At 53.9% G+C, this 60,948-nt stretch overlaps 3 protein-coding genes, 1 non-coding gene and 1 pseudogene across 6 annotated transcripts in view; 3 read left to right on the forward strand and 2 right to left on the reverse strand.

Moving 5' to 3' along the window:
* The window catches only part of TOP2A (DNA topoisomerase II alpha), a 24,391-nt gene extending 24,227 nt beyond the window's left edge, over window positions 1–164 (forward strand). The window contains exon 35 of the mRNA XM_063111461.1: window positions 39–164. Coding sequence (XP_062967531.1) covers window positions 39–164 — 126 coding nt within the window. The remainder of the gene's footprint in view (window positions 1–38) is intronic.
* Window positions 165–3,215: 3,051 nt separating this feature from the next.
* Window positions 3,216–4,418, forward strand: LOC134389708 (kelch repeat and BTB domain-containing protein 2-like; annotated as a pseudogene).
* Window positions 4,419–13,123: 8,705 nt separating this feature from the next.
* On the forward strand, window positions 13,124–14,130 carry GJD3 (gap junction protein delta 3). Its single transcript, XM_063109048.1, has one exon. It carries the CDS (start codon window positions 13,124–13,126, stop codon window positions 14,006–14,008), a length of 885 nt encoding a protein of 294 aa, XP_062965118.1. The 3' UTR covers window positions 14,009–14,130.
* A 4,841-nt stretch (window positions 14,131–18,971) lies between these two features.
* On the reverse strand, window positions 18,972–60,724 carry RARA (retinoic acid receptor alpha). 3 transcript variants are annotated; one of them, XM_063109471.1, is made up of 9 exons: window positions 60,693–60,724; window positions 42,338–42,878; window positions 27,879–28,027; window positions 26,439–26,580; window positions 24,189–24,349; window positions 23,753–23,929; window positions 22,139–22,343; window positions 21,205–21,363; window positions 18,972–20,556 (listed from the first exon to the last, which is right to left on the reverse strand). In XM_063109471.1, the coding sequence occupies exons 2-9, from the start codon at window positions 42,513–42,515 to the stop codon at window positions 20,339–20,341; spliced, it is 1,389 nt and encodes a 462-aa protein (XP_062965541.1). In that variant the 5' UTR covers window positions 42,516–42,878; window positions 60,693–60,724; the 3' UTR covers window positions 18,972–20,338. The 3 variants fall into 3 exon arrangements, with proteins under 3 accessions (XP_062965541.1, XP_062965540.1, XP_062965542.1); XM_063109470.1 differs by lacking the exon at window positions 60,693–60,724 and adding an exon at window positions 54,765–54,963; XM_063109472.1 differs by lacking the exons at window positions 42,338–42,878; window positions 60,693–60,724 and adding an exon at window positions 33,469–33,768.
* LOC134389889 (U1 spliceosomal RNA) lies at window positions 44,384–44,544 on the reverse strand. The gene has a single exon (XR_010024841.1). It is a non-coding gene; the product is annotated as a U1 spliceosomal RNA (small nuclear RNA).
* Window positions 60,725–60,948: the final 224 nt, after the last annotated feature.

A 60,948-nucleotide genomic window follows, 5' to 3' on the forward strand; every position in this document is an offset into this window, starting at 1 on the left:
TTACACTGTGCAAATTACTTGGGCTCTTCTTCTTTTAGAAAGCCAAGGGGGTGGAGAGCGATGACTTCCATCTGGACTCAGCTATAGCTCCTCGGGCAAAATCTGCACGGGCAAAGAAACCTATAAAGTATCTTGAAGAGTCAGATGAAGATGATCTGTTTTAAAATGTGAGGTGAATATTTTAAGGAATGGTCTTATTGAGCCCAAGACTTGTTTTAAAGTTACCTGAAGCTCTTACTTTTCTCCCCGCTGAATTTAGTTTGGGGAAGATATTTTTAACACAGGATCATCAAAGTGAAGTGAGTAGAGCCCAAGCGTCATTTACCTTTGTATGTAATACTGTCTAAATAGCGACCATCTCATGGACATTGTTTTCTTCTTTGCTTGTGTTTTGAATGTGGGGTTTTTTTTGTCCTTAAAGTCTAATGTTTAAGTTCTTCTGGACTGTAGAGATAGCTAGGTAATCACTTCAGCATAAAATAGTATGTTCATTGACTGTTGAGGTAAAACTGGAGCAATTTGCTCCAAAAGTGTCATTCTGCCTCCTTTCCTATTTTCAGTAAATACGAGATAGAGCATGATTAATTCTCTGTTTTACAGGTAATTTTCCATCAGATAGAATTTTGTGGTTCTAGTACATATTCTTAGCCTTTTATGTAAAGCTGAATTTTTGTTCAAGCATTGAAAAATTGCTTGTATACTTCATATCCTTTTGAATATCATTAGAGGCTGAAGAAACACACGTTGGCTATGTCTGTATAACCTCAACACAGTCAATAGGATGAAGAAAATTAAACCAGTTATGTGACTGTCTCAACTCTTAACTAGTCCGCTATGGCTACCTCTGAGTCTCAATCTCCCAAAGAACAAATTTCTAGGAAGCACTGGATTGCAGAAGAGCAGAGGACAACATTTGCTCAAAGATCTTACTTATCTCATGGAAGCCATGCTCAGCAGTAAACCATTAGATTCATTTTGAGAAATCTCCATAATTTTAACTAAACTTCTTAAGATCTTTCTGCATTGTTATATGTGTGTGACTTGAGTGATGTTATCAATGTTTTTATAAATATTTACTATGTCTTTCTATTTAGCTTAATTCCAACAATTTTGTACTTTAATAAAATGTTCTAAACATTGCAACCCATTGATTGCCCTTTTCTTAACCCATAATACACACCCTTTTCCTTCCTCTAAAATATAGCCCTCTTCACTTCCTTTACAGAACTGTTCCAATCTGGCCATGGTGTTAGGTCCAAGAGATAGGCACTATGACCTAATGAAGGCCAAGAAGGTTTTTCCTGGGATTTTACACATGGGTACTAAGTTCCTCATCTCCTCTGCACTGGATAAGCAAAAAAAAAAAAAAAAAATCAGAAATATTTTCTTTTTTAAAAGTAGAAGTTTGCTCCTGGCAGTAAAGTACCTGCTAACTAAAAGAAAATACATTCCTTGACTATTCATTATTACTTAAGCTACTGACATTCAAGGAGATAAAAATTCTAGTGCTAATAAACTTGGTGGTGATACATTTAGACCCTTTATAGAATGTGGTTATTCCCAGGCCAGCCTGTGGCTCACTCAGGAGAGTGTGGTGCTGATAACACCAAGGCCACAGGTTTGGATCCCATATAGGGATGGCCGGTTAGCTCACTTGAGAGCTCGTGGTGCTGACAACACCAAGTCAAGGGTTAAGATCCCCTTACCGGTCATCTTTAAAATGAGGAATGTGGTTATTCCCTATGCATATGAAACGTTGCTTAAATACATATTACATAAGCTGTAAGTTACAAAAGAATGATTATTGAGAAAAGAGAATCAAAAATTGCACGAATTTAGGGCTGGCCCGTGGCTCACTCGGGAGAGTGTGGTGCCAATAACACCAAGGCCACAAGTTCGTATCCCTATTTAGGGATGGCCGGTTGGCTCGCTTGGGAGAGTGTGGTGCTGACAACACCAAGTCAAGGGTTAAGATCCCCTTTACTGGTCATCTTTAGAAAAAAAAAAAAAACATGAATTGATAAAATTCAACAATGACTTTTTGTTTAAGATACATTGCATCCCACTGTTCCTGCTGCAATAGACTTATTTAAGTGATTTCTAGCCATTTTTCCTGAAACTCAAAACACATAGAAAAATTTTTAATTCATTAACTTTTTCTCTTTTTATTTTGTTTTTGGTGGCTTGCCAGTATGAGGATCTGAACCTTTGACCTTGGTGTTACAAGGCTGCATTCTAACCAACAAAGCTATCCAGCTAGCCCTACTTTTTCTTCTAGAGTATTTGATATCTCTTTTTGCCTGTCTAGTATCTCTTTCCTCAGTAATTACACTTCGGAAAATTATTCTAAAGTGAACAAAAATTGTGTGTCAAAAGACATTCATTGAAGCATTATTTACACTGCCGAAAAGTTGGGAACAGCATAGATATATGACAAAAGAAGAATTGGTTAAACAGGTAACTCCTTAGTTACAATGCGTTGTACAGCCATTAAAAGTCATGTTTTCCCAGAACATTTAATAGCACAGGAAAGTCTTCATTACGTTGGGTAGAGAGGAAAAAAGGATACAAAACTGTCCTCTAATTGTCACACTCATCAAACTACATTATAAAATGGCATATTGTGTAAGTTATATCTCAATAAAATAGGGGGGAAGCTGTGTTGTATACAGTACGTGGCTCAAAATTGAAATCAATGCTTCTCAAACTTGTGCTTACAAATTCCTTACGGATCTTATTAACTTACAGATTCTGATTCAGTAGATCTGGGGTGGGGCCTGAGATTCTACATTACAAGTTCCCAAATGATGTCAGTGCTGCTGGTTGGGGACCCTGCTTGGGATAGCCAGGCTGTAAACTACATACCAGTGCTTCTCAATGTGTAGTTGTTGGACCAGCAGTATTGGCATCTGGGAGCTTGTTAGAAATTCAAATTATCAAGCCCATCTCAGAACTACTGATGACTTAGAAGCACTTGTTTTAACAAGCCCTCCAGTTAATTCCAATGCACGCTGAAGGTTGAGAACCACTGCTATCTGCATCAAAAGCTATATTGCAAGTTGCAGCAAAATGTCAGCTGCATTTCTCTGGATAATGAGATTTGGATGGTTTTTATGTTCTTTGTGCTTTTCTATAGTTGACAAAAGTACCAAATGTTATATGTTTTCTTTCAAAATGAAAATACCTATAATTTATTTTCTGGTCATAAAAGTAACATGGATTCCAGTTTTAATAGGGTGCTGAACTGGTACCACACCAGGAATCGATCTCAGGCATTTTCCCCTTTCACTCATATGCCATACCACTGTGAATCTGAGCAGGATGTCTGCAGACTGTGTGGAAAAACTCCAAAGAACATTTTGGTACCTAAAGAACCCAGGATGACCTAAGATAGTGGATATGTCAGCCTCAGTTCCAAATGCTGCAGATATGGTCACACAGAGTTTCTTAACTTAGTAATTGTTCATTTGATCCTCTTTTATAAGACTGACTTTTCCAATGTGGTGTTAAAGCTCTTAATAGAATATAGTTATATCCATCACAAGAAGCAGATCAACCCTGAATATGCTGTTTGCTGGAATGGTTAAAACTGTTTAGCAAGCAGCAGTTCCTTGCTGATGTAGTGTTTACTGTTGAAGGCATTGAATTCCCTTGTCATAAGGTGGTTCCTGCAGTGTGTACATTTATTTCAGGCTGTGTTCATGAGTAAGCTAATGATAGTAGACACACCCACACCTAGAAAATGTCGGATGTGGCTGCCTTATAGATAAAAATTATGCACACATGGTAGCAACAATAAAGGACAGCACTTGTAGAACAGTTTTATGAAACAACTTGCTACCTACAGGTAGAAGATCTGTTACAACAATGTTGAAAATAATTTTAAAATAATGCCGAGAATTGTTGAGTTTTGCCAATCTCGTCAGTTGCAAGGAATTAAAATGCTAAGAGATTTGTGGGCACAAGTTCACTTCTGGGTACCAGCAGGAAGCTTTTGTGAAGCTGCTGCCTGACCTTCTGATAGGTGTTCTCTGTAGGGACAATTTACCTGTGGGAAATGAGAGGACAGTTTGCTCAGAAGCTACTGAGCTGTGGCTAGAGTTCAACACAGAATCACCTACACAGCATTTGGCTTCAGAAGTCAACCACATGAGAGTTGATGCTCTTGGGGTGACTGAAGAGATGATTTTCATTAAAGCCTCTTCTGAAAAGCTTTGTAGTCTACTTCTGTACAACTGCCAAATGCAAAACATTCACAAGCTTTGCAGCCCACCAGCCAAGTTGCATAAAGTTGGATGGTCGTAACTCCTGATAACATCTCTAGAGCGGGTGATCAGTTAACTCTGAAAAACAAAAAGGAATCAGTAAAAACAAGCCCACTGTCAAGCTGTCTTCAGATCTGGAATTACACTTTCTAATTTTTTTTTGGCGGCTGTCTGCTATGGGGATCTGAACCCTTAACCTTGGTGTTATCAATACCGCGTCTAACCAGCTGAGTTAAACAGCCAGCCAGTGATAACATTTTGTGTAGAGCACAAGATTCCCTTCTGACACTGCAGATGGGTCTTCCATAGTTGTGGAAAATCGCAATGTGGATAAAAATGAGTCAGAAATAGTGGCCAACATTCCAACTGAGACCCCCACGTTATGGTTGTGAGTGCAAAACCACTCAAAGAGAGATGCTGGGGGCAGTCCATGGCTCACTTGGGAGAGTGTGGTGCCAATAACACCAAGGCCAGGGGTTCAGATCCCTATATAGGGATGGCCGGTTCACTCACTTGGGAGAGCGTGGTGCTGACAACACCAAGTCAAGGGTTAAGATCCCCTTACCGGTCATCCTTTTTTAAAAAAAGTAAAGAGAGATGTCCACTACCAATATGATCTGAAATTGACCAGAATGTGTACTGTGGCTACTGGGGAGACGTTTTTGATGCACGGTGGGGAAACTATCAATCCAGTCTTAAAGAAGCTCCATGGAAACCACCAACGTATCTTTTTTTGGTGGGCTTTTTTTGGTTTTTAGCAGCTGGCCAGTACTGGGATCCGAAACCTTGATCTTGGTGCTATAAAGAAGCCCTCTATCCAAGTGAACCACCAATGCAACTTTTCTTGCTGAATGGAACAGAAGAGTTGGAGCTGAATGGCAAAATGGTTGTATTACCACCTGATGGAGTTTGGATGTGTTGTCCCTGCCAAAACTCATATGGAAATCTGATCCCCAATGTGGCAGTGCTGGAAGCTGTTTGAGTCATGGGGGTGGATCCCTAGTGAATGGATTAATTCTCTCCCTAGGTGGGGAGATTGAGTGACTTCTCGCTCTGTTAGTTCCCAGGAGAGCTGGTTGTTTAAAAGACCCTGGCACCTCCCCTCTCTCTTGTTTCCTCTCGCCATGTGATCTGCTTGTAACTGCTGGCTGTCTGCCGCTTACAGCCATGAGTAGAAGCAGCCTGTGGCACATGCCAGATGCAACTGTTCCCGAATCGTGAGCCAAATAAGCCTCTGTTCTTATAAATTACCCAGTCTCAGGTGTTTCTGTTATAGCAACACAAAACAGACTAATACACCACCTGAATAGGTGTAGAATTCAGTGAGTACATACCCAAATTATGTGCTTTGTAATTGTCTTTGCTAGACAAGAGTCTATGAAAAGACAAAATGAGAACATAAAAACCTATCTGATAAATTTCGAAGCAAAAAGGTGGACACCACATTAAGTAATCAAACTTAGCACACCGGTAATGAGACCAAGTGACATAATGTCCTCCTGATGTGGTGCAACGGGAGGCACACATCATCACCCAGTCATATTCTTGCTGAAAGACTTAACCTGAACCTAATCATGAGCAAACAATTAGACAAATTGAGTTATAAAGCAAATTCCCACTGAAAGCGGTAAGCCTGGGTGGAGACTTGTGCTGATAAAGCAGGCGGGTTCAACTACAAGAAAAGAAGCAACCTGGTCCCAAATCTCAGCTTCAAATTTCTAACCCTGAATCTCAGCTTTGATTGTTTTTTTAATTTAGACATTCTAGTCCACTCAACATGATTAAACTGTTCTAAGTTGGGTAAATGACTTTACAATCTTGAAGGTGAAGAAATAAAAATAGAAGTAATAAGGTAATCAAACTCATAGTATTTATAATTTTGTGTTAAATTCTGGAATAAATATCATGGTCATCGGGATAATGTTTTTGTACTTCAAAAACTTTATGGAAAGATTCATAATTATCTTTCAATTCTAATTTTCCACGAAGTTTTTTGTTTTTTGTTTTTTTTTAAAGATGACCGGTAAGGGGATCTTAATCCTTGACTTGGTGTTGTCAGCACCACACTCTCTGAAATGAGCCACGGGCCGGCCCTCCACGAAGTTTTTGAACCTTATTAAAGGTTTCAAGTACCCTTATTAAACATTTTAAATGTCTCTAATGTTTAAGAGAATGTGAAATTAGGGAATCTAACAGATTAACTTTATAATTTAAATGTGTGATCTTTCAGGTGTATTTTAATTTGAAAGGCATAAGAAATCTGATTAAATTTGTAAACATTACTGTAAAATTTGAAAGAACATGACGGGCTGGCCAGTTAGCTTAGTTAGTAAGAACACAGTCTTGTAACATCAAGGTCAAGGGTTGGGATCCCCATACCAGCCAGCCACCAAAATAAAAAAGAAACTTGAATTACTGTCTTTGTAAATTTGACTTATTAGGTTTACAAGAATTGTTTTAATGTACCTTTGTTAAAGTTGTAAGTCAGCCACATTAGGCATTGGAAATGTTTAGAAATTTAATCAATCAAGTTTGTAATTGTGTTCATTGCTGAGGCAAATCTAACTTCTCAAAATTAGGAGATGATTGAAAATTAAAGAATAAGTTAAAGTAATTATTCCTATTTTTATAACCAAATCATTAAATGTATAACTAGAATAATAAACTGTTAAACTTGAAGGCTTAAAAGGAAAAATTTTATTTTTTTAATTTAAAGTTTTAATAAATTGAATATAAATTCAAACCCAAGGATATTGATCTTGTACAGAAAAGACCCTTTCAGACATTACGAACTCAAACTGATAGGCGGAGCAAGCCAAATTACTCTACTTCATAAAAAAGGAGAAAGAGAGGCAGGTGACAAAGAGGGACGGGAGGACCAGCATGGAGTGTGGCAGGAGCAGGGGAGCAGAAAGCCCACTAGGGAGATGGAGAGAGAGAGAGAGAGAGAGAGAGAGAGAGAGATGTATAATGATGATTTAGAGAAAGTCTTACTGTCTTCATTGCCTCCTCAAAGACTTTTAGTACAGACCTCCGTTGCTTTTTTCATTTTAAATCAACTTCGTTGAGGTATAATTTACATACACAAAATGAACCCATTCTAAGTGTACAGACTGACAACTTCTGACAAATGTACACTCCTGCATAACCACCTTCATAATCAAGATATAAAGCATTTCCATCACCTCCTAAAAGTTCTTATGTGCCTCTCCAACCCCTGGCCCCAGACAAACGCTGATCTGATTTCCACCACTATAGGTCACTTTTACATATTCCAGAACTTCATATAAACGGAATCACAGTATGTATGCTTTTGAGTCTGGCTTCTTCATTCATCGTAATGTTTTTGAAATTCATCTGTGTTGCACGTATCAAAGTTCCTGCTTTTTTTTACTGCTGAATATTATTCCATTGTGTGGATTTGTTTACCCGTTCACCTGCTGATGGACATTTGGATTGCCTCCAGTTTGGGCCTATTATGAATAAAGCTGTTATGAACATTAGAGTACATATCTTTTTTTAGACTTTTTTTTCATTTCTCTTGGGTAAATACCTAGGAGTGGAATTGTTGAGTCCTATGGGAAGTGTATGCTCAACTTTATAAGAAACTGAGAAACTGTTTTTCAAAGCAGTTGTATTGTTTTACATTCCCGCTTACATTTTTTCCTCAGTGCTTAACAGGAGTCATATTTGGTCTTGGAGGGGTAAGACAGTATCTTCGCTGACTTCAAGGTGGCCCCAATACATCCTGGTGAGTGTAAAAAGGTAGACCAGTAAGTGTTATTTTGGCTGGAGGAAAGGAAGCCCAAGCTACAGGTGACCTTGTCCTGTGTCGCCAGTAACTTTCAGTAACTTTTCAGGGCCTGTGCCCAGTGCAGTCCTTTGGATCCAGGAGAATTGTTTCCAGGAGTTAATTGCCATTATGGTCTGTCCGCAGCCAATTAATCTGGAGCTGACCTGATCCGCCTTCTGCCCTGCCCAGTCCTCCTTGGGAAATGCTAGAAGGGACGTGATCTCAGAATACTCTCTCAGTAGCACCCCAGGTCTGGGATCTCGCAGCTGGGGTGATGGAAGGGGATCGAGACTGCTTGCACATCTTGACATTTACAAACATGGGCCATTCAGAGCTGCACGGAGGGAGAAAGGGACTTTGACAGATGCCTCTTGATGACTCAAACCCTTCCCTTTCCCCATTCCAACCCCAAAGCTGTTTCTCTCACCTGTCAGTTCACTCTGGACTTTCAAGAATAGGAAGAGAGGGACTTCCAAGCACCTAAGTTGCTCAAATATGGCTACTGCAGGGCCCCGCCACCTTCAGATACAGTTGTCCTTACTGAGCATGGTTGCTATGTGTACTATCTAAAAATGCGTGAAATGGGGAAAAGAGATGGGTGGGGGCCCCCACTTGGAGGTAATGACGCCTCTGCCCAGGGACGGGAAAGAAGGGATGGGGCTTGGCAGAAGCACATGAAGGAAGGCCCAGAGGTGCAGTGGTTTGGAAGGGCCTGGGGACACGGTGACAAGCAAGACAGGGAAGGCTTCCCTCTTCCTCAGGCAGAAGCTGCGCAGGAGCCCATGGTGGGGGTGGAGACTTGGGGGAACTGAGTGTCTCCAATGCCCCGTCTCAGAAGCAGATCTGTGACAGCAAGTGCTACATTCTCCCGTCCTGGGCACAAGGCCTCCTAGAATAAAGACTACATTTCCCAGTCTCCCATGTGGATAGGTGGGAGCTCATCCTGGCCAATGACGTGTGAGTAGATAGGCCACGTGACAACTTTCCTACACCAGAGCTGACCTGTGGGCAGAGGCATGGAAGGAGCCTGCACTTCTGAGGACTTTGTTGTGCAGGCTGGACCCATCCTCCCCCGACCTCTACCTCCCTACCCCTCAGCTGTAGACAGCCCGTCGCCCTCCTTTTACTTGAGAGAGAAACAAGCTTCTTTCTTGTTTAAGCCACTGTTTCGTATTTTTGTTGTTACAAGATTATAGAGCCAAAGGAGGAGCTCAGGCTGGAAAGGAAAGCAGGTCCCAGCTGATAAAACCGCAGAGCTGGAGGGGTCTGTGGGGAGCAGAAGGCTGAGGGACCAGGGCGACAGGGCGGACAAAAAGTCTTCTGGCCTGGAGGGTTTTCAGGCCTCTGGGAAGAGTTCGAAGGGCCAGACTGTGCAGCAAGGTGGGGGAAAGGTGAAAAAGGACTACGAGAAGTCACCCAGAAGAACCCACTGTGCCACCCCTTGCACCCTCTCCCCTTTCCCACTCAGGCATCTAGCCCAAAGCTGGCTGAGCTGAGGGCAGGAGATTTTTACCAATTATCCATTTGGGAGTTCTCATTTCTATCCAGGCTTGGACACTCTGATTACAGATCTGAGACTGAATTGGCCACTTAAATGATCATAAGCCATAGAGACCAGAGTGAGCAATTGAGGCGATTGAGACCCACAGAGTTCTCATCGTCTTGGGGCAGAGAAGATCTGTGCCCTCCCCCAGTGCTCCCCCCACTTCATTCATTCATCTACCCAACAGGTATTTACTGAGCATCTACCGCCTGCCAGAAACTGTTCTAGGTGCTGGGGATAGGACAGTGAATAAAGCACCAAAAATCTGTGCCCTGATAGAGTTTACATGCTAATGAAAGGGGGACGGACCTAAACAGGATAAATAAGAAAAACATAAAGTATGATATGTTGTGATCAGTGCAAAGGAAACAAAGCTGAGAAGGGATAGGAAGTAAGGAGTTAAATTTCAGTTAGGGCCTCTAGGAAAGCCCTCACTAAAAAGTAACATTTCTGTAAAGACTTTTTGAAATGTTACAGGGGCATGGGAGACAGAAAATAGAGTGTGTCTTGATTATGTCACTGGTATTAACTTACTGGGTACAAGCACATACGTGCCTACATGTGTGTGTCTTGTGCATCTGTGTGCAACTGATGCAAGAAGTGGCTCCACAACCCCACGGCCAGGATGAGGGTCTGGAATGGACTGGAGCAAGGCGGGACAGACCTACCAGCCCAGCCCCGGTCTTCAAGCAAAGCCAAGAATGGCGCCTCGTGCAGCCATCTCTGGGCAGTGTCAGCGACACCTCTTGCCAGTCTGGACATCGCTATCTGGGAAAGAGGATGGGGCCGGGAGATTGTCAAGTCTCCTGTGTCTGGCCCTGTAGCATCAGGGGCTGGGGACAGCACGGGGTAACCATGGGTTCTCCACCACCACTGCCACATTCCACTCCCGAAGGTAGACAGGGTCTGATGGAGTTTTTCCAGGCTGGGTGGTGACCTGACCCAGCAGGGGCCATGGGGAAGGGGACCGTTCCTGGACAGTCAGAGGAGGTGTGTGACCCTGAGCCACCATGGCTGAGGGCAGGGGGCAGGTAGTAGCTTTGCCAGGAGCAGGCGGAGGGCGGGGCAGGGGAGGTCGGCAGTGCCCCCACCCCACATCCTGTTTTTGGAATGTGGGGCTCCAGCACACCCTTTTTCCTCTGGACCTTATCCAGGGCGGTGTACCCCACCCCCCCGGGAGACCGCCTCCCAAGGGAACACCGCACGATGGTGGGGAGGGTTCCCCGGCACGCCCAAGCAGGGGCTAACCTAGAGTTTTTCCAGGCTGGGCTGAGCTCCTGAGCCAGTGGGGGTAAAGGGCACATTTCCCACCCCTTCCTGAAAGTGGGCCTGTGGGTCCCCATCAGCAAATGAAAAGCTATGCAGCCGCCATGACTGACAGGGAGAGGATATGTCACCAGGGAGGCGAGTCCTAGCACCCTTCCCCCTCGGAGAGACAGGCATGGGCCCACCTCCAGTGCCTGAACCCACCAGCCCCACACAAGACCCTGGGGACTGTCAGGCCCTGGGACACCACCAGGGAAGCCCAGCCAGGCTGAGGGAGACAGTTCCAGGACAGGCTTAAGAGTACAGGCTCCAGAACTAGTCAGGCCGGTGTGAGGTAGGGCTGCATGACTGTGGGCAAGTGGCTTCGACCCTCTGAGCCTCAGTTTCCCCAGCTGAAAGTGGTACCTCCTGCCTAGGATGAAAGCAGATTGAATGAACTAATTGGTTAATTGGTGTGATGGGCTCCATACAGGGCCTGGCCCAGAAGGTGCACCGGTGAGGAGGGGTGGTATGCGGGTTGGGCAGACGCAGGGCAGAGGGTACAAATAGAACGTGCCAACCTGGGACTGTCCACTCCCTGGCCACTCGGATCACCGTCAGTCATCCTAACTCCCCTACCCTATGGGACAGCTTCTTTTGCCACTAGAACAATAGGAGGGTATTCTCAATTCAGAGCCTTCCTGGGTGGGGACGGGCAGAGAAGCCTTACTCTCTACGTATTTTTCACATTATGAAATAACATGTTCATATAATAAATCTGGAAATTACAGAAAACCAGGAATAAAATCAGCTGAAGCCTTTTTTTAACTACCAAAGCCAGCCACTCTTGATACCTTAATGTTCCTCCAGATATCCAGATATGGGATTTTTTTCCAGGCAGGGGGGTGGTGTTGGTTCTCTGTAATATGGTGGGGACCTTAGCATTAAGACCGAGAGCTGGAAGGAAACTTGGGGCCACCTGGCCCAGCCTCCTCAGCTGACAAGCCCACGCCGCAAGAGCTGAATGACTTGTGTAACGTGAAGCAGCGGCAGAGTTGGAACCAGAGGCTACTCCATGGTTGCTGCTTCTTAGTCGCCAGCAGCAAACCTCCCTCCAGCCCTGAAGACCATCTTCAAAGGGGACACTTAGTTAATAGCAGACCTAGGCCTCCCACTTTGGAGGAGTCTGTCAGGGAAGGGCTTCCATGAACACCCTGGTTTCCTTAATAAAGGCTGTGGCTCTGGTTAACCCCATCCTCCATTTCCAGATGGAGTCCTAGTTGTGGGGTGGGGGGTGGGATGGAAAGGGAGGGCTGGCAGAGCCCAGCAGGGGGTATGGCCCAGTGCCTGTTCCCAAGGGTGGAGCCAGCCAGCAGAGTCACCCTGTCCCTTTAAGAGAAGGAGAGAGAGCCCCTCTCGCTGTCCTGTCCTGTCACACATCCTGGCCAAATTTGAAAGGGAAAACGAAAGAGGGACCAGGAGGAACAGGTCCCAGCCATCTCCCAAGGTCCCTCGCACAGCTCTAACACCCCAGCCCCAGCCCCAGGGTGAGAGGAGTCAGGTGAGATTCTGGGGACCCCAGGGGCCTGTGGGGACCTGTGTGAGCGTGTGTGATGGGGAGGCTCTCAGGAGAGGTGGCGGCTGGAAGCAGAGCAGCCGGGGAGGAGGTGGGAGAGGGCTGGGCCTGCGTTCCCACCACACTGTAGTAGGAGTGGCAGGGGACACCTGCGACAAAGGGTCTTGTCAGACTGTGGAAGTGGGGACCACTTTTGTGTCACTACTCAGTCCCGAGAGGAGTTCACTGCAGTGAAAATGTCAAGAGAAACGGTGGGCAGGAAAGCGGGAGGAGTGGTCTCACCGGGTCTGCGCCCCCACTTCCCCCAGCGGTACCACGTCGGGTCTGGACCCCCGGGCTCCCGGCACCACCCACGCCCACAGAAAGCACCCGTGAGCACACAGGGCACCGCCGGGTTTCTGTCTCCACAGCGCAAGTCAAGGGCCGGCCGGCTGATCGCTAAGGCTCCCTCGCGAAGAATCCGGACTCTGGAGGAGCAGAGGGTCGAACCAAGCGAGCCCGCGGGTGTCTGGCTAAACGCCAGGCGGGGGGCTCGTCCCCAGCACCCACCGGCCCCAAAGACAAGGGAATCCCTAGTTGAGAACCACCTACTCCACTCAGACCCCCCCTTTGCCCCTCCTGTGCTTTCAGGGCTTGGAAGGGGCGGGGGTGTCCCTGATCTGTCCCAGCCTCTGACGGCCTGGCCCTGCGTCCCCGGCGCTATGGGGGAGTGGGCGTTCCTGGGCTCGCTGCTGGACGCCGTGCAGCTGCAGTCGCCGCTCGTGGGCCGCCTCTGGCTGGTGGTCATGCTGATCTTCCGCATCCTGGTGCTGGCCACGGTGGGCGGCGCCGTGTTCGAGGACGAGCAGGAGGAGTTCGTGTGCAACACGCTGCAGCCCGGCTGTCGCCAGACCTGCTACGACCGCGCCTTTCCCGTGTCGCACTACCGCTTCTGGCTCTTCCACATCCTGCTGCTCTCGGCGCCCCCGGTGCTGTTCGTCATCTACTCGGTGCACCAGGCCGGCAAGGAGGCGGGCGGCGCGGAGGCGGCGGCGGCGGCGGCGGCGGCGCCGTGTGCGCGCGCGCGGCCCGAGAGCCGGTGCGCGCCGTGCGCCCTGCGTGCCCGCCGCGCGCGCCGCTGCTACCTGCTGAGCGTGGCGCTGCGCCTGCTGGCCGAGCTCGCCTTCCTGGGCGGCCAGGCGCGGCTCTACGGCTTCCGCGTGGCCCCGCACTTCGCGTGCGCCGGCCCGCCCTGCCCGCACACCGTCGACTGCTTCGTGAGCCGGCCCACCGAGAAGACCGTCTTCGTGCTCTTCTACTTCGCCGTGGGGCTGCTCTCGGCGCTGCTCAGCGTGGCCGAGCTGGGCCACCTGCTCTGGAAGGGCCGCCCGCGCGCCGGGGAGCGCGACAACCGCTGCAACCGCGCGCACGAGGAGGCCCAGAAGCTGCTCCCGCCGCCGCCGCCCGCCCAGGTCGCCCGGCGCCCGGGGCCCGACCCCTACGCCCCGCCCGCCTACGCGCACCGGGCGCCGGCCGGCGACAGCGAGGGCGGCAGCGGCCGCAGCAAGGCGTCGGTGGCCACTGTCCGCCAGGACCTGGCCATCTAGCGGCGGGCGGACGGTGAGGTCAGAAGCCGGGCTCCACCACCTCGGCCCTCGCCGCTGAAGCAAGAAGTGGCTTCCGCAAGAACTGTCGCAGGGCCCTGCTGGGGCCGGGGACACGCAGTGGGGGCGGCCCGCGGGCGGCCTCGCACTTCCCTAGTGCTCCCAACCGCCGCTGTGGAAAGGAAAGCGGCCCGGGGGGTCTGAGAGAAAGTGGACAGGACGGGGTGCAGCAGGGTGGAGGGCAGTTGGTGACCCAGCGGTTTTACTGGGGACAAAAACAACGGTGATACCGGCATTCCCAGGCGTTCTCCTTGTTCAGAGAGAGGAGGGGAGCGCTTGTGGGCGCTCTGAGCGTGGGCAGGTGTGCACGTGTATACTCCGTGTGCACGTGCAAACCCTGCGTGAGCTCTGCGCTTGCGTGCACGTGCACACCGTGTGTGAGGGTCGTGCGTGCACGCGCGTACACGTGTATGTATGTACTTCCCAGGTGAGCTGTGGGTGCATGCACAGACGCGTGTAGGTCCGGTGTGAGCTGTGTGCGTACTTGTACACATTTGCATCCTGTGTGAGCTCCGCATGTGATCTCCTGGATGCATCGCGTGGGTGGACAGGATCGAGGGGCCGGCAGCACCCACAGTGGCTCCCTCCCCACCGCCCTCACCCAGCCCACCTGCAAGCGCACAGCCACAGTAAGGTCTGCCCTCCTGAGAGAGCCCACAGAGGAAGGGAGGCCAGGCCTCAGTCCCCTAGGGCCTGTGAGCACATCCGCATTCCCCACCTTGTGGCAGGGGCAGGGTGGCTGGGCCCTTTCATGGAGGCAGAGTGGGGGTGTGCGGTGGGGACAGAGGGCCAAGCAGACGAGTGTTATTCTTCTCTCTTCCATCTCCATCCTCCCCGCGCTGCCGCTGCTCCCCCCCCCCCCCCCCCCCCCCCGTCCATCCTCAGGAGAACCCCCCCTCCCCAGACACGTGCTCCTGGCTGTGCATTCCCCTCCAGCTAACCCTCCTTCCTCCCGGGGCACCAGGGGGGCTGTTACCCTGCTGCCCCATGTCCCTCTCCTGTCTTTCGTCCTTCAGCATCCCAGCAGGGTCGCTCTCGATAAGATCACCCAGGATCTAAGCGACAAGTCCAGGGGCCACCATCTGACCACACCTCAGGGGTCCTGTTGGACCCTGATGACCGGGCTCTACCTTTGACAGCCACGACCCCACTCTGCCTGATTTTCTCCTATGTCGCTGGCATATCCTCTGTCCTTTCATACGCTCCTCTTCCTCAGCTTTCCTCCTGTGCTCCACACAGCAGCCAGGGGGTCGTCTAAGTAGTCCCCAAATTAAACCCTTGGGGCTCCCCTGCCTTGAGGGTAAGTCCAGCACGGTTTGGCCCCACTTCTTCTGGCCTCCAGCCCCATCACAGGGGCTTCCCCGAGGTTTTTGCGTTCCGAACTATACAGAATTTTCTGTTCCTAACAAGCACCATGACCCCTTTTGCTTCCAAGTGTTTGAACATTCTGTTCTCTTGCACAGGAGCAGCCACCCTCTCTCTGCAGCCCTCTCCTCCCCCAGCAAACACCAACCCACCTTTTATTCTCATTTGGGAAGAAAATAGATGCCTTCAGGGAGAGGCCTTCCCTGGTAGCCCCCACTCCCAAGTCTGAGCTAGATGCCCTGTGGCAGCGAGCGTCCCCGGGGAGAGCACGTTTCCTGCTGGATGGCATTGCAGTCTCCCCTTCCATGGCACGTAGTAGGTGCTTAGTAAACATGTGTTGAGTGAGAAGCTGAAGGTGTCTCCAGGCCCACATGATCGCCACACCCAAGCACTCATTCACGCTTGCGGTGGGCACCACCAGCTCTCAGATGACAGTCGGTTCTGTGTCCCCAGCCTGGCCCCTCCACGTAAACTCAGATGTGGATGGACAGCTGTTTTCCAGATACGTTCATTTGACAAATATTTGTTGAAAACTTAATATGTCAATCAAAATAGCACGCGAGTCACTTATGTAATTTCAGGTTTTCCATTAGCCACACTAAAAAGGTAAAAGGAAACAGCTGAAATTAACTTTAGTAATATATTTTCCTTAACTTATTATATCCAAAATATTATCATTTCAACACATCATTGACAAGAAAAAGTATTGAGATATTTACATCCTTTTTTTTTCATACTAAGTCATCCAAATCTGGTGTATATTTTATTTACATTTAGAGCACATCTCGGTTTGGTGCAGCCACATCTCCAGGCGCAATGGCTGCATGTGGCTAGTGGCTGCTGCCCTCACGGAGCTCACATTCTGCTGGGGAAGGCAGACAATAAGCAAGTATATGATACATACCAGGTAGCAGTAAGAGTAAGGGGGGGGAGAGTGACATCCCTGAGGAGGTGAGACAAACAGAATGGAACGAGGGGCTACTCTTGAAGCTGTCCCCCAGAAGAGCTTTCAAGTGGAGGAAGTGGCAAGTGCAAAGGCCCTGAGGCAAGAATGCGCTGGGGATGTTTGAGGCCAGCAAAGAGGCTGGTGTGGCTGAAGTGGAGTGAGCGACAGGGAGAGGTAATCAGCATCTCAAACGCGACCCCAGCATCTTTAGTCCCTCAGCTCAGTGACTGCCACCTGCATCCACCCAGGCCACCTCCACCCAGCTGTTGCCCCAGCCTGTCCTCTGCCCACCTTCTGCATCTTATCATTCACCTGGAAGGACCAGAGCCAGCCCCATCACGGACGACCTGGAGTATTTCTCACGGCCTCTGCTCCTGCTCCCTCCAATGACAATCTGAACACCTCACTTGCTGTCTTGAAACTCTTCACACCTATTGCCCTTGGGAATCCAGTCCGGCTCCTGAGCTGGCTTTGACCTGAACCATCCCAGACTCCACAGCCTCACCTTTTTCACCATTCCAGTCAGAAACCAAAATGGTGAAAACACAGAGCTGTTGACAATTTCTGATCATGCAAAGCTCTTCGCCACCTCTGTTCCCCACCTAGCTAACCCTTGTAGAGACTTAGCTGAGAGGGGCCCCCTCTTCCAGGAAGGTTTCTGAGCCCTGCTCCAGGCCTGGTTAAATACCTCTGCCCCGCATCTCTGTAGGCCTGTACAAGACTCCCCAGGTTGTGTCCCAGTCACCAGATGGGCCCTGGCTCAATGCAAAGCACATCAGCCCTTGATGACCAGGCTCTACAGCAGAGGTTCTCAAGTGGGGGTGATTTTATCCCCCCAGGGGACGTTTGGCAATGTATGGAGACATGTTTGGTTGTCACAGCTAGGGGGAGGCACTGCTAGCATCTAATGGGTAGAAGCTGTGGATGCTGCTAAACACCATGTGATGCACAGGACACCACCTCACAACAAAGAATTATGCAGTCCAAAATGTCACTAGTGCTGAAGTTGAGAAACTGCCTTACAGTGATGTACTGTCAACCAATGAGGGCAACCTCGAGCCCAGAGATTCCCAACAGCAAAGGCAGTACCCAGAGGAGGCACTTTGTAAATGTGGGGGCCACTGCTTTGGTTGTCACCATGATGGGGGACCCTGTTGGCATTTAGTGGGCAGGGGCTGCTAATACCGAGATATACTCCCGCAATAATAAATTGTCACTCACAACTTCAGAATGTCCCACTGGACATTTACGTAGTGAAAAACTTCTGCATAATTACCTGAGCCCCAAAACCTGACTCTTGTTTTACATGTAAAACATTAAGGGTTTTTGTTTGAGGCTTTTTTGCACGGTTTTACCATACATTGAGTATACCAGTTTTTATTTCAACATCCACTCATACTCTTTAATTTTCCAGGGCTTTTTTACAAACTGGCTTCCAACCTTCTTTTAAAACCAAATGTGCTCGCTAAAAATAAAGGCAAGTATTAATGCATTAAAATACATAGCACTTTCCTTTAATTTCCCCTTTACAATACGGTTGTGATAGCATATTGAGTTTTTAAAGCGTGTGTACAGGTATGTGGTATTAAATTTCATTTCAGATTCATAAAGGTGTTAGAAAATATTTACTAGAGGAAAAGCACCTCTGTCGCCATGGCTCCTCCAGCCTGGGGAAGACCCTGTTAACTGAGGAGTTGCTGCCACCTGGTGGCTAAAGTAGAAATGGCTGGCAGCCTCCTGTTCGCCTCTTCCTGCCAAGGTCCCCCTACTCCCCCACCTACACCCCAGCCTAGTGCTTGATGCTTCTTCTGGGGCTTCGGAAATCCAGGGAAGAGCCCTGGGCTGAGAGTTGGGAGCCCTGAGCACTGGTTCCCGATCTGCCACTAATTTGCTGTGTGACTCTGGGCTAGGGCCCTGCTCTCTCTAGGCTGTGATGTGTAGCGTGAGGGACGTGCAAAACTGGTATCACAGGGATTGCCACACACTCCTCTCAACCAGCAGCAGCCAGGTTTTCCTGCGCCCTGTCTGTGCCTCCTGCCCAGAGTGGACTTTGGGTGGACAGGAGAGGGCAGGACCATTCTTGGAGGCATTGGCACGGATGGGCCAGCCTCCCGGGCTTCCTCCACAGGCCTCCTGTGCGTTTGCCCATGCCATCACCTCTCCTGTGAAGGTCAAGTCTGTGGTCACTCCCAACACAGAACTCTGCCCCAGCCCCTTGCTTCCCAGGAACCAGGGGATTCTGAGGGCAGGAGCTGGCTTTCCTCCTCAACTTGGGGGTTCCCTAGAGGCAGGGCAAGTCTTTCCTCCACCCTCCCTGCTCCCAGACAGGGGCTCCCTGACATACGCGCTGTGGACCTCGACTGAGGGCTTTGTAAGGGCAGCCTGGTCTCCTCCTTCCTCAGGGTCTCCACAGACCCCACAGGGCACCACAGGGCAGGCCTTGGAGGAGGTCACTGGCCAAACCCTTGGCCCCCAGCGTTCGTTCAGTCCTGACCATAGGGACTCAGAGCCCCTGCCCAAACATCGAGAGAAGGGGGTGGAGGCAGCGAGGCTCTGAGGCATGCGTAGAATAAATATAACTTTATTCTTTATCCAGTAGAACTCAGTGGAAAGTCCAACAGTAACAGGTGCACCAGCGGGCTCCAGGGGGATGAGACCCCAAACCCAGGGCAAGGAGGTCAGGGCAGAGCCAGCTCCCCAAGCCCAGGGTGCAGGGGTGAGGGGAGGGGATCCCCCTATAGGCCCGTCCCGCGGGGCAAGGAGGGGGCACAGGTGTGGGGGGCAGGCCAGGAAAATGGAGGAACTCAGGCCATGTCTGTCGACTGTCTACTGTCGTGGGTGTGTGTGTGTGTGTGTGTGTGTTTGTGTGTGTGTGTCTGGGAGCCCTGTGGGGGTGCTGGTGGCTGTGAGGCTAAGGGCAGGGACAGCTTGGACCCCCTGGCCGGCCCCTTTGCAGTGGGGGCTGGGGACTTGGATGACGTGGCCCTGCTGAGGAGGCAGCTCTGCTGAGACAGGGTGAGGAACACAGGCCGCATGTCCCGAGGGCCCCTAGCTCTGCCCCGTCCCACTTCTTGTGGTGGGTGGAGGCAGGCGCCAAGGCGAAGAGCCCCCTCCCTGTAGGGCTGCTGTCCATGCCCAGCCCAGTGGTCAGGCAGAGGAGGGGCTGACTGCTTTTCCGGCACAAAGGAGGGGAAGGCATGCCTTGGAAAGTTAGTCCTTCACAGTTTTAAAGAGAAAAGAAAACTGAGGAGAAAAAGGCTGAGGAGGAGGGCTGGGGGCACAGGGACGTGGCGGGAGGGTGGGAGCCCCTGCTGAGCCCTTCCCTTCCCCCAGGAACCACCCTCTCCAGCTCTGGATCCAGTTCCCCCCAATACACAGCACAAATTCCTTCAGTATAAATGTGCTTAAAATGAAAATTCTTATTAAAAAAAATCAAAACCAAAAAAAAAAAAAATTAAAATAAAAACAAAACCAGCGAGAATTAATACCTGGGGTTGGTACGGCAGGGTATGTACAGGGGGAACCCCCCACCCAGACCCACCCCCTCTGTCACCAACCAAGGCAGCAGGGAGGTTCCCCAGCTGGGGAGCAATGGCTTGTGAGTTCTGAGGAGGGGGAGCCAGGTCCTGGCGTTTGCTGGTGATGAAGATGTGGCGAGCTGGGCAGAGGGTATCTTGATGAATGCGAGGTCCCCAGCCCCACTCTGAGGCCCAGGACCTGGGGTCCTCGCTCAGTTCACAGCCTTGCCCCGGCGTCAGCCTAGGCTGTGGAGCAGGCAGTCCGTCATGGGCCCAGGCCTCTGTCCAAGAAGTCGCTGCCTCCTCCCTCCCATCCTCCAGGAAAGGATCCCAGTCCTGTCTGGGAGGACAGGTGGGGACAGGGCTGGCAGGGGTCACATGGTCGGTAGAAAGGCAGAGAAGCCAGGGCACGGGGCAAGGGCTGTGTCCACGTGGCGCGGGCAGTCACGGGGAGTGGGTGGCCGGGCTGCTTCTGTTGGAGCTGGGGCTTAGGCTGGGGCTACAGCTGCCTGGTGGGGGGGCTAGGCCACCCCCTTCCCGCCCCCCGCCCCCTGGCTGTCCGCTCAGAGTGTCCAGGCCTTCTGAGTTCTCCAGCATTTCCTGGATGAGAGGTGGCATGGAGCCCGGGATCTCCATCTTCAACGTGATCACCCTCTCAGCCCCTGCAGGAAAGGAGAGGGCAGAGGTCAGCATGCCATCCCACTGCCCTGGCCTAGACAAGCTTGGCTCCAGGAAGGAAGGTCACTGGGGGTGGGAGGAGCAAGACTACCAATATCAGCATCTACCATGCACTGAATTTGGGACTCAGTTCTCTGACATAAGCCAGCTCTCTCAAGCCCCAAGTCCGGGGGCTTGTAGCAATGGGGCGAAGTGGTTCAGAATTCGGGCCCCGGGGTCGGACTTCCTGCCTGGGTTTCACACTGGGCCCTTGCTCCGCGCTGGGTGCTGTGGACTATACTACTGACACCTCTGTAAACACAATCATTACGCCCACTCCTCAGAGGCGAAACTGGGCTTCAGAGCTGTTAAGTAACCTGCTCAAGGACATAGTTCTAGAGCCATGCTCTGACGACCACACAGAGGTAATGCAGCCACCTTAGAGCACACAGGCAGGTCACCTGGGCATGGTGATGGTGGGGTTTGGGGGAGACCTTAGCCTACCCAAAGATGGGAACAGGTTGGGTCCAGATGAGTGGGACATCAACCTGAAACAAAGATGTGAGGTGCTGGCTCGAGTGTGGGGGCATACACGGTGGGCACTGGGCCAGGAGCCCAGGGGCTGGCACCCTCCAAACCTGGGAGCCTCTCACCCTTAGCGCTAATGCTTCGCAGGTCCGTGATCTTCATCAGCATCTTGGGGAACATGTGGGGGCGGCTGGGCCTACGTTTCCGCACGTAGACTTTCAGTGCCTCAAGCAGTGGCTCCTGCAGCATGTCCACCCTGTCTGGCTGCTCCAGGTCCTGCCGGTCTGAGGAAGAAAAGAGCCACCCCCTGAAAAGCTGCTTTCCCAGCCTTGGCCACAGGAGGGCGCGCCTGCCCAGGCCACGGCTGAGGGCTGTCCAGCATCTCTGCTTCCCATAGGGCAGAGCAGGGTTCTCCGTGTGCCAGTGGGGAAGAGGCCCTTAAATTTGAGCAAAGAGGAGATGGGGGCAGAGGTTGCCCAAAGCCCTCCCTAACCATCTAGTTTTTAGGGAAGGGACCCCGAACATACACAATGCAACCCTCAAGAAGAGGGAGGATTCCCAAGCAGGGCTCCCACTCCCACTGTTATTATTCTGGAAACCAGCATGACGTGGCAGAAATCACAACAGTAAAGTAATAACAGCAACTAACATTAACTGGGCACATGCACCTTATTTATTACCACCTTAATCCTCCCATCAACTTTATGAGGTAGAGACTGTCATTGCTCCCATTTTACAGAAATGGATGCTCAGAGAAATACAGTAACCTGCTCAAGGTCACACAGCTGGCCAGGATTTGCACCTGGGTGGTCTGAGCCTCAAGCCCACTCTTAATGCCCCTAGAAGGAGTGCTGCCCAGAAGCAGGGATCAAGAGTTCAGGCTCCCACCACTGCTGCCTTGTAGTGTGGCTGCAGACCAGACCCTGCTTCTCCAGGCCTTGGTTTCCCACTCTGAAAGGAGCCTGACAGAGGATGGCTGAGCTTCTCCCTGGAAGAGGCTCTGGGAGCTGCACCCCACCCTGGCTGGGCCTGGCCCCCAAACCCCAGCCCTCTGCCCACCTCCACAGATGAGGCAGATGGCACTGAGTAGCCCTGTCTCAGCATCATCCATCTCCAGGGGCAGCAGCTGGTTGGCAAAGGCAAAGACCAGGTCGGTGAGGGGGCCGAAGCCAGCGTTGTGCATCTGGGTCCGGTTGAGGGTCAGCCCGTCCGAGAAGGTCATCGTGTCCTGTTCGGGTGTGTACCGCGTGCAGATCCGCAAGATCTGGATACAGAAGATGCATAATTTCAGGGACTATGCCCACCCACTCCTAGCTCTTCAGCACTGGCATTCCCCAGAGGACCACCTGGAAGCAGCCAGAGCAGAGGTGTCTGATGGAATTTCCTACAGTGACAGGAAGGGTCTGTCTGCACCATCCAGCTGAGTACTTGAAATGCAGCTAATGCAACTGAGCAACTGAATTGAGTTTAACTTTAATTAATCTTTTTTTTCTGGCAGCTGGCCAGTACCGGGATCTGAATCCTTGACCCTGGTGTTACTACACTGCACTCCAACCAACTGAGCTAGCTGGCCAGGCCCTAACTTTAATTAATTTTAATGTAAATAGTCACATGTGGCCAATGGCTACTGGACTAGACAGTGCAAATCTAGATCATTCTGCCCCCATGCAGAGAATTTAGAGGAAAAGCAGAATTTGCAGGAGGCAAGGAACATGGTGGATTTGTCTCTGCAGTTCTCAGGATGGGGCACACAACAGTCAATCAACGTGTGTCAGTTTGAACCTTGCTTGTGCCTCCTGTGTCTGGGGCACAGGGAAGGGAGGCTGCCCCACAGACAGCAGTCTATACCTCCCGCACCGTCACCCCCCAGTCAGCATTCAATCAGCGGCGTCCCACAAGGAGAAGACTCAGGAGGACTGAGCCCTTGTCAGGGATGACAGCGAGGAGAGTCCTCCTTCCAGCCTTGGCTTTGGCAGTTCCCACCAACCCTCCCCAACCCACCCACTGCATCCTGCCTCCAGCTCAGTCCACCCTCGGCCCCCGCCAAGTTCCTTGCAGTCCCCTGAGTCCAGCACAGTCTCACAGCAACAGGCTTTTCACCTCCTGCTCCTGAGCTAGAGACACCCTATCACCCGCCCTTCTAGAAACCCCTGGATACTGCCTCCTCTGGGACATCTTTCCTGGGGCCCAGGCAGTCAACAGCCCTTACCCCTATCTTCAGCCAGCTTTTATAAGTTTTATAATCTCTGTTGACTTATCTGTTGCCTCCTGCATATGGAAGGTTTTCAAGAGAGGGGATGGGGTTGTGTTCACCTCTGTGTTCCTGACACCCAACTCAGGACTGGCCACAGAGGATACCATGTGAATCTTCATTAGACAAAATGGATAGATGGATGGAAGGCTCAATGGACAGATGGGGTAAAGGTGGACAGATGTGTGTATGTGTGAACAGGTGAACCCATTTCACATCTGGGTGCTGAGTGGCTAAGTGACAGGTGAACAGGTAGACAAGTGGACAGGTGGGCACATGGGGGAGAGAAAGGGTGGATATTTGGGTGGTGGGCATTTGGACAGGTTGATTCTAGATGGGTGTTTAGGAGGGTAGCTTTTGGCTGGGAGGACATCCTTCAAGGACACGGGGGCAGTGTCAGGGGGGCGGGGGCAGACCCTCACCAGTATGTCCAGGCAGGCAGCCTTCAGGAGGGTGATTTGGTCAGCAATGGTGAGGGTGGTGAAGCCTGGCAGTTGCTTGGCGAACTCCACAGTCTTAATGATGCACTTGGTGGAGAGTTCACTGAACTTATCCCAGAGGTCAATGTCCAGAGAGACACGTTGTTCTGAGCTGTTGTTCTGGGGGAGGAGGGAGAGTGAGGGCCTTCTCCTCCATGGCACCCCTTCTCGGCCCGGCTCTGCCAGCCCCCACAGGCCTGCCCTCTACCCGGCCTTCACTTCCTGAGAGCTCCTTGGGAGGAGGCATTGGAAGGAGGGGGAAGAGGGGAAAGTGGAGGACACAGAGGCCCAGCCAGGGGTAAGGAGGGAACGCAGAAAGGGTGCCCTTGAGGGGCCTGTCCTGGCCCTGTGGCAGTGGGTGCGCCCAGGGGAGCCATACCGTAGTGTATTTGCCCAGCTGGCAGAGGGCGGGGAAGGTTTCCTGGTGCGCTTTGCGCACTTTCTCGATGAGCTCCCCCACCTCTGGCGTCAGCGTGTAGCTCTCTGAGCACTCGGGCTTGGGCACCTCCTTCTTCTTCTTGTTTCTGTCATTTCTCACAGCTGTAGAGGGCAGAGGGGCAGGTTAGAGGGCAGCTGAGGGCAGTGGTCCATCCTCAGGCCCAAGGTCCATCCCTAACCCAAGCTCTTCCCACCAGAAGAGAGCCACCAGCTGCTGAGGTTGTCAAGCAGCTGGTACACATACACACACAACACACACGCGTGCACACACGCACAAACATGCACACACGCACCCATGCTGAGCACGTCCACACTGTCAGGCTAGGCATCGCCACAGGCTGCAGCCCTCCATGCCCACTGACCAACACACCAAGTCCTGCCGCAGGGGCCCAACCACAGCTGTGGCCACATGCACACACACACCCCATGGCCAGCCCACAGTGCCCTGTCCCCCCACACATCTACTCCATCCCACACTGCAGGTGTGCGTGTCCCAGACCGGAAACATGCAGAGCACACGTCTCCCTCCTCTGGGCTCTGCCTCCTCTGCCCCCCAGGAAGGACCTGCTCCTGCCTCACAGCCCCAGTCCTCTTGGCAGCTAACTCCCTAGGGGTCCCTGGGACTGGCTCAGAGCACATGGGGAGCAGGACTCCCCAGCCAGAGAGTGGGGACCAGGCAGGAAGAATCTCTCGGCCCATTAGTCGGGGAGCAGACAAATCACCGGGGGCGCTGAGCCGCACACACCACTCGGCTTTAAAGAAGCGATGGGGTCGTTACCAGCCGATTATCCCAGACACACAATCACTCACAGGGCCAGTGGTAGCTGCTGACGAGGGAGGAAGGGAGGGTGAGGTTGGGGGGGCCCAGGGAGGGGGCAGCGGGGGGGGGGGTAGCTGGCATAATTTGGAGATCACTCATGTCGATTCTGCAAATTCAATAAAGTGCAGAGGAGAGAAGGGAGAGGGAGAGAGAGAGTGGGGGGATAATTTGGGAAGAGAAAATTGCAGCTGTGACAAGACGTTTATCATTCGGAAGCTTTAATTCTATTGAAATGGCAGCTGCTCAGCTCCAGGGCACAGAGCAGCAGGGAGAAGGGGAGTTGGTGGTGGGAGGGAGAGGGGAGCTGGTGGTGGGAGGGAGAGGGGGTCCCCACCCTGGTCCTTCTGCAGTGAAAAGAGCAGAAGGTGGAACAAACAGAGGGAGAAGGAGGTAACAACCCAAACACGAAGGGTCCCAGGCCTGTGGGTCCCAAGTTGTCACCCACTCCGCAACAGGGAGATACCACTTCCTGGGCTCAGGACAAGGCACCCCCCCCCCCCCCCCGCCTCCTGTGGAAGGAGGTGGCAGGATACTGCAGGTCCCCTCCGTTCCTGGCGGGGGCTCTTCAGCTCTTCTCTTCACGCAGGAGTCAGAACCACCTCTCCCCTCACCTCCCTCTTCACTACCCTTCCCACAAAGGGCTGGGGGGTCCTGCAGCCCCTCCCCCACCCCATCCCCCAAAGCTCAGGCTCCATGGCAACGGCCACGCAGACAAGGAGGTGTCTGTCAGCGTCATTTATCTCTGACATCATCAATCACCGGTCACCACAGCAACACCCATGATTCAACACAAGAGGGTCTCCCTGTCCAGCCCACCCCTCCCTCCTTCCACCAGTCCTCAGCTGAGCCCAAACTGGAAATCTCATTCCTCTGGGAGCTGAGAAGTCCCAGATCCCAGGCTTAACTAAACAATGGCTTTTGGATCCTTGTGCCAGCCCATCCCACCCCCCAACAAACATAAATACCAGCCCAGCACCCCTCAGAGTTCAGGCCCCTCCTCTAAGATGCACAATCAGAAGGGACTCAGGTACACCTCTGAGTGTCCAAAGTCCAAAGTCAAGTGGGGTGGGAAGAAAGCCATCCTGGGAGCAGATGCACCTGCACACATGTGTAAGCAAACCCGGCCAGACATGCAGCCACAGGAACAGTTACACACACACTGTACTTGAGCACCTACCCACACACGAACACACTGCCAGCCAGACTCCGACATGCCCTCGTAGCTGTACACTGACCATCCTTAACCACAAGCCTGCACACGACAGCATGTGTGTTCACACATGTGCACACACATCCACATGGCACGGCCCACTCCCTCGGCCCTCAGGCCCCACCCAGGGCAGGCTTGGTCCCTGGCCCCGCAGCACTCACACTCCTTGGACATGCCCACTTCGAAGCACTTCTGCAGCCGGCAGTACTGGCAGCGGTTGCGGGTCACCTTGTTGATGATGCAGTTCTTATCCCGGTGACATGTGTACACCATGTTCTTCTGGATGCTGCGGCGGAAGAAACCCTGGGTACAGAGGGGAGGGAGTCAGGTCCACACTCACAGTGGGAACAGTGCCTGGCCTGTGGCCTCAGCCTGGGATAAGAGGGCCAGACCAGCTGCTGCCCTCAAGCCTTTGCCCATCACCTACCTGAGCAGGCCAGAAAAGGTGGGGAGAATAATTCACCTAAAATGACACTCATCAGGAGAATCTCAGTACCTGTCTCAATACTACAGCGTGGGCAGCAGTCTCCCCCTAACCTGCACCCTCAAACTCGACTCCTCTCTTTTGAGGAAAAGGACCTCAGAGCTGGTTGTGAGTCAGGAATAGGAAGACATGGGCTAGATGGGAGAGAGGCAGGTATCTGGAACTCAGAGCCCTGGACTCAACACAGGAACAGAAGACAAGCAGAAAGGGGCCAAAAAGGCAGACACACAGGCTGGCCAGAGAGACAGAGACACATGCACACACACACACTTGGGAATAAGACAGCAAGACACACCTTGGCCAGCCAGATAGATGTGCACTGACCAGTCACAGAGACAGACCCAGGCTGGACATGGGTTCCACACACCAGCTAACCAGAGAGATAGATGGACAGACCAGGGAGAAACCAGGAACAACCAGACAGGACAGGCAGACACACACAGCCTGAGGCCTTGTGCCTTGCCCTTGACCTTTGTCCCACACCTGGGAATGGTTACTCCAGGCTGAAGGGAGGCCCAGAGTCCCAAAGCTGTGCAGCTTCTGAGCCCCAATCTCCAAAGGAGGAAACTGGTACAGGGGAGAAGCGAGGCCCAGAGCTGCTGGGAAGCTACATCTGCAACCTGGAGCCTAACACAAGGGCAGGGAAATCCAGCTAGACACTGGGAGCCCACAGCCTGAGCACCGAGAGGGAAGGCCAAGGCAGGGCGCCTGCTCCTAACTGCCTCTTGCCAGGCTGCCATGACGAAGTTCAGGCAGGGCTGCCCAGGGGCAGGCCTCCTGGGTCCCCTGCCAAGAGCCAGTCAGCAGCCAGCTCACCATGGCAACCCGGGCAGCGGTGGCAGAGCATGCATACGCCCTGCCAGCTAGAGGATGGAGACAGGGAAGAGCTCAGGCAGGAGGGGATCTCTGATTTGGGGGAACCCTGCTCATCTATGGGGGAGGTTCTATTACAAGCGTCCCCTCCTCCTCCAAGGCTGCTGCCAGATTCCACATAGAAGCAAGAGCAACAGCTTCAGGGACATCCCCCACCCCCAACAGCATGCTCCCAGGACACGGCAGTGAGAACATCCCATTTATCTAATCAAGACTGTCCTTCCCAATGACCCCCTCAACTCACCTTGCAGCCCTCACAGGCGCTGACCCCATAGTGGTAGCCTGAGGATTTGTCTTGACAGACAAAGCAAGGCTTGTAGATGCGGGGGAGGGGGGGCGGCGAGGGAGGGCTGGGCACTATCTCTTCGGAACTGCTGCTCTGGGTCTCAATGGCTAGAAAGAGAAGAGGGGAGGGGCAGTTAGAGACCCAGGTCACCATCTTTAATACTGTGCCCACCCTGCCCCATGGTCTCTTCCCAGGAGCTTCTCTCAGCCTCACCACTGCTGGCAGGATTCAAACTCTGGGGAAGGGGTAGTCTCAGGAAAGCTGGGACTCCCTAGCCAGATGCGGTAAGGGGTTGCCAGTGAGGCCTCTGGCACCCCGTCACTCTTGTCTACTTCCCCAGCACCCCACCTTCCAAACCAGAAAGATCAGATTATAAACTGTGAGATTTGTATATGGGTGTACATGGCTATGCTTGGGGGTGGGGGTCCGTCTGGTTCTAAAGCCCTGGCCCCTAGGCAGCCTGGCTCCATTTTCCCCAAAGTTAGGAAGGAGTTAAGGCTTGATGAGGAGGGAGGGAAGAGGACACAAGCTGGGGGCAGAGGAAACTGGGGTCAACAGGATATTCAAAGCTGGCCACTCCCCCACCCCCTCTGCTTCCGCTCCCCCCCCCCACCAGCCTCTGCCAGCAGCTACAGCCCCTCCTCCACCCAAACAATCCCCAGGCCAGGGACCCAAGGAGGGGTGTGCAAAGAAGAGTCACAAATGTTGGGGCAGAGCAAATGGGGCTCCCTGAGATGGGTAGGGGGACCCCCTGGAGACAGGAAGAAGAGTCCCCATGGGCCCCAGAAGCCCATGATTCTGGGTGCCATGTCTGGGAAGAGGAGACATGACAAAGGGGGTCTGTTCCCATCAATGCTCTTTCTGTCTGGCCTCAATACTATGTCCGAGTTACTACCCCCTCCCCTCCCGTTATTCAGCTCCAAGAGGGCAGCCAGGAGGGGTGACCCAGCCAGCAGGGGCAGCCCCCAGTGGCCAAAACATCCCTAGTGCCTGGCTCCAAGCCCATCACCCCAGGCAAATCAGGAATGGGCTGGGTGGGGGCTGTCTGTGCCCAAAGCGTGGGCAGCTGGGGGTGTAGTGGGCTAAATGGGAACTATGATTGCGGAAATTCCAGATTCCCAAGGGGCCACCTAGCATCCTCCTGAGGCCTTTACCATGTCCACTTGTCCAGGGCCAAGGATGGGCAAGGATGCCTTCCTGAGTGAGTAGATGGATCCCTCAACTCCCACACCCCAGAATCCACCCCAAACTCAAGCACATGAGGTTCTGTCATTTAAAGGTGCTTATTACAGCTCTTGGCCCAAACATCTTATAGCCATATAACTTCAAACACCATATAAGCCAAACACCTTAAGCACCATATAGGTCCAGGCATAGAGGAAGGAAGCACAGGGACACTGGGGGCTGGCTGCATGCTCTCACTCTCCCCTCTTACCTGCAGACACACCAGGGGTTGATGACAGGGAACCAGGCCAACAATGTTGGCAGGGCTTTCCTGACTCTTAATAGGGACTGGGCATTACTTCTCTAGTCAGTCTGGCTGACAAGCACTGCTGTGGCCCCATATCCCCTTCCCTGTCCAGAAACCAGCCTACAGCAAAGGGACAGTCAATGCCCATACCCCAACCAGTCCAGTAGACTCTTCTCTGACCTCCCCCAGCCCTCTGCTCCTCACCCCACCACTACCCTGGCCTGGTTTTCTCCCACCTCATTCTCCCCAAGCCAGACAAGCCAATCAGACAAGCCAAGAGGTCTGAGAACAGCTGCTGGGGGGGGGCGGGGTTGGGGGGCCTGGGTGAGGCCAGGAGGCAAAGGGGTGAGTGACAAAGGAGCCTTTGTTGTGCTAACTTTTTCCAAGACGTAAAAGCAGTAACAATAGACAATCCAGACTGGGGGGTGGGGTGTCAAGGACAAGGGGGTGTGGAGGGGACCGTGGCCTAGAATCCTGGTCAGCATTCCAACAAGCAGGGGAAGAAGGCACTGACTTCCCCTCCCCTCCTAATCTACCCTTTGCCCTGGGCCCCACCTCCCCCAAGGCCCTACCTCTAAAAAGAACCAGACTGGAGGGGGAGAAAGGACTAAGGGCTTTGGGGTATGAAGTGGAGTGGAGGAAGGGGAGGTGGGGCATGGGGAAACAGAGAATACTGGGATAAGGAGCAGACAGCCCTAAGGCCAGGGACAGACTGGAGGGGCAAAGGCCCATCAGAATTTGGAGCTAAAGCAAAGTCCAGAGGATGTTTATGGAACTGAAAGAATGTGCTTTTTAAAATTGTTTTTTGGCAGGATGGGGGAGATGACCCGAGGTAGAAGCGCAGTTTAGGCTGGATGAGGCCTCCTCTCAGCCCACCCCATTTCAGCTGGCTGCCCTTGGGCCATAACATGGTCTGCACCCCCACTCCGAGCACATCCCCCACTTGTCACCCACGGTAACCCAGCTCAGGTTTCCTGTTTTGCCCTTTGAACCCAAGCTGGGGCCCAGTCCCCACCTCCCCAGGCCTCCAGCCAACAGCCCAGGGAGGCAAAGTAGAAGGACTAAGGCAGAGGTGTGGGGAACTCTGGGACCCTTACAGCCTCTGCAAGACTTAGGACACAACTATAACTCTCTGCACACACAGCTGGGCGGGGGGGAGGAGGAAGGACAACAATGGGGGAGGGACTGCCCTGCCCTGGCCCCTCCCTGCTAACCTCCCTCCCCAGAGGCCCCAGCCCAACAAATCTCTCTTCCTGCAGAAAGACTCCGGCTGGAGAAAGACCACACCTTAGCTCAAAGTTCCAGTACCCAGCGGAGGGCTGGAACCGGCCCAGGAAGCCAGGCGTCCCCTCTCCCGCACCCCCATCCTGGTCGGGCAGGCCCAGCAGAGAGCTCCGGATTCCCCACGCCCCGGAGCCATTCGCGGGCTCACACAAGGGGCCGGTTTCCTGGAGGAGATCAGCAGGAAATCGGCCGGGCCCCCGGCCAGCGGCTCCCCTCCCAATCCAGCTGGCGCCCGCCCCTCTGCAGCTCCCTTCCCTTCGCAGGCCCTAGTGTGGGATGGGGAGGGGGCGCAGGGCCCTTGCACCACCCTTCCTCCTCCCGGGGAGAGGGTGGGGGTGACTCTGGGTGTAGCACGGCAGAGGCGGCGGCGGCGGCGGCGGCGGAAGAAGGCCCCTAGCCCAGCGGCGGCCTGATAAGCATCTCTCCCCCTCCCCCCACTACGGGCATCCACGTGCTTCACATTCTTGGACGTCTGGGAGCGGGCGGAGGCGTGAGCCGCGGAGACTAGTGGGGGACAGATGGGAAGCCACATCCTGTGCACCCCTTGTCCTCTAGAGCACCGAAATGGGGGATCTGGGGAAAGAGGCAAGGTCCCCAGGGTCCTGCAGGCTCCAGGTCTCTTTCCCACAGCCAACCTGCTCTCTCTTCCCACCTTTGGTAGAAGTGAAGCGGGGTAGGGGGGTAGGGGGGTGGGGGTGGGAGGGTGGAGAATTCTTCAAGAGCAGGCGGGAAAGTGGCTCCAATCACCAGAGGACCTCCACACACACCAAGGGGTTCCTTCCAAGGTGGTGACACTGGCCCCACATACTCAAGACAGTGTTTAGTCACCACCTGCAAACTCCAGGTCCTTCTTCAGCCGCAGGAACAACCCCTGCATCCCTATCACTCCCAACCCCACAGGCCCAGGACCCAGACCACTGACACCAGATGTATACACACACTTACACACAGACTGTGGGAACTGGGAACCCAAGCCTCTAGCTCTGCCCCTCCCCAGACCAGGTGTAAGGGCAGATCTCCACCTCCCCATGTCCAGTGGTTGCAGGAAGCAGAGCTCACCAAATCTACCTCCTGCCTCTTGCCCAATTCGACTCTCTGCGATCCTCCTCCCCCTCCAGTTCTGGGCAAGAAAGAGCTGAGCTGTCCCTACAGGCTACGGAAGAGACAGAGGCTGGAGTCCAAGGTCTCAGATCCCAGCTTCCCTCCAGTCCTCTGGAGAAGGTGGCCAAGGAAGTGAAGGGGTGATCCTGGCAGCCCTGCCCCAATTATTCCACTGAGGGGTGGGGTGTCTTCCAGAGTTGGGAGAATAGGATGGAGCATCCTGCTATCAGCCTCTCACCTCTTCCTTTTTCCAAAGTCACATCCTCCCTCCTGCATCTGCAGCTTCACAGCCAATTCTACCCCAGAAGCAAAGGTAAGGGAACAGGACAATAGGAAAGGCTGGGGTTAAGGTGGCTCTGGGAGGGCAGAGGTCGGCTGTCTACCTCAGGTCTCTCTTCCTAGAACAAGAGGGGCTGTGGGTAGGGTAAGTCCTTTGCCCTGCAACCCTCTCCAATCTGCCAGATCCCCAGAGACCTCCACCACCCTTCCTCCGTGGCAGACAGGAGGGAAGCAGCAGGTCTGGGAGGGTGGGATAACCTCCAGGGAAGAGCTGAGCCCAGAGCAGGGTAGGGAAAGAAACCTGAGCCACCTAACAATAACTCCCTAGCACCTGCTCTCGCCCACCCAGTGTACAGTGCCTCCCAGCTGGGCATGAGTACGCCCAGGTGTGCACCCCACTCACAGCTCTTGTGTATGCACAGCACCCCTCCCTCCCAGAGGAGCCTAAACCCAGGCAGGGGGCATAGGAGAGAAGGTGTCAGGCTGCCAGGATGCCAGGGTTCTCCCCAGCGTCCCTCTTAGGAAAGGGCAGCCCAAAGCCTGGCCCTATCCCTATGCAAGACGGGATAACAAAAGGACACGGTGGTGGGAGTGGGAGGGGATACACTCCTCATTTCCAGAGCAGCTCCAGACCCACAAAAAACAAACTCATCTCCCAGAGAACAAACCAGATTAGAATTAGGGGGAGGGGAATTCTTCCCACCAGAGCAGCTTCTCCCCTCCATTCCTGGGCACAGAAGCCTCAAAGATGCCAGCCAAGGATCTGGAGCCAGGACAATCCCCAGATGGACCTGGTGCCCCTCCCCAAGATGTAAGGGTAGGTTAGAATGGCAGACGGATGTCTGATGAAGTTGACCCTTTCTGCAACACCCCACTGCCAACAGCAGACATCAAGCACTCCCCTGACACCCACTCCAATGAGGCAAGAGCAGGGCTGGGGGCAGCAGCTGTCGCACAGGAGGGGGCTCTCCCCCAGGCCTAGCAGGAGTGGGATCCGGGGAGAAGGCCCCTCTTCCTCAGAGCGGATAAGCCCACAGACAGGACCTTTAACCTACGGTCCAGCCTGCTGTGAAGCTATTGGATTCCAAGCAAGAAGATATCAAGTGGGGGCAAGGGGCTTGGGCTTCATGTCCCCTAGAAAACGTGGAAGAAGAGATGAACAAACGTTTCCTGAAAGGAAGAACCCTCAAAGTTCCTCAGTCCTGATATAACAGAAATAGCGCCCAGGCTTATTTGCGGGGGAGGAGGGGGTGCGGGCGGGAATCCCATCTGTCCAGCAAGAGAGACTGTGGAAAGAGATGGGTAGCGACAAGACCCCTACCACGTCCCCGGGCTCGCATCCCTGCGTAGGAGTGTAAGAACCACTGCCCACCCCCAGCTCCTACAATAGCAGAGGGGGAGGCCGGTACATACAGTGGTTTGAGCCGTTCCAAAGCGGAGTCCGGAGCGGGGTGGAGTAGGGACCCGGGGCAGGGAGCACTTTCTCCGGGAGCAAACAGGCCCGGTTCTGGTTATAAAAATCCACCACTAGGAAGGGGTTAGAGGTGGGGGTGAGCCCCCCCACTTCCACACTCTCGTACATCTTCCCCCGCGAAGACAAGAGGTCCGGACGAGGAAGTCCTGCGCGCCGCCCCCCTCACTCAGCCGGCGGCGCCATCCGAGCAGAGCAGCTGGGAGCGAGGGCACGTCCCCTCGCCCCGACTGGCGACCGGGGCAGGGGAACGCCCCCTGCCCTGAAGTCCCCGCGGCTAAGTCCGCCGGCAGCTCCGCCAGTCCCAGGTAAAAAGCGAAGAAGTTGTGTATGCTGGGAAGAGGGTCCCTCGGCTCCCCCAGCGAACGCCCGGCGGAGGCCCGGGAACTAGTGGCTTCACCTCGACGGGGCTCCCGTCTCGAATCTCGTGGTGTCCGAGGCAGAGTCCGTCGGCTCCCCAAGTCCGCAGGTCGGGGGCGGGATCGGAGCAGGGCGGGGGAGTCGTCGAGCACTTCCTCCTCCCGGCCGGGGCTCCCGGGCTTCTCCCGGTCGAGGATTCCGGGTGGGGGTGGGGGCCCCGCGCGGCTCCGCCTCCGCCAGGCCCGGGACAGCCGACGCCCGGTGGGTCTCCGGTGGTGAGCGCCGCACCCCCCACCCCAGCTTTGAGCGCCCCCCCCTCCCCGAGTCCCACCCCCTTTCCTCCGCCCCGCCCCGTCCAGGCACCGCCCCTGGCTTAACCCGTTCCGGGCGGGCCGGCTGCTGCGGGAGAAACGCAGGGAACGGAGGAGAGGCGGCATGTGGACAGGCGAGTGGGGGGAACCTGGGAAGGGGGAGGAGAGAGGAGAGGAAGGGAAGGGAAAAGGCACCAGAGGAGGAGTACGCAGGGTACGGACGGAGGCAGGGCGCAGGGAAAGGAGGGGGCTGCGCGCAGAGGCGAGGACGGAAGAGGGGAGGGTGTCTTCCCCCATCCAGTTCTGGCTTCCAGCCTCCCCCGTGGTTTGGTCAATCCCCAGCCAGGCGAAGCCGCGGTGGTGGGGCGGGGAGGAGGGGGGTGGTCCCGGTGTCATCCCCCTCACACACACCCCCACCCAGCCCTGGCCTCATTTGCCTAATGCAATGCGGCTGAACTCTCGCTGAACTCTCCTGGCGGCGCCTCACCTCTGGGTGACCCACCCACCGCTGCCCGTGAGATCACCCGCTCGCCATCCCGCCCGCGGGGCTCGCCCGTCGGCCCCCTGCCCGGCCAGGCCAGACCAGGCCAGCTCCCCCGGAGAAGCAGGAGGCGCAGGGCCCGGGTGCGTGTGGCCAAGTGTTAGCGTCACGAACGCGGCGTGCCGGGTGTCCCGGGTGTGACACTGCAGCTCGGGAGCTGTGGGAATGAGACACCCGGCTTGTGTCATTGTCTGTGACATCATGTGCGACTCCGGCCGCCAGCCCGCCCGCCGGAATCCGACGCGGCAACGCCGGTGCTGTTGGCACAAACACAAGCGAGGGGGCTCTCCTCCCCACGCTCTGCGTGCTTCCGGCGAGCAAAGCCCCGCCCAGGGTGTCTCCCTGCGGAGGAACCAGGATCGGGCACTGTGCAGCCCAGGAGAGATAAAAGAAGGGGGCTGGTGCCTTCCAGCTGACCACTTCCTTCCGGAAGCCTTCGGGATGGCTTTTTCATTGGAAGAAAGGCCTAGGTTGGGAAGGTCCCTATAAAGAGGGGATCCTATTACTCCACTCTCTACAAAGAAGGGATGGGAATTTACATGCTACCCAAGGTATTCCAGAAGCCAGGTTCGTACATATGTTGTCATTTAATCCTCACAGCAACTCCAAGAGGTAAGTTTTACAAATAAAGAAAATGAGGTTTCAGCAAGGCTCGGAGGGTTGTCCAAGATCAAGCTACTAATATAAAGGATAGAGTGGGTATTTGAACTTTCTGTCCCCAAAGCCCATGTTCCCAGCAAGCCAGGCCTATTCAAGAAAAATTGTATTTTCTGAGTGACTTCTATGTGGATACACGGGTGAACCTTCCCTTGCAGACCTTATGGAGCAACGTCCATTAAGCAAATAATCACAAATATATATGTATATATGATTGCAAACTGAGATAAGTGGTATAATGGCACAAGTATATAGTGTGCTCTGAAGGAGAATTAATGTAGGTACCTAATTTAGAGTGAAGGATCAGGGAAGAACTCAAATAAAGCAGACCTAAAAAAGGGTAGAAGTTAGTCAGGCAGAGTAGGAAGGAGTGCAGTCCCAGTAAAAGAAAACCCGTGCAAAAGTCCTGGGATGACAGAAATTGATGAGTTTATTCAAGGAACTGATGGAAGACTAGGATGAGGAAAAGATAACAAGACCAGGCTGGAGAGGGAGGCTTAAGACCAGACTGGGCCGGCTTGTAGGTCTCAATAAGGCTTTCAAGAAGACATAGAAAAGTTCCAAGCAGAGGACAGACAAGATCTGATTTACAGTATAAAAAGATCTTCCCAGCAGCTATGTGAAGAATGGATTATAGGAGAGCAAGAGAAACCAGTTAGAAGCTACTGCAGCAGTCTAGACACCAGACAAAGGGGGCTTAGCCTAGGAAACTGGCAGTGGTAATGGAAAGAGGAAGGTGGATTCACCAGGTATTTTAAAGGTAGAATCAATGGGGGGATGGGAAAGGAAGTAGCAAGAAGGACTCTCTGGTGTGCAGCTTATCCGATAGCAAAGTTCCTGAGACTACAAAGTACAGAAGTCCACTGTTGGATAGGTGGGTGTGGGACTCTGGGGTTATAGATGAAATGCTGGGGTCTGACACTGGGAAAGAGGACAGAGTGCTTCCATGTCTTTGGTATCTTTCCTCTCAAATGATGCAGCTCCTGGGCACCAGTTATGTGTTAGGCTCTGTGCCCACAGCTGCTAGATGCTAAGGGACCTGAGACTCAGTCTCTGCCATCAAAGACCTGGTGGGCAGAGAAAGATCTCCCAAATGATTATAGCTCATTACAGGAACAGGGGAGAAATAACTTCATGGTAGAGATGAGTGTTGTAAGGGCCGACCCCGTGGCTCACTCGGGAGAGTGCGGCGCTGGGAGCGCAGTAGCGCTCCCGCCGCGAGTTCGGATCCTATATAGGGATGGCCGGTTCGCTCACTGGCTGAGCACGGTCACAAAAAAGGACAAAAAAAAAAAAAAAAAAAAAAGAGATGAGTGTTGTAAGAGAAAAAATAAGGATCCACAGGCATTCAAAGGAGGGAAGGAGAGTGTGGCAAGGAAGGGGGAACATCTGTGAAAGTTTCTGTGAAGAGGCAACATCCAAGATGTTCCTTGAAAGATGGATAGGATTTCCAGAGCTAGTGAAGAGAGGCTGGGGTGAGAGGCCTGTTCTGGGCAATGACAAGGCCATGGGGCAGGTCAGAGCAGAACACAGTGTCCTGGGGCAGTAGGAGAAGAGAGAAAAAAAGAAGGTTCTGACCAGCAGCTGGGAGTGAGGGGCCTCTGGTGACAGATGTCAGCAGACCTGTGGTCCCATCCTGCTGAACCTCACCATGCCCCCATCTCCTTCTCCAGGGCTTTGCACTTAGCAAGCCCTCAGCAAGAGTGAGCTGAATTGGCCCCCACTGTGCCAGGCAGGGCTCCCTCCTGTCCCCAACACCATCTGGAGGGGACAACAAACAGGAAATCATGAAGTCATCAAGTCCCAGTACAGGGTGGCCATCCCCCAAGACAATGCCCAGCTCCACCCCACCCCTTGTCATTACTGCTCTTACAGGGTACTTGAAGCACACTGAGGCCCTCACCAGCAAGCAGGTCACCATGGCCTAATAGCAACCTGCCCAGACAGGGACAGACTAGAAGTCTTGCTTTATTTTTTTGGCAGCTGGCCAGTACGGAATCCAAACCCATGACTTTGGTGTTATAAGGCTATGCTCTAAGAAGTCGTGCTTTAAAGAGGAGGAAACAGATTCAGAGAGAGGTTGGATGAACCGCCCAAGGCCACACAGGAAGAGCTGTCCTTTAAGACTTCTGCCCATGGGGGACCTTGGTCTGCAGGCTAGCTGAGGTTTCCAGCAAACCAGAAGTCAAAATGGGCAGAGGCAGTTCTTTATTTCTGACCTAGCCAGGGCTGAGATTCCTCCACTTTACCCTAGGAGACCTGACTCACTGGCTGTGCCTCTACTCCGTGGAGGAGGAGATGAGGAAGGCACTGCCCCAAAACAATTTGGAGAAAGGAACCACTTCATCTTTCTGCAGATGCTACCCCCAAAGGGCAGTCAGGGCCTGCACTGGCATAGCCCCACAGACACATATCTCTTGGCATAAAGTGAACACAATGCCTTGGGCCCTGCCCTGCCTAAAAGGAAGACAAGTTTCTGTCCCTGAGACCTCTCCCCTATTCCATGCTGGGATCCTGCACTGAGCATACCTGTGCGTTATCTGTGCTGGGAGATAAAAAGTGAGGAGCTCCATTTTCATTCAAAACTCCATGTAATGGTCTTTTGGCTGACTCTGCATTTTGGACCCCAGGAAAGGCATTGCTAGGCAGTACCCTCCCCCGCTGGGCTCTCCCTCCTATTGTCTAAGGAAAGAGTGAGAAGAGGGAAGGGAGGGGTGACACACAGACTGGAAAGGGGAGAAGTGGAGTCTCTAGGCACACATGGCAAATATGTAGACAGAAAATCTGGAGCCATCCTTTAGGGGCTCCCATCCCAACTCTTCTATTGATTGCTTCCAACTTCCCTGCCCCTCCCCACAAATTGAAACAAAATAAGAATAAGAACTGTGGCTTTTACACTCTGTTCTTTCGGTGTCTGTCTGAAGATGGGGAAAGGGTGCCCACTGAGTTCTGCAAACTCCCATGAGCTGCAGTGGGCAGGTTCGGGGGTGGGGAGGGGTGTGAGCAGACTGTACCTACAGCTTCCAGGACAGGATAGAGATCCTGCCCAGGCCTTTTATCTTTCTTTCCTTCCAGCCTTCAGGATCCAAAACAGAGAAGAGGGGGTGTGGCTTGGGGCTTCCCTACGCCCCCTACTGGGGGAAAGGAGGTTCTAAGGCACAGGCAGGGCCTGAGCAATGGGGGAGGGGTTTCAGCATTGGCACTGAACCCTCCCCACAGGCTCCTCACACCTACGAGTGTGCCCCATAGTTCCCTCCCGAAAGTGCCTACCTGGATGGGGGAAAACAGCCTGATTTTACAATTCTACAGACCCGATTCTACCTTAAAGTCCCTCAGCCAAGGTTCCTGTTGTGTAAATGGAGATAATGTCCTTCTTCCAGGATTGCAGGGATTAAGATTTGTAAAACACAAATGAAGTCCCTGACACACAATAGGTGCTCCACAGAGGTTAGCATCCCATTCTCTCCAGCTCCCACCTACAAAGGGCATGGGTCCTATAACTGAGTGCATTACATATAGATCTTGCCTAATTCTTAGCCCTCTAAGGTAGGTTCTTGTACTATCTCTGTTTTGCAGATGAGGAAACATGCTCAGATAGGTTATCAGCATGTAATGAGTAGAGCAAATGTCCAAGTTTTTTGTTTTTGTTTTTTGCGCTGGTTCAGGGATTGAACCCCAGACCTTGGTGTTACCAGCACCACACTCTAACCAACTGTACTGAAATGTCCAAGTTTTAACTGTGAAGCTACAGTGTCCACTCCACAGCCCCCCATGCAGGCCCCTTTGCTTATGGAATTCCTCCGATGAGCAACAAAAAAAAGCAGATTAGCGCTCCCCTCCAGCCTAGAAGAACAATAAGAAATAGAGACGCTCCCCTCCCAAACACAAAACACAATCCAAAGACCACTGCCCCTCAAGCACTCTATGCCATAAGTCATGCCCCACCCCATCTCAGCACTCAAAGAGCTGAAACCCCTCCCCAGCTCTGCATTTGATTCTCCCAAAACACAGTTTTCTAACCCTCACTGAAAGCACACAAGCTATTAATCCCCTTCCCAGCACCCACCCAACCTTGACCCCCCCACCTCCCAAAACACACACAACCCTGACCCTTCCCATAACACCCACAGAGTCTCTAACCTCTACAGTAAGCACCAGTCCTCAGAGAACAAACTTCAGGGGTTGGCTTGGGGGGAAACAGGGAGATCCTGTACCATCTCTGGGTCCTCCCACCCTGGCTCCCTGGGAGACTATAGCAGGACAAATATTCTTTTGTTCCCACAGTGACCTGGAAGGATTTCTGTCATCCTACAGGCTATAGGATCTCTGAAGGGCACTCCCAGTACACCAAAGTTGCTGCTTCCTCCCCACCTGGAGAGAGGGATGAGAAGGGGAAGAGAGACCATGCCAACACTTGGTAGGGAATTGAGGAGGGAGCCTTACCAGCAAAGTTTCCTACCAAAGGGTGGCAAAGGAGTAGAGTATTGCTCCCTGCAGGAGTAGGGGGCCACCAATTTCCACCTCTCCTAGGAACTGTCTGACCCCTATTGTCAGCTCCAAGGCAGGCAGGCAGAGCAGGCTAAACTGCCTCTGTCTCCAAGGTGAAGTGTGCAAAAAATTTTTTAAACTTTTTTCAAATTATTTATTTTTTGGCGGCTGGCCAGTACTGGGATTGAACCCTGGATCTTGGTGTTATAGCACCACACGCTAACCAACTGAGCTAACTGGCCGGCCCGCATGTGAAATTTTTACATCATGCTTCCCTACCCAGAGCTGAGGAGCTCTGGTCACCAGGAGCCTCCAGCCCTGCAGGAAGAGGGAGATACCTGGCTCCCTCAGGCCCACGGCCACCCTGTGGTCCCAGAGAAGGGGAAGGTCAGATAGAAGCTCAGAAGCTGGGAGTCTGAGTAGGAAGAGAAGTTGTTGTTGTTTACTAGGTAGTGGGGAGGAGCCAGGAAACCAACATGTTCACAGAGGGAGGGGGCAGGAAGGGGTCATTGCCTAACCTGGGTGGGGAAAGCCAGAGAAGGCTACACTAGCCCAAAATGTGGGCACTCCACCCTGGGGGTAGAAGGTTACCAGGGTGGGAAGCCCTCCCCACCCACCTCTAAGAAAGAGGAAGACACTTGCAAGATTCAGGGGAGGGAGAAGTATTCGCTCTCTCTGGCATAGCGCCTATTGCTAACCCTCTGATGAGGACAGACCCCAAGTGGGCAGAGTGTCTGAGAGCTCTGTTCCTGGCACCTGGAGAAGGACAAGTTGTCCACAGGCACTAAGTTGCAGGCCTCCAACTCTTCCTCTCCTCAAAAATCCCACCTTGGCAGGAAGTAGATGCTCTTCCAGCTGCAGTGACCTAAGCCCAGAATATGAATCCCAGTCCCTTCAAATGTAGTCAATATTCCACACAGATATATCCACCCATTCCCCAACAACCCTGAACCCCAGAGGCTGGCCTCCCCCCATCACTAGCACAGACTAGAAGACCAGACCAGAATCAGGGTTCCCAGACTCATCTGCCTCATACTCCTGTGTGAGGTGGAGAGAAGAGAGAAAGGAAACAGAAGATGAAGGTTTGAGAAGGTGTAGCAAGGAAAACTGAGGCAGCATGTGCCCCCTGGCCCCAGGGCATAAAGGATGAGGGGTATAAGAGAGCACAGACATATAGTCCCTGCTCCTGGCAGCTGGTGGGGCAGGGGGGTGGGGGGAAGCCAGAGGAGGCGATCCAGGAAGCAGTGGTGGCGCTGGGCAGATGGCCAGTGCAGAGTGCGGGCAGCGAGGCGCCCAGCCAGGGCCTGCCCCAGGGACAGAGAGACTCCCTGGCTCCGGGGAGAGAGTGCTGCCTCCACACCAAGAAGGGAGCACTGACCCAGTCCAGCCAGGAGCACAGGGCAGTGGTGTCAGGCAGCTTGCCAGGGGCCATGGGAGGGGCAGTGGGTGCCCAGGGCAGGGTGTTTATTCCCTGCTGGCCAGGAGAGGTGGGACATGTTTCCCAGGTCAGCAGCTTACCGGCCAGACGATGGCCCATTCTGCTGCTTCCACCCCCTCCGGCCCCAGGCCAGGCCCCGGCTCCCTCCTTCCCCCAGCCCTGGCCTGACGCCCAGCTGGGCCCTGGGGGCCAGAGTTACTGTAAGCGGCCTGGCAGGCCCCAGGCCTGGACTCTGCCAGCTGGCCATAGCCACCACCACCTCCCACTACCTGGCTCAGCCAGCCAGGGAAGGGTACCGAGACCCCTGTCCAGCCAACGGGTAACCCCCATGGCAGAGGGCGGAGGCAGAGAGAAAACACAGGCCCTGCCAAGACTGTGCATGCGTCCCAAGCTAGAGCCAGGCCAAGCACCCCCTCCTGGGACACTCACCCTATCCACCAGGCTCGCCCCCATGGGTCCCTCCCTCTCAGCCTCCCCAGAAAGGGAAGCACATCCTAGCGTAGCAGGGTGGAGCTGGCAGGGGGAGAAGAGAGAGTTCCAGCTGGCCTGCCTCTGTCTTCTTCAAGCCCTTTCCCTCAGAGACACCGGGTAGGCATGGGGTGTAGGTGGGGTGCCGCTGTCAGTAGAGCTGCCATTTCCACCAAATGTCAAGAGGTTTGTTTACTTGCTTCCGGCCTCTGTGTCCAGTCCTTGGAGATATTTATAAGACCCTCAATGGCAGAGCACAGGAGAGCTGCACAAGGGGCACTGCAGGCCTAGAACAACATGGTTTTATCTCTCTCTCTGTTGCCCCCAACATCAAACACAACCGCCCTGATCAGCCTACAAGTTGTGGGGCTTTCATCCTCAAGCTCCCAAATGATGCTCCCCTCATCTGGAGAAGACCTCGCCACTCATCATGCCCACAGCAGAACAGATGTGCCCAGAACCCAAGCCCTGAGGCCTGCCGCCCTCCACAGCCCCCTTCCGCCCTCCGCAGCCCCCTTCCGCCACGCCTCCCCAGCACCCAGACTTACTGGCTGGGGATGGTGTGCTATATCCACTCACTGGGAGCTGGTGCTGGAGAGTAGTCAGAGCGCCTGGCGGGGAGAGTCCACCCAGCATAGGGGGAAAGAAGAAGGCGTAGGGGGGCACTGGATACCCATTGAGGTGCCCGCCCCCAGGTGTCGGGCAGGAGCTGCTGTTGCTGGCCATGCCAAGCGGCCACAGTCAGAAAGGCAGGCAGACAGTCTGGTGGGGGGCTCTGGCGGGCTTCAGGCTGCCCCTCCTCGGGGCATGAGTCCTGGGCCCAGAGGGGGTTTGTGTGGTCAGCCCACCCCCCCTTTTGTCCTGGAGCAGCTGTCCAAGGTCAGCAGGCTAATCTCAGCCTCCTGGAGCCCCCACCCTAGCTGGGGCCAGATGGTTTGAGGGATGTCCCAAGAGCTGGTCCTTTGGTCAAGCAGTTCTTGAGCTGGCACTTTTCTGGGCAGGTCCAGAGCTGGTGTTCAGGGCACCAGAAAGGATGCCACTCCTAGATGGGCCCTGTCTAGGCATCTGGGAGGGCCATGTCCTGTGATGCTGCAGAAAGAAGAAAGACAGGTGAGTGGGCACTGAGGAGCAGGCACACAGGCATTCTCCGTGGAGCTCCCCAACCTGAGCAACCAGAGATTTTTCCCATGGTACCCAGCTGAGCAGACAGCTGGCACCATGCCTGGCTGGCAGAGATGTCCTGGGAGCAGGGCCCAGACACTGCTGGCAGTGGCAGGACAGCACAGCCAGGCTGGGGAGATGGGGACAGAGCCCAGACCCTTGGAGGGCCTCTCACCACAATCCTGAAGGGAAAGGGTCCATGGTACCACCCCAAAGGATCACTGCAGTAGAGGCAGGCAGCTGGCCCTCCTTCCCTGAATGCAGGTTACCTGAGGTCAAGATGCAGAGAATGTGTGCTTGGGAGGAGGAGAGTGGGGAAGGAAAAGCTGCTTCCCTAAAGCATTGGCACTTCTCAGAAAAATGACTCCTAAGCCGGAGGGGCGGGGGAACCTCTTACACCACTTCCCCCCAAATCCAAGGCCCAGCACCCCAGATGGGTTTGTCCCACAGGCCTGGGGAAGAGGCCCATTTATATACACACAAATAAGGAAATGGGAACAGAGGACTCCTGGGTATCACCTCCAGTGCTTAACATCATGAATGGTCCAGGGGTAAGGAATATGTCAGAAGAGCAGAGGCTGACCAGGGTGGAAGCCTCCTACCCTAAAGCAATGAAGGGGCAAGAGAGTGATCTCAGAGTTCACCCACATACGTCTGTCTGGAGGAGCAACACACATGGAATGGGCTGGGAGGTGGGCAGAAGAGGAAAGGCCAAGTTCCCCCTCACCAATGTGTACACAGGTCCCACACCCTGTTTGAACAGCTGGGACTAGTGGATATGCATAGATAATGCCAGCAGATAGAGAGAGACAATGATGAACCCACCACACTGTGAGGCAGACAGGCAGCAGTGAGAGCAAAGAGAGAGAAACCAAGAAACAAATCCACAAGAGGATGTTTCAAATCCATTTTGGATATACATAAACAAATACGTACCCATGTACTTACACACACACGAAAGACAAAAGAAAAGAGACAGACAAAAAGAAAAAAAGAAACATGGCCAATCAAAACCACAATGAGATACCACTAGGATGACTATAATCAAAGACAGATAATAACAAGTACTGGCGAGGATGTGGAGAAAATGGAATCCTCATACACTGCTTCATACATCATATGATGTAAAACAGTACAGCTGCTCTGACAGTTTAGCAGTTCCTCAGAAGGTTAAACATAGAGTTAGCAAATGACCCAGCAATTACACTCCAGGTATCTTCCAAAGAGATAAGACAATATAAGTCCACAAAAAGATGTTTGTTTTTTAATATAAAAAATTATTACGGGCCGAGCCCGTGGAGCACTCGGGAGAGTGCGGCGCTGGGAGCGCAGCGACGCTCTCGCCGGGTTCGGATCCTATATAGGAATGGCCAGTGCACTCACTGGCTGAGTGCCGGTCACGAAAAAAAAGACAAAAAAAAAAAAATTATTACCAGGGGAGAGCACAAACACAGTCCCCCACTACTGCAAATGATGTAGTCGAGTTTCCCACATTTGGGGAAATTGCAGGGGTCAGCACATCTGGAGCGCAATGGATAAGCCTAGCTCTGGGAAAACCACCTTCATGATCATGGTATCTCCGACAGGTAAGTATCTCAAAACGGCTTATACATAGCAGCATTATATTCATAGCAGCATTATTCATAATAGAAAGTGGAACCAACCCAAATGTCCCTCAACTAATGATAAATACAATGTCATATATCCATACAATGGAATATTATTCTGCCAAAAAAAGGAATGAAGTACTAATATATACTACAACATGGGTAAACCTTGAAAACATTATGCTAGTTACAAAAGACGATATATTGTATGATTCCATTTATAAGAAATGTCCAAAACATGCAAATCTATAGAGACAGAAAGTAGATTCGTGGTTATCAGGGGCGGGGGCATGGATTTGAGGGAAATGGGAAGTGACTGCTGATGGGTATAGGTGCTTTTTTTTCTGGCAGCTGGCCAGTACAAGGATAGGGGCTCTTTCTGGGTTGATGAAAATGTCCTAAAATTGATTGTGGTGATAGCTACATAGCTCTGAATATACTAAAACTATTGAATTGTACACTTTAATGGGTGAATTTTATGGGATGTAAATTACATCTCAATAAAGCCATTTTTAAAAACAAAAAGGAAGAAAGAATAGAAACAGGGCCACAGACACCCAAAATAAGGATCGTCTCTTTCCAACATCCCTCCTCCCCTCTGCCCCAAGCTCAGGACATGCCAGGTTCCAGGCTCCAGGCTCCAGGCTCAAACCTGGAGTCCAACAGACATGCACATGGCCAGCATTTGGCTGAGGATCAGGCCTAGAATGGGGGAGTTCCTGCCAAAACCACTGTGGAAGAGGCCAGGACTTCTGGGCCTAGCTGGGCTGGCCGGCCAGCCTGTGTCTGACTGAGGGAGAGAAGCAGGGAGGGGACAGGTACCGGCTAGGGTGGGGCGCCTGCCCCAGGAATGAAATCTGGACCTCGTTAATGACCAAGATTTTTACTGTTACTCATTATGACAACCACAGGGACTCTCTCCTTGCTCCCGAATGAGGTACCCCCTTTCCTCCCCAGGCCCCTGCCAACTCCCTCCCAGACCGAGAGAGCTGACATCAGAGGAACAGGGGCTCCACCCACTGGACCAGCTGCTGCCCTGGCGCCCCCCACACCCCTGTAGGGCCCCACATAATGGGAACTTCAGCAGGGGAGCTGGGCAAGGGAACCTCATCAGTGTCTCCAGTTGGACCGTCACACACAAATACACACCACACACTTGCAGAAACTCATGCATGCAGGTCTACAGAAAACAAATAGGTGGGCAAGAGCATGCTTAAAGCCCAAGCCTCTGTGTGCAGGCAAGCACGTGAGGAGAGGGAAACTGGAGATACCATCTCTCCACACCTGGACTCCACCACATAATGAACACAGCTCAGGACTTGTGTGCATGGGCCCGGGTACACAGATCCCCTAAGACACTCAACCACAGGTTCACAGTTTCCCAAACTGCGCATGCCCTAGCCTTCACACTGCCAGGCCAGCCCCTGTACCTGCCTCTTCTGCCAGGAGATGCTTTGAGATCCTCCCTATGGGCCCAGCCCATGTATAGTGCCCCACCCCACCCCCAGTACACACCAGGGTCCACAAACACCCAGGTGGATTCATGTTCACACAGAGGCCTGCCTCTCTAGAGGTAAGGCCAGGGGGCAGCTGACCCAAAACAAGGCCTCCTGAGCCAACGCTGAGGCCCAGAAAGCCATTCACCCCAGAGTCCAGGCATCCTGACTCAGTTTTTGGGGATTGGGGGACAGGTTCAGTCAGTCCAGGCTGAACCCTCTGGAGCCCACCTTTGTCTCCAGAGAAGAGATAGTTATAGTCACCCTAGAATTAATGCCTAAACTCTGCACCTGAGGAGTTTGAAATTGGACCAAACTTCATCCCCCCAATTCCACCCCCCCACCCCCCACCACACACACCATACAGATACGCACTCCAGGGAGAAGCTGGAAGGTCTCTCCCACCCTTATCAGAGCCTTCAATATGCCTAATCCAGCTCAGCCTGCAAACTTCAGTACAAAGTTACTTAGCTCCCTGGGGAGGGCTTTTAGCTGCGGGAGGGGGTAAAGGTCACAGAAATGGGCCAAGAGCCAGGCTGACTAGGGAACAAGGATGGGCAAGGGCAGAGATGATGGGGGTGGAGCCGAAAGAGCAGGCCCTGCCTCAGAAGGTCCTTTGAGAGCCATGACCCTCAGGGAGAGGTCTGGGCCCCAGCCCCCCGAACCCAGGGGTGGAGAAGGCCCCATCAGAGAATCGAAACCAGCACCAAAGAGAGGGAAAACAAACTACCCACATCTAACCTCCACCCTATGCCAACCACCTCCACTGCCCAAGGACACACTCCCTCAAGAGAGAGAAAACCACAGGCCCACACCTCAAATGTACTGAGCCTAGCCTAAGCACAGCAGAAAAAGGGGTGAGGGGCTAGAATGCCTGCCACCAGCCACACATCCCTTCCACCTGGGGCCTCCCCTATCCCTGAAAGGTGCCAGGATCACTTCTCCAATGACAGGCATCCTTAGCTGCCCACTTGTTATATCCCAGAGTCACACACCTAGAGAAAAAGGTGAGAGCCCTGAAGATGGCAGAAAGAACCAGAGGTCTCAAGAGTCAAATCTGAGCTCTGCCATTCTGGGTGACCTTGGGCAAGCCACTCAACCTCTCTAAGCATCTGTTTACTCACCTGTGAACTGCCTACCTCAACAACTGTTTGTGCGATTTAAGAGATGAAGTCTTGGGAGGCACCTAGCACCAAGCCTGGCACAGAGGAGGCCCTGGGCAATTGGGACCCTCCATTCCCTCCACGGTTCTCACCACCAGCTCAGGGTCCCCTCAGCATTTGCCTGCTTTCCCTTGCCTCTCCCCAAGAAGGGCTAGCACTTGTTGATAGGGCTGGGAGAATTACCCATTTTCAAGGGTCTACTTCCCCCAGACTGAGGAGGAGGATGTGGGGAGAGGGACATTCAGGGTGTGGGTGGAGACCTGACCACAACCCTTTCCCAAATTCTCTTCTGTTATGTCACAAACCAAAAAAAGGGAAACCTTTGGATTTGAGGAGGGGAGAAGGGGAAGAGAAATAGACCATTTCCTCCCCTATTCTCAGGGGAGAAGAGCCAGTTTCCCTTCATTCATTCTCTCCTCTCTGCTCCCCAGGCTCCCCAGAAAGGGAAACAATGGTTCCCAAGTAACAGAAGTCAGGCAGTCCTGGAGGGGCCTAGAGAAGGGGACAAGGATTGGGGAGCTTGAAAGAAGAGGAGACGGGGGTTTCCTAAGCATTCTAGACAGTTAATGAATCATATGCAAATAACACCTAGAGCTCAAGCCCAACTTGGGTGGGAGGGACAAAAGGCAGAAACAAAGACCTGTCCCCTTTGGACCCCCACCCCTGCCAGGAGCTGGCCCAGCATGGCAGGACAGGGCAGATTTCAAACTAGAACAGTAGGCTGGAACTATTTATAAACTTTCCAGGAAAAACACACACACTCACACACACACTCACACACACACACACACACACTCACAACCTCTCCCCTCTCCCATGCTCCACACACACACACACACACTCACAACCTCTCCCCTCTCCCATGCTCCACACACACACACACACACACACACACACACACACACACACACACACACACACACACACACTCTCTCTCACACTCACAACCTCTCCCCTCTCCCATGCTCCTCGGCTCTGCAGACAGGGACTGGGGAGAAGTGATAACCACTGCTTCCTTTTCCCCCTTTTTCCAGGGACCCCTCTGGCCAAGGCTGTCACTCCTTTCCTCCCCAGCAAGCTCATGGCCACTCTAGTCCTCCGTGTCCCATCTGCTCACCAGAGTCTGGGCTGCAGGAAGCCAGGCAAGCCCAGCCTCATTTAGAAAGAGACCACCCTAGAAGGGCTTGAGAAGGATCACCTGGAGGAGACTGACGGGTAGAGGGCACCTCTTCCCCACCAGCCCCGCAGAACCCCAGGCCTGCCTCGCTGTGGCTGGGACTGGTTAAGAAACCTGCCCTAGTAGGTGCAGGCCCTAAGCATGTCCTCAAGGTGGTTAGGGGAGGGCAGAAGTCCAGCATCTTGCCTCTGTATGCTACCATGGCACACTGCCTCAAGACACAGCTCCTTGTCCCAGATGAACGGATCCAATGTCTCCCCAACTTTTACCCCATCAAGCCCAAGGTTCTGCCCCAGCTACACAGAATTGCCTGACCCCAGTGTACCACGGTCTCAGCCGTGACTGAATACCAGGCAGAAAGGGCAACTGGGTAATCAAAGCTCAGGACAGGCCTGATTCTAGGAGGAGAAAGTGAGGGTCTCTGCAGGGTAGGGTAGTGCTCCCAACTCCTCCACCCCCAGGGACAGCACTCCAGAGCTCCCTGGGGGACATGTTGAGGACCTCTGAAGCCCAGGGTGGCTAAGGGGTCTACCCAGAACCAGAGTTGAAGCCTCACATTGGGTCTTCCTTCGAAGCAGAGAGTAGGTGAAAGGGCAGGGGATAGCCCAGGCCTCAAGAAGAGAGACCAACCCACAGGGAAGGAAGAAAACAGGAAGAGGAAGAGACGAGACTGCCGAGGCCACAGCCAGACCACAGGAGTGTGTGGACCATACAAAGGCAGTTCTGTCCAGGTGGGGGACCAAAGGGGCACAGAAAAAAGGAGACCCTCCCCAGCTTGGAAACCACCGTCCTCACACCCAGCCTGGCATGGGGATTTCCCCACCCTCACCTTGCCCCCCTTACCACTCCCTCCCCCCACTCCACCATTCAGGAAGCACAACTCTCACAATGGGGGAGACAGCTCACAGAGAAACAGGGGCGGGTGGGAAGGTAGGCTACAGCAATTCCCCACCCATCCCCTCAGCTCAGCCCCAAACCTGAGACTGCCATATTCTGGATCCTAGGGCAAACTGATCCTAGGGCAAAGTAGCCCCCTCCCAACATCCCTCCCTGGGGACCCAAGCTGCAGGGAGGCCAGGAACGCCCCCCATTCCTGCCTCAGGATATCCTTTTGGCTCTGACCCCAGACCAGGTCTGAGTCAGACTGTGCCCCACCCCATATCCTCCCCCCACTGACCCCCCCAGGAACTTCCTACTCCATACCCTGCTACTCAGTTGGGGCTAGAACTGGGGTAATCTCTTCCCCTCTCCCCCTCCAGCTGAACAGGGATGGACAGAATGGGTCACAGAGCACGATGGCCTTCCCTTTAAAGAACTGGGCCTTCGAGATCAGGCAGAAGCTGATGCAGGCTGTATACACAGGGGAGAGGATAGTCTACAGAGCCCCCACCTCTCCCTATCCCCCAAAACACACACAACACAGGATCCTGCCCAGAGCCCCTCAAACACTCCAGCCTAGATCCCAAAAAACCACAGAAAGTGTTTTCCATCAGAACACAGGTTGGGAGAAGACTCCAAAACTGTAAGGGGATAGAGAATGCAGAGGTTCCCTGAACTGGCGTCTTTATGAGGCAGAAGGACTCAGGCTGGAGGGGACAGGAGCTGCAAAATCAGTCAGACTCACTCCAGTCACAGCCACAATCAAGCACAGCCAGACGCGGTCACAGTCTCCCCAACACTAAGTCTGAGTAGGTGGCTGTGACTCCTTCCCACAGACACAAGTCTGGGGCCCTGGGGAATCTGGGGCATCAAAGACCACACACATTCAGCCTGAAAGGGCCCCCTAGTCAGGCCCCCCAAGACCCCCCCTGAACTGTGGGCCTTGAAGGGAGGGGCTGCTCCCTCCCCACAAAACCAGGGGTAGTGCCCAAGGCAGCCATCACCATGGCAACCAACAACAAACATCCCAGGAACCACAGTGGGACAGGAAGTGACAGCCACGTGACAGGAAGACATTTTTTTCTTAGTGTTAGAGGAGTGAAGATTGTTCGTAGCCCCTGGGGAATAAGCTGTCCCCCAAGTTTCCCCACCTAGAGCTGGAGAGAAAGAGGGCCACTGGGAGGGTAAGCCACCCCCCACCACCGTAACAGGGCCCTCCTTCCCTGCCTGCCACTCACATTGCCCCCCTTTACCCCCCTCCTCCCCACTTCCTGCCGTGACTAGAGATCAGAGAACTCCCCACCGCAGCTTCCCTTTCTCAAGTCTCGATTCCTGGACTGAAGGTTTCACTGTGGGGCAAGAGACAGAGGGAAGGAAGACTGGGGACCTGCAGTAGGACCCAGGGGACAGAGGCTCCAGGAGGAGGGGCTGGGAAGAAGCCACTCCAAGGTACGTGTATACACACAGGCACACAGTGAGTGGGTCACGATGACACTGCCAGGCAGGCGCAGTGACACCCAGAGACTGCCTGACCTCAGCCAATTCTGGGGGGAGAGGGAGCAGAGCCAGAGGATCCAGCCCCAGCGCGCCCCACTCCAGCCTTGTCCTGAGCCTCCGGGTTCATCTCAGGCGAATACTGGCCTCCAGGCAGGCAAGGTCCCAACTGTGCCCAGCCCCTGCTGCCTCTCCCCTGCCTTTTGTGCTGAGGAATCCCCCTCCCTGCTCCAAGGTGCCCGCCCAGATGAGGGCACCTTGGCTGGAGGTGGGGAAAATAGAACCTCCCTCTACCCCCCTCCTCTTCTCTGCAGATGTCCCAGACTATATTTAGCCCAAACTGGGCGGCCAGCCAGACCCAGACTCCCCACTGGCCTGGAGCTGAGCTCCCAGTTTTTATGCAATTAAAACATTAACAGAACCACCCCCATCCACACACACCCACAACTCCCAGCCCTGCCAGGGCAGCGGAGCCCTGAAAACTTGAAGGAGGGCAGCCCAGCTCTGCAGCCAGTGATGGGGTGGGGGTCATTGAGCAAGCTAAGCCATCATCCATGAGATCAGGTTGACATTTGGGAAGGTGGGGAGAAAGGCTTTCCTTGTTCCCACCCGAAGAGAAAGGCATATCCAGTTGTGGGGGGGTGGGGGGTGAAGTGCCTCGCTACAGAAATTCCACCTGTCATATTGCAGCCCCCTCCTTACCCAGCTCCAGTTACAGGGCTGGGGTTGGCAACAGGTGCTGGCCAGGCTGGCAGCAGCCTAATCCCCCCACCCACTCCCTAGGCTGACAGTGGTGCCTGGAGGTCCAGTAGGGGCTTTGTAGGATATGATGTTAAGTAGAAGGAGGTATCAATGCCCAGAGAGGTGAGCAGACCATGGCCCTTCTGTAAGAGCTGGCCCCTTGCCCCCAAAATGTGTGCTGGAGGGTCTTGGGAAAGGCAGGGAAAACTTAGTTCCATTGCACCTATTTCATTTCCCCATGATGCCAGGCGGGCGGGCTAGAGTGTGGGAGGTCTGTCTGCCTGCCTCTTCCTCCTCCTCTTCTCCAAATTCCAGGAACAGGCAAGGGAGGCTCCAGTTGCGGGAGAGAGAGAGAGAACAAGCAGGCGGTCCCAGCTAGGGGAAGGGGGGGACAGGGAGAGGGAGGCGGGGACTGGAAGGGGAGGCAAGATCCAGACGAAGCAAGAGACACCCACACCCCAGCCAGACTGGGGACAGACACACCAATGCTGACACATTCTCACACTGCAGGCCAGGTCTCCCCACACCGCCCACCCTGTGGGGACACCCAGACACCCTCAGCCAATCCTGCCAATTCCCAGAACACTCCCTGGACACACACAGAGATACAGGCCCTGCCCCCCACCCTGCATCCCCCGACAAACCGGGTGGGCTCTAGACAGCAGCCAGAGGGTAGAGAGGGAAGCAGAGGGAGGAAAGACAGCAGGCGTCAGAGAGGATGTGCAGCCAAAGCACTAGAAGCTGGGGGTATCAGTTGCCACACTCCCTTCCCAAAACCCAGAAAGTCAAGACAACCCTGGTCATCTTGCCAGGGACCCTGCCAGCTTCCCACACTCCCAAAACCACCACCACCAGACAAGGGTGCAGAGTGCTGGGCAAGTGGAGATGACCCTGTTTACTCATCGCAGGGATAGAATTATCTTTCCCAGATGCCCATCACCCCAGATCCTAGGCAGTGCTCCCATATAGACCCCAAAGAAGCCAAAACACACCCACCCCTCCAGCCTAGCCTAAGGTTCTGTCCTGCTCATGCCTCCCAGAGAACAGGAAACTGGGCACTGAGGTTTCTATTTGCGGCCAGAACCCACCCCCACATCACACAGTTCTGAGGACCATCCCACCTAAGACCCTAGCATATGAGCAAAGAGTGGCCTGGAGGAAAAGGTCACAGAGGGCACAGCCAGCTTCCGAGACTAAATGATTTAGGGGAAGGGGAGTTCATTAACTAGGGCCTAGGTCAATGTCCCCAAAACAGACCTAAAGGGCCACTTGGTCAATGTCCTTACCCCCATACTAGCCAGGGTGGCAGGAACCACGTCATGGCCCATGTGGGTGACTGTGCCCAGCACGGGGCATGGGGTGGTCAGGATGGGGCTGCCCACAGCTAGCTTCCTGCCAGTCTGCAAGGTTGGGAGTAGGAAGGGGAATAGAGAGGTGTCCTAGGGTAGTAACAGAGGCATTTAAGGGTATTTAGGGTCAGACTGAAGGAGCAGAGATTTAGAAGCTATAGGAAGAGGTGGCCAGGATTAAGCCTTTCCAAGCTCAGAGTCTTCTCAAAACTGCCATTGCATCTGCACTGACCTCACCAGACCGATGGTAAAACCCCAGTGGTGACCACCTCATGCACACTCACTCACACCTTCAAAATCCCTGCAAATCCAAAATCTTCAGCTCTCAAGGGCCTACTCCCGTCTAACCCTACTGACCTCTCTGTTTTGGGACACCACATGGCTGGGACTTCCAGGCAGTACTGATATCCTAGCCCCTCCCAGTGAACCATCTTTCACAGCCACAAACTCCTTGACTCTACAACCACCTCCACTTCTTCCTCCAAGAGGAAAAACTACACATCCAATTCCAAATGCTCTTTTTCTTGTTCCCTCCACCAGACTCATCTCCACCCCTCTCAGGGGAAGCCCCAAGACTCCAAGCCACCTCCACTCCAACCTGGGGCTTCCCCGGCCCAGCCTCCCCTGATATCAAGCCCTAGAAAAGTTTGGGGCCTGAGCCCCAATTTCCTCGCATAAACTGAAGGGGCCTTACTGAGCCACTTCCCCCAAAACAAACTTGCCCTATGAAGACTGCAGCTAGGAAAGGAGATAAGAGACATCCCTGAATTTCCTGACCAGGAAACTAGCGGGGGTCAGGGGGGTTAGGAGCAGAAGTGAGGGTTGGGATAAGCAGCAGGGGGTGGTGAGTAAGGGAGTGTTCTCAGACACAATCCCCTCGAAGAGCACATCCATACACACATGTGCACACAGCCCGCAGGCAGAGGGCAATCTGGTTTCAGAAGAGAAAGCCGGCAACAGTTGGGGGCTGGGGGGTACCCCAAGCCAGCACACTGAGCATCCTATCCAAGACAGGATGGAGAATGGAGAAACATCTCTAAGGCTGGGGGCTTTTCTGCCTCATTTCCATATAAATGGGTCCCCACCCCCAGCCTAGCACACTGGGGGCCTGTCCCCCTTCCCGTGGAGCAGCCTGACAATAGGGCAGTGCCCAGAAAGGAGGAGAAGGGACACAGCCAAGCTGATTTCCCAGCCCGCCCCCAACACACACATACATCTGGCTAGCAGCTTCCAAGCCTCGTGGGTGGCACCAGGTCCCAGACACCCTCAGCAGAGCAAGATCGCCAGTCTATTCTGTCCTCCTCTCACCCCAAAAAGCTTCCACAATCCTATGGTAGCACAAGACCTACGGACCCCCGGCCCCATGCTCTGGCTCCCGCACCCAATTCTGACGGCTCCCCTCACTCCACGGGGGACACCAGCTGAGCGGGCCCCGCCCCCCAGCCGGCTCCCTCTGGTGGGGGTGGGCCCCACGGCTGATTCTCCCCAAACCACAGAGCAGCTCAGATAACAGGAGGGAAAGAGGGAGGGGGCTAGTCCGTTGGGCATCTGATCTCTCCCCAAACAGGTTTGAAAGTCTTTTTGTTTTGCTTGTTTTTGAAGAGAAAAGAGAGAGTAAGAGTTCCCAGCGGAGATCCAGCCACAGCTCGAGCGCCGGGGACACGCGCGGCAGACGGCCCCAGACGCCTCAACGCTGCGCGCGAAGACACGGCGCAGACAGACGCACAGACGGGGCTCCCCCGCCCCGGACACGGCGGGGGCTGGTTGGGAAGCCCAGGAAACCCCGGGTGCCCGTCGGAACCCGCCCGGCACCCGGTCCCTGCCCGCAGCTCCTATCAGGAGCAGGCCATGGGGCCCCGATGCCTGCGGGAGCCGGGGGCTTCCCAAAATCCTGGGGAGAAAGGTTACCTCATAGCGGAGGGACGCAACTCGTCCGGGGTACCCGCGGGCACGGCGTCTGCCCTAACCCGGCGCCTTGGTGCTGCTCGGAGTCAGGAGTGAAGGGTCCCGGGAAAGGAGCCGTCCGGGGGGCCTCGGCTCAGGGGCGCCGGGCGACAGCAGCGGCCATGCCGAGTCACGTGCGGAGGCTGAAACTTTACCCGGAGCCCCAGACTGGGGGGGCGGCCGGTACGGAGCAGGGGTGGGGGGAGGCCGTCTCCTCAGGCCCGCCCCTGCCCGCCCACCGACCAATCATCACTCGGGGGTGGGGCCACGGGCTCACGCCCGCCCGCTCTCCTTAATAGACCCAGGGAAGGGCGAGTCTTAAAGGAACCGCTCCTAGCTAAAGGATGAACCGTGGGAATCTAGGAGAATCCCTCCCTCATTCCCAGAAGGGGAGATTCAGAGCGAGGAGGGGATGAAGTTCTGTGGAAAGAATGGGTATAGGGCTCGCTGGAGAAAGGACCGCAATGTGTGGTATCCTACACTCCCTTTCCCCCAAACACACACACTCACAAGAGTACGGATCACAACCACACCCCACACCTTAACCAGGGAAGAAAGGCTGCGGCGTAAAATGGAAGTGAACACAGTGACTTCTGCCCAGCCCTGTCTTCCATAATTATAATCCTCCTCCAAGGACCAGTTGCAGCTGAGAGCTGTGTGACCTTGAGCAAATCACTTCCCTTCTCTTAGCACCACGCTCTAACCAACTGAGCTAACCGACCAGCCAACTTCCCTTTTCTAGATCTTAATTTTCTCACCTGCAAAAAATGAGTACAGGAGTAGATCTCCCGCACGTACACCTCCCCTTTTCCCAAACACCTTTTCCGCTCCAGTGGATCGGAGGAACTCTGGCCCAACCCAACCCTTCAGGCCCCCTTGAAGTACCCTTCCCCCAAAAGGGCAGCGACTCTTCGATTTTCCAGTAGGGGCGCCCAGGAGCACCCCTCCATGCTAGATGACTCGGACTCAAGCTTCTCTCTCCTGGCCAAGCCTGGAGAAGGAGAAGCCAGGAAAGCTCTCATTCATGTTCCAGCCGGGCAGGATCTGAATCACCCTCCAACTGCAGAGACCCCAGCCCCCAACACAGCCACGAGTCCCCTCCCAGCCTGCTGCTCCGTTTCGGAGGATCCTGTCCACTGGGAGGGAAGCGGAATCACTAGGGTACATTCCCTCCCTCCTCCCCTGCCCCCAGCCCCCGCTCCGTTCCCGGGCAGAGAAGTGGCCACAAGTGCCCCCCGGAAGACTTCTCACTGGAACGACAAGTACCACACTCCCCGACCTCCACCCCAGTGGGGAGACTCAGCCTGACCCGGTGCCAGAGCTCTCAGACCCACCAGTCCGACGCCCCCCGCTTTACAGATGAGGAACAGGAGGCCGGGAGCGGATACGGGGTTTTGTCTACGGTCACCCCGGTTGCAGAGCCGGGTCTAGAACTGAGGTATCTAATTGTCTCTGGCTTTAGCCCAGCCTTGGTAAGGTAGGACAAGACGGGTCGGCTGGACGCTCTGTCTTGAGGTCGGGCGCAGGGTAATATCGCCCCAGCATTGCGGGGCAGCACTTCCCCAAGCCCCTTCCCTCCTGCTGGGCTGGGGCTGTCTCCCGCTCCCGTCTGGATTTCCGTCCGCCGGTACGAACCGCCCGCCCAGTCCCTCCCGCCCTGTCCCGTCCAAATCCATCCGCAAACATGCGCTCAGCGGGCAGGAATGCGCCAATGGCTCCCAGATGTGAACGCCGACGTTTAACTCCTTCTCCCCTCAACCACGCCCCTGCCAAGGGCCTTCCAACCTGAGCCCCGCCAACAGCAGGGGGATCCACCCAGGTAAGGAACCAGCTTAGGACAGCTTAGAAGGGGGCTCTGCACTAGCCCATCCCCAGCCCCCACAGACTCCTTGCAGCCTAGATCCAACCAGTCTTCCTTCCAGCTGAGGCTAGAGAAGAAGGCTCATGGACACAAAAATGCAAGTGTGCATGCATACAGCTAACATTGCCTTTCACGTGGAACAACCTTCACATACACCTGCAAGCATATGGGGTCAGGTATACTCGTGCTCATCGAGATTCGGGCACTCTCGTACAAATGCATACCCACGTGCACCTTCACAGAACGAATGTGTGTACTCCCCCAAGACACGTATATGCACATTCATGCACAAACACATACAGACCGACATTTGTGCACATACAAAAGCATAAAGCAGAGGGTGGGACACACTTCTGAACAGACACAGCAGTAGGCCCATGTCCTGATGAAGGAAGAAATTCATGCACAAACCCACCCCCAACAAGGGATTAGACACTCACACAAAACCAACACCCACGTGTACACACACACGGCCTGGACAGGGAGGCCTTTGGGGCACTCCATTCCTGCCCAGGACACCCAGTACTACCTGTCCAAGGTCCAGCCCTACCCAAGCTTGACTCCAGAAGGCAGGAAAGGTCCCCAGGTGGGGGGCCAGCAATATTCAATCCATAGCAGTCGCAGCTGAACTCCAGCTGTGTCCACCCCCCTTTGCCAGAGATTCTGTTGCAGGAGAAGAGAAGAGTACCCAGGAGGCAGCAGGAGACAAACAGAGGGGGAAAAGCCACAGGTCCAGGGGCCACTCACTTTTTAGGAAAGACACTTCTTCTGGGGTCTACCTTTTCTGTGTGCACACAGAGATAGGCTGGAGGAGGAGCCTGAGCCAAGGTTTCCTAAGACAAGGATCCCTCTTCAAACTAAAGGAAGCTAGAGAGAGCCCAGATAGGTACAGGGGCCAGTGGCAGCTCTCAGTAGTCAAAAGAGATACAAAATAGCTTCGAGACACCCTAGGAGGGCCCACACTTCTAACAAAACAAGTCCTCCCTCTAACAGCCTGTGGGAACTCCTAAAGAATAGCCTAAGTGGTCGTCTGAAAAGAGGATAGGAAGCAATTGTCCACCCAAGGCCACCTGGATGCAAGTGGGGTGGGAGCTTTCCGCTGGAACCAACCCGACTGACTCCTCTTCTCCCCAGCTTCCCAGCTCATCCCAAAAGGAGCTCCTCCCACAATTACCTTCATGGCCCCATCCCATTTGATTCTCACAGTCCTGAAGGGGCAGGGCTCCTGCACAGATGAGGGAATTGAGGCTAAAAAAGGAAATTGCCTTGCCCGAGGTCATACAGATTATCAATGGCAGAGCTGGGATTCAAACCCACAGTCCTCTCAAACTCCCCCACCATTTACTCCAAATCAAACATTCTACTCCGCTCTGTACTCTGCTTCCTCTTCCTTTACCTCCTCAACGGAGGACATGGGAGAAGCACCACACTTGCCTGGCTCTGCAGGTTTATGGGTGGGGCCAGGACATGCCAGAGAGAGATCAGAGAAGGCACTGGGGGCTACACACATAGCCCTCCACCCCCACCCCAAGCATGGTGCCCACTTGCCAAGTAGGTATGGTGGTGTGACTCAGCTGCATCCGGGGGAGATGCCAGGGCAGTGACTCACCTACCGAGAAGAGCTGAGCCTGGCACCTTGCCAGCTACAGGACAGAAGGGACTTAGTCACCACTGAGACTGCAGTGCCCAGCAGGCAAGGCCCAGTGATCAGGGACAGGGGCAGTCTGTGCCCTCTATGGTTACATGCACCCCCTGGTGAAGAACAGGCCTAAGCATCCTGGGGCGAGCCATGGCTATGTCCACCACTGGCCCCTCACCACTGCCACCCCCACACCAGGCCCTCCCTGCTCCACTGCCAACAAGTTTTGTGAGACCCCTGGGCTGTCCTGCCCCTCTGCAGCCCACTCCCATCAATCACCACCCACTCTCCCACTTGCCCCACCTCCTCCTGCCACCCAAGTTGTGCCCAGGCTGTGAGTCTCCTTTAACATGTCCTGGCAGCACCCCCTGCCCCCACAGCCCCTCTCACCGCTCCCATACACACATGCACTCACACATACTTCTGCCAGCACTCCTGCCAGCAGCTGCTGAAGTTGTTGAGCAGGAGGGAAATCCGAAGGGTAGGGTGCAGGGATTGAGTTACCAGAGCTGATGGGGTGGGCTGTCACCCAATCCCTTCCCCAGCTAGTCCTCCTCCCCATCTCCCTTACCCACCTGCCTCCCTCTCCACCTCTGGCTGGCAGCCTACTGCCCTTTAAGCCCCTCCACCCAAGCTAGAAAATAAATGTTCAAGAATATTTGTCATGCTAAGACCAGCTCAGTATATGAGAGAGAGAATGAGAGAGATGGTCGGAAAGCATAATTCCTACGCTTAGTGCTCTGGCTACAACCACTAGGTGTGGATATCTATGTGTATGTTGAACTGGAAGGGACTGGGTAACTCCACAAGTCCCCGGACAGTTGGTAGGGCCCAAAGGGAGTCGACAGGCTGAACAGTCTCAATCCATTTGCACTATTGATTTCTCACACACTGCAGTAGCCCTGATTGGGGGGACATGATAAATCAGCCCCCCAGAGACATAGAAATGGAGTGGAGAGAGGGGGAGGGGCTCCTGCCCCACCATTTGTGGTCCACTGAGACCTGCTTGGTGGGGAGGGGGTGGGCAACAGAGGAGTAGGAGATGTTGAGTGGCAGGAGGCAAGGTAGGGAAGAGAGAGGGTGTTGGATTAAGGCCTGTCTGGAACACCTACTTCCAGCTGGTCTGAAGCTAATTTAAAGAAAGAAGTGGGAGACAGATGCACCACGTTTGGGTACACAGACAGCGCCCAGAACAACTCCAGGGGGCGCCATTCACATCATAGTCCATGGAATGCCCCCCTCCTTCACCCCCACCCCCAGCTGTACAGCATGATGGCCCTGGGGGAGAGTCTGAGGCAGGAGACAGAATGCAGACTGAATTCTGAGGAACCACAATTCTCCACTAAATTTTCTCCCTATGTACCCCCTGACTCTCCTCAAACACCAGCCCCTGCCTCTAGGCCTCAGAGGAAGGCTCCTTCTGATTAGTGATCAGAACCCACTCCTCAGGGCCGGCTGGTTAGCTCACTTGGGAGAGCATGGTGCTGACAACACCAAGTCAAAAATAAAGATCCCCATACCGGTCATCTTTTAATAAAAAAAAAAAAAAAGAACGCATTCCTCAGCCCTGCTCCCTTCCTTTCTTGGGGGGCATCGGCAAACAACCTCCCCACAGGTCCTGGATGTGGTAGGATGGGGGCTCACAAAGGGCCCTGGAGGGTCTGGAGGTCTGCATCTTGTCTTCCATCTGTCCCTAATTCATCCTGGAACTGTGGACAAATCCTGGCTCTTTCTAGGCTAGGTCTCTAAAATGAGGGATTTAGACCGGATGTCCCTTCTCTAAAGTGCCTCCAGGCTCCACAGCTTGCCAGCCTGTGAGCCTATTGAAACGTGTCCACGTGTCCAGCACCTCAGTTCACACCAGTGGCCACAGGCCATCCAAACAAACCCTAACGCTGACCTCCCTTCCAGCCTGGACACAGACTCTCTCCACATGGTGGAGACTCATAAACAAACCAAGCTGGGGTTTACCGACGACACTGCACAAACAAGCAGAGAGGGAAACAGACCAGGTACGCCTGCCTGAGGTCGTCCTTGCTGCAGCAGGGGAGGGAAGCACAAGGTTGGTGAGGGACCATGACAAGAGAAAAACAGAGCAGCTAATGACTGGGTAAATGTCCTAGGGCAAATCATGTCCCTTCTCTAGAACCCAGTTTCCCACTCTTTGAGGGGAAGGGATTATCTAGGGGGCCTCTAAAGCCCCTTCCAGTTCTGAGTCCAGTTGGGCGGGCAGAAGGAGCAAAGGGGTCCCAGGACTCCTCCGCCCAGCCCAGCCCAGTCCATCTACCTAGGTCAGGCCCTTCTCGGCAAGGTTCTGCCCCTGCCCAACATGCCTTCTTGCTCTGTCTGCTGCCCCTCTGGCCCTTCCTCACTCCTCTGCCTGCCTGCTTACCTTCACCTTGGCCAGCCCCTCTGCCTGCCCCGTGCTTTTCTGCACGTCCCTCCTGCCAGGGGACAGACCAACTAAAAATAGTCCCTGCAGCCTTTCTCGCCCACAGCTGCCCAAAGTGCAGGAAATGAGGGGGGCAGGAAGGCCCGTGTCCTCCCTCCCCTACTAACTCCCAGCTCAGAACCACATCCAGCACTCCAGCCTGGGGCTAGTGCCAACTTGGCCATCACAGGGGCATCCCACACCCCTTCCCTATGAG

Source organism: Cynocephalus volans, chromosome 10, assembly GCF_027409185.1.
Source record: "Cynocephalus volans isolate mCynVol1 chromosome 10, mCynVol1.pri, whole genome shotgun sequence".
NCBI lineage: Eukaryota > Metazoa > Chordata > Mammalia > Dermoptera > Cynocephalidae > Cynocephalus > Cynocephalus volans.

What these genes read in the sequence shown, in the direction of transcription:
- GJD3 (XM_063109048.1), top strand. Translation starts at nt 13,124, where the DNA reads ATGGGGGAGTGGGCGTTCCTGGGCTCGCTGCTGGACGCCGTGCAGCTG.
- RARA (XM_063109471.1), bottom strand. Translation starts at nt 42,515, where the DNA reads ATGGCCAGCAACAGCAGCTCCTGCCCGACACCTGGGGGCGGGCACCTC. An exon ending in AGTGGGCATGTCCAAGGAGT is followed by an intron (nt 24,350 to 26,438) that starts GTGAGTGCTGCG and finishes TGCCCTCTACAG; the next exon opens with CTGTGAGAAATGACAGAAAC. An exon ending in GCGAAGCATTAGCGCTAAGG is followed by an intron (nt 20,557 to 21,204) that starts GTGAGAGGCTCC and finishes CCTTTCCTGCAG; the next exon opens with GGGCTGAGAGGGTGATCACG.